We start from the raw sequence: 59,533 nt of genomic DNA on the forward strand, positions 1-59,533 counted from the left end.
ACCATCTATACTTCACTATCTATACTTCAGCATCTATACTTCACCATCTATATTTCATCATCTATACTTCACTATCTATATTTCACCATCTATACTTCACTATCTATACTTCACCATCTATACTTCACCATCTATACTTCACTATCTATACTTCAGCATCTATACTTCACCATCTATATTTCATCATCTATACTTCACTATCTATACTTCACTATCTATACTTCACCATCTATACTTCACTATCTATACTTCAGCATCTATACTTCACCATCTATATTTCATCATCTATACTTCACTATCTATATTTCACCATCTATACTTCACTATCTATACTTCACTATCTATACTTCACCATCTATACTTCACTATCTATACTTCAGCATCTATACTTCACCATCTATACTTCACTATCTATACTTGACTATCTATACTTCACTATCTATACTTCACCATCTATACTTCACTATCTATACTTCAGCATCTATACTTCACCATCTATATTTCATCATCTATACTTCACTATCTATATTTCACTATCTATATTTCACCATCTACACTTCACTATCTATACTAAACAGTGACAACCATGCCGCCGCCGCCCCATGCCGCCGCCGCCCCTTGCCGCCGCCGCTCCATGCCGCCGCCGCCCCTTGCCGCCGCCGCCCCATGCCGCCGCCGCCCCTTGCAGCCGCCGCCCCTTGCCGCCGCCGCCCCATGCCGCCGCCGCCCCTTGCCGCCGCCGCCCCATGCCGCCGCCCCATGCCGCCGCCGCGCCATGCCGCCGCCGCCCCATGCCGCCGCCGCCCCATGCCGCCGCCGCCCCATGCCGCCGCCGCCCCATGCCGCCGCCGCCCCTTGCCGCCGCCGCCCCTTGCCGCCGCCGCCCCATGCCGCCGCCGCCCCTTGCAGCCGCCGCCCCTTGCCGCCGCCGCCCCATGCCGCCGCCGCCCCTTGCCGCCGCCGCCCCTTGCAGCCGCCGCCCCTTGCCGCCGCCGCCCCATGCCGCCGCCGCCCCTTGCAGCCGCCGCCCCTTGCCGCCGCCGCCCCATGCCGCCGCCGCCCCTTGCCGCCGCCGCCCCTTGCAGCCGCCGCCCCTTGCCGCCGCCGCCCCATGCCGCCGCCGCCCCTTGCAGCCGCCGCCCCTTGCCGCCCCATGCCGCCGCCGCCCCTTGCCGCCGCCGCCCCATGCCGCCGCCGCGCCATGCCGCCGCCGCGCCATGCCGCCGCCGCGCCATGCCGCCGCCGCCCCATGCCGCCGCCGCCCCATGCCGCCGCCGCCCCATGCCGCCGCCGCCCCATGCCGCCGCCGCCGCTGCTTTATGCTCAAACTGATGAAAGGATCAGTGATGCTTTGGGCCTTCAGGTGTTTGTTAGTGCGGCTGACCTAGAGCCAAGTCTTCCCCAGAAATCCTGCTCAGCTTTAGCGCCAGCGGCTTGTATTTGTCACGGGGCTGAAAGTGAGTGAAGAGGTTCTTCTTCCTGATCCGGACCCGAGTCAGCAGCTCCCAGTTTAGGTCCAAATCATTGTTACTGATGAGCCCAGAGCTCTGATTCCTCACTATGGCTTCAGTTAACCTGGGAAACATTCTGACCATGAAACCCAGTCGAGCTGCTGCAGCTGGATGGAAAGTAACTGAAGTTAGTTTTGTCTTATTTCCAACATCCTGACATTTTCGCAGTAGAAACTTGACAAAAACACTCGGTAAGATTTGATGTTGTTCTAGTGAAGAACGACCAACCGTTCCTTCAGTTATCGTAGAATCTCTCCGGGTCCGGTTCTGTTGTAAACTGAGCTGAGTTCTGCTGAAGGCTGGAAGGAACGACCTAATTAGCTGCATTGAGATCTTAGTGTTTTAATTAGAGGGTGACGTGTTGAATCTCAGGTATTTCTACCCAGGACGTCGAGTCAAGTGGTGATGGACCCAAACGCAGTGAGGCAGAACTTTCATCAGACTGAATGAAACAAAAACCAAACTGGAACCTGATTGGCCGACAGGGTGCAGGTGTGAGGGGAGAGAGAGACAGCAGGGGGCGAGAGAGAGCACAGATTCTTCTGAGAGTAAAAAAGAATAAATAGACAAGAAGCAAATAAACATAATAAATCAATAAAAAGGACAGAAGTGAGGAAAAACAGAAACAAGCTGAAGAATGAAAACTGGAATCAGATAATAAACCCAGAAATAAACCCGACCTGGACCCGACCCGGACCAGACCTGACCCGGACCTGACCTGGACCAGACCCGGACCAGACCTGACCAGGACCTGACCCGGACCACACCTGGACCAGACCCGGACCAGACCAGGACCAGACCAGGACCTGACCCAGACCAGACCAGGACCCGACCCTGAATGTTCTGGACTGAATGGTTAAGGTTCTGTAGAACCCGTAGAACCTGCGACCCGCAGCGAAGACTCTGGAGCTGCTGCTTTGTGTCTGAGGGGTGAAGATTCGGATCATTTTGTTCTGAAGAAACAGGTTTTGTTTGCACCATTTGGGGAAAAATTGTAAATATGACACTTTTAAAAATGTGACTCAAAGAAAATGATTTTGTTTTACTCTTGACAACTTGAAGACGTGTAACTGCTCCAAGTTCAGAATATTGTGAAATTCTGGAAACAGATGAAAAAAGAAGACAGATCTTTGTAAAAGTGTAAGAGTTTGGATGGAACCACCGGGTCTAGGATGAGTCCTAGTTAAAGTCCTTATCGGCGAATAAGGCCGGTATTTACTAGAGTTTTGGTTTTTTAATTCAGGAAAACAAACCTTTAGAGAATCCTAGAGACATTGATCAAATCAAAGCTCCTGTTAGAGCAGGAAGAGGCAGAAACCACAAAGCTGATCTGTTGATTCAGTGAAAAACGGCTCCAAGTGGCTCCAGAACCAAATCTCCTCCTCAGGTGAACTGATCGACTATATGATCATGAAATATTGACAGTAAAAGTCTGCATAGTGTGAATGGAAGGGTAAAAACAGATGCGTCTGTTTCTGAACATAAATCTTTTATTGAGAAATGACAGGCCTTAATGTGTTTTATGTTTTTCTGTGTTTTAATAAGCAAATTATTTTATTTTCATAATGACATTAACACTTTTAAGGAAACCAGTCTAGTAGATAAAATCCTTCCTGTTTACCTAAAAAATGAAAGAAACAAACTGGAAGCTTGCTGAGAACCTGAACTTCCTCCTGAGGAACTGACTTGATGGAACAGATGCTGTGTGTCGTCTCCACCTGGTGGCGCTGTCAGTTCAGAACTTACAAAATCTTTGCATTGAGCAAAATATACAAATAAATCTGATGGAGTGATTTCATCCAACAGTTTTTCCACAATCAGAGTCAAAGTCGGCCATGTTTGCCAGGTCGGATCTGAACCAGTCCAGGAGGTTAAGTTGACCCGGTGCTGCTTCCAAGCTTGGATCCGTTAAGAACCAGTTTACTGGGATATAAATCATGCCTTACTGGTGGAGGTGTTTCTTTTGGGCTCTGTCTTCAGGTCTTCTGCTAACCGCTGTTCTCCTGACAGTCTGTTTCTATATGTTTGACCTGTAAAAAGTTTCCAGATCTGTTTTCATCCTCCTGAACCCATCAGAGATCCTCTCCACCTTCTCAGCCTGCTTTGGTTCATAGCTTAGCGTTGCTAAAGGTCCGAGTTTCTCTGTGAGGCTCAGTAGCTCCAGGATGTTGATTTCCAGTCTGATGAATTTTACGGCTTCAGCTCCGACCGATTCCTTCCGTACGTTTCCACATGAAGTCTTAACTCCTTCCAGACAGTTCTTCAGTTCTTTCACAATCAGTGTGAACTCCTCAGTCAGGCTGTTCATCCTGTGAACATGAGGCCGTTCTACAACTTTCTGCCTTGCAATAAAACAAAGTAGAGCAACAACACCACAAGCAGTTGCGGCTCCGTACACAGCGAAGCTCAAACCTTTTGAATCAGGAGCTGCTAATGCAGCCAGCAGAGCTCCAGATGCTAGGAGAGCAGCTGCTGTCCTGATCCAGGTTCTTGTCTCATTCTGGATCAGTTCTACCTGAGCGCTGAGGTTCTGGAGGTGGTCCAGGATCCGTCTCACGGTGGCTTCGTTGCGATCACACAGCTGGATAAACGAAGCTGAGTCCAGGGAGAGCCGGCGCCTCGAACCACCAAGGGTGGAAGGTTGGTTATGAAACAGGATGTCCCGAAAAAAACAATCCATTGTCAAAATAAAGCATCAGGAACTAGAAGTTCCCAGGAGTCTGGATAGATGTGTTCACTAAAACACAGAAAGCCATTAAAACCTGTTCCCAGATCAGCGGCGGAGCTCGGTCCTGACAGGCTGAGACAAGCTGGGCTGATTCAGAGAGCAGCTGGTTCAACCAGTTCAGAGCAGAGCTGCAGGTCACTGTGAGAGGAAGCACCTGTTGAAAGGTCAACATGATGTCATCGTCTTTTATGAACTTTTATTGTGAAAACACCTGTGGCTTCAGTTTACCTGTAAACTTGCACGTCCACAACTCACCTGGAAAATAGATGTATAGACTCTTCAGCATCCCCAATGATTGACATTATAGATATCAGAAAATTTCATTTATTTATTTTTCTTGAAACTTGATTTAACAACTAAAACATCCAGAGATTCAGACTCTTTCACAAGGCAGCAGCACAACATTAACAATAAAGTTCACTACTTTCTTTTAAATGAACAATCTGTAATATAAAAACAGGGAAGATGTAAGATTTAAAGTGCAGATGCTTTTGAAAACATTATTAATTTGTTAAAATGAGTTCTGCTGTTGGCTTTGACCTGGAGCCGTCGGCGTTCCAAGATGATGGCTGAGAAACTTCAAGCTTTCTTTGCTTTTGCTGTTTCCACATGGAGAAGGAAACAGCCGCCACAGTCTGAGGCATGAAGGTTTTTACTTCTTCACAGAAAAGTGCATAAAAATAACAAATGAACCTTTTAAAGACTAGATCTTTGGTTCTACCTAGAATGGGCTCGAGTCTGTTGTCCAGCAGTCAATCACCACACTGCTGTTTACCTCTGAGCCTGCTACTATTAATGACTCTTATGGGGCCCGGGGCCCATTGTTTTACTAACTTTGGTTAGGCGCTGTAACCACTCCCAACCACTCTGGTACTGGGAATTTCCCAGTATTGTCCTTTAATAAACTCTCTTCACCAACCTTACAAAGCCGCTTGAACGGCTGCTATAATATCAGACATGAAAATTAGCAGAGTCCAAACAACCCGTAACATTACTAAAGAAAGCTAACATGTCGTAGCACGTTTCTCCCACGCTCTCTACAGAGAAGCCGTGGCGCATACTTGTGACGTCACTAGCAACACTAGAGTGTCTTAAAGAGACACTACACAATTACGGCTGTTACAGCGCCTGACTACGGCCAAATATGGTAATAGGCCATCAGAAAGGTTCTGCTGAGGAGGCCGTGTGTGTGAATGCGGCCCAGCCTCACCCAGACTCTACCTCCAGCGGCCCCCGGGCCTCCAGCGGCCCCCGGGCCTCCAGCGGCCCCCGGGTACATTGAGTTTGAGACCCTGATCTAGACAATGACACACATCCTCTGAGCTACTAGAGCGACTTTCATATCTGTAAAACACTTTGGGACTGAAAAACAGGGCATGCAGAAATCTACAGGCTAATAATAGGCTTTGCCAAAAAATGCATCCCCTGCTAACATGGAGACATAAAGAGTTAAGAATGAAATAACTTTTTCTACATAATCACATTTGTTCCCTTAACTACTGATATTAGTTTTATATCAATAGGATAATATTTGGGGAAAATAGAGAGGGCATGCAGATATCGGCAGGCTAATAATAGGCTTTGCCAAAAAATGCATCTCCTGCTAACATGGAGAAATAAAGAGTTAAGAGGAATTTGACCTTTTCTACGTAATGACACTTGTTCTCTGAGCTACCTCTGTAAGTTTCATATCAGCAGGACAATAGACAGGGGATACAAATATTGTCAGGCTCAGAAATTAAAATCATCCCCCCTACATTAATAGACTAGACAGTAAAGGATGACATAAAATATTCTACATAATGGGATTCTGTTTTGTAATGCTTTAAGCTATTATGGTGTTAAAAGAAAAATCGGGGAATTTCAAACCATCTGCGGAGACCATTTTCATCAGACACTGAAAAACGTTTGACTCATGTGTCTCAATAAAGCTGTAAAAACCGTATTTATTTCAATTAATCTGCAAAATAAAACCCACCGTTTTATGGCTTCCATGGTTAAGAAACGTGATAATGTTACGAATATCTTCAAAAGTTTCCTGTTCGGTCATATTTCAGTCCGTTTTCTCATCAATATGGAGAGTTTAGAGCGATGCGCGCTCCCGCGACAGGGCGCGCGTCTCTCTGCAGGTAAGCAGCTCTCTGAGCTGAGTCACCTGCTCCTTCTCTGGGTTGCCAGGTTTGGCGGGTCTGAATCGCTGCCAACAAAAATCTCCGGTTCATCTCCAAGACAAAATATGCTTCCAGTTTTTTCTTTCCTGTCTCTCTGTTTCCATCCATTTCACTTTGCAGCTCCACTCATGTTAACTTGCTCTGTAGAAATGCTCTAGCTAGTTTGCCATCTGTTGCTAAGTGACTGATGATGACGGAGGGCTGGTGACGAGCTTTACCCAGAATACACTTGGAGACAATATGGACGGTCCTCTTGTAATTGTGTGTCATAAAGTTAAATGTAAATAAAGTCGGTCATGTAGCAAAACATTTTATTCAATATTTTACACAATGTCACTAAAATCAGTCGGTCTGGTAAAGTTTTTAGCAGCCATGAGTCAATAATGACTGGGGCAACCTGCTATATAATCTACTAAATAATCTGCTATATAATCTACTATATAATCTGTTAGAGATTTTTTGGTATTATCATTTTATTCTTACTTTAGTTCACATTCAGCCTATAGATCATTGTGATTTTCTGTTTAAAGTGTTCTCTTCCTTATGTGTGTATGGAGGTCACTACTGTCGGTTCAACTTTACGCACCTCCTAATTTAGTAACTACCTGTGAACAGTCGTATTTTGTTTTCTTGACAGTACTGACCGAGATTTGAACCGGGCTCAGACCTTTGATCAGATATCACATCTGGACCTGGGTTGTTAGATGTTTGGGTTAGAAGCTTTACGACCTCTGTTGTTTTTCCTGACTGCCCCCTTGCCTGTCCTTCTTTGACAATAAAAACAGGAGTCCTTGTGAGAGCAGATCAGAACGCTCTGTGGATTCCTCGGAGGAAGAATTGGCAGAGCCTTCTCCTTTTGCAAAAGCTCCACGTAAAATTCATATACGTTGTCTGTGGTTCTTTCTTTTATTTAGGTTCGAAAGGAAAATACCTATCATAATCTATTCTATAATCTGCTCTATAATCTACTGTGGCTCCATGTTTCATAATCCTATAGTCATCATACATGAGGCCCCGCCTTCTCCAGCTCTCACAGCTGCTTTTGAAACACAATCAATGAAATATTGACCAACATTTTGATGTGTAACGATGATTTTACAGACAGCACAAAATGCAGTGTGTGATATTGATTTTACGATTATTGACTGATGTGTTTTCTATACCAATAAACCTGACTGATTTATTGAGTTCAGGGTTTTTAGGTTCAACAGGGTGATATGCTGCTGTATAACCTCAGGAAACAAAAGCAGATCATAAAAACATCTAAAATCAGGTCAATAGTATCAAATGATTGATTTAATCTGCCAGTATGATTGTAATGCGCAGCTGCTACCACTAGGTGCTGCTCATGCACCAAGATGTTCCCAAAGCAACATCTTTAATAAATAACAGGAATCAAATTAAATCATAAACACTTGGTGCAGTTGGAAAATACTTTTATGAAATATTGAGCCTGATTGTGAGACGACAGCCAGAAACCAAAGACTGACGGCAGAAAACCGGCTGAAGACGGAGCCGTGCAGACTGACCTCAGCTGGAGGTCATCTGATGAAGCCGCTGAGATCTGATCCTGAAACTCGCAGCCTCACCAGAGAACGCCGCAGCCATCCAGACAGGAAGTCACAATCATCTTCTGTTTTCACATTTAAAGAAGGGACTAGTCAAAGTTTCTCCCCAGACATTTAGTGTCTGGCTCTCTCAGTTCATTAAATCTGAATCTCTTCATCAGTCTTTGAACAAACTAAAGAAGTTCCTCTAAGTTTGTTTCTCAGCTCAGTGGGTCCATAACGGAGGTCCGAACCGTCCCACAGAAACTCAGAACTCTGGACCAGAACCTGACTGACCCGACGGCCGCCACGCCTCTGCAGTCCATCGGTCAAAGTTCAAACAGGAAGTAGTTCTCCTTGTCCAGTGCAGCAGTTCATGAACTCATCAGTGTCAGAAAACGTTTCATATGAAAGTGAGAAGAGGACGAAACATTTCAACACTTTTCCTAACGCGACGTTCATCCTGTCCAGGTTAACTTGGCCCAGAATGAGGCAGCGGTCAGTCAACCAAGATGTTTCTGTTCAAATCTGCATCAAACCAACCAAACCCTCTGAGCAACCTGTTCCCCTGCTGGCCTGTGGGGGCGCTGCACCAAGAACCACTGAAGGAAACCACACAAAAACCTCTGAAGACGCTGAGAGCAACTTCCTTCTTCAGCAGATGGAAACAAGATGGAGGCGTCAGATTTTGGAGGATTTCTCTTTATCTTTGGCTAAAGACCAGGAGCCATTTCTGCTGCTAGCGCTAGGCTAGCACGTTAGCTTTGGTTGGATTTACCCAGAATGCCCTGCTCTGTAGTCCACTTCCTGCTTTCAGAGCGGTCTCTGGTCCACTTGGCGTTCACATTCAAACTGAACCCAGACGGAGGCTTGGAGGACCAGAGGTCAGAGGTCGATTAGAGGTCACACATCACCAATCGGACCTGAGTTGGACTAAAGCAAACTGGACCAAACTGTAGTTAGTGAAAGACGGTGGACTGACGGATCAATCCGGATGGTCTCCTAAAGCGTTTAAAGGCTGATGGATGGACTTCATGATTCATTCATTCATTCATTCATTCATTGGACAGGAGGAGAACTGCTGCGTCTTTTCAGCATGAACCAGTTTTTATTTTCACGCTTAGCAGAGGAAACTGAACATTTGCGTTTACAACTGAAGCTTCAGAGACCAAAGTGAGAAACAGTCCAGACTTCACATCACCAGGAAAACCAGGAAAACCAGGAAAACCAGGAGCTGGAGCCGCAAATACAAAGTCACACGATCAATTTACCCAGAGAATACAAAAACACATAATATACACATTTATCCACAACAGTGATGAATCAATTTTCCTTCATCAGCGTCGTTCTGTTTGTAATTCCTGAAGCAGATGAAATCAGTTCTTACTCTGCAGTGTCTTCATGTTTAGAGCAGGAACCTGGAGTCCCTCAGGGCCGAGTGATCGGCCCCTTTTATTCCCAGGCTACAAACGAATGAACAAAGCAGCAAGGCTGAAATAAAACTCAGGTTTTAGAGTTAACCAGGTGTTGTACAGACTTCTGAAATCAGTGCCAAGTTTTAGTTTTACCTGAACTTCAGGTGAGGTGAATGGAAGAAGCTGCCAGTGAGGAGAGCGATTGATTTTGAATTGATAAATTATTGAAACCAGCAGAAACACTGATGTTCTTTAAATGCCTCCAAACTTTAGTTTTTCCACATTAAAACAGCAAAATCCTTCCAGTTACTGTTTAATGTGACAAGCAGTGATTCCAGTCAGCAGTTCAGACATTTCAGGTCAGTGCAAATTATTTATAATTATTTATAATCATTCAGGATTTCACTACGAAATTAACTGACAACACCGACATGGGGGATAAAATAAAACATAAATAAAGTACAATATGACCTTCATCAGTGCCGGATGAAGGTTCATCATTCACACATAACCAGAAAAATCCTTCAGATTGCTGACCTCTGACCCCCAGGTCAGAGGTCAGACGCGCTGGTCGGTAGCATGCATGGCGGGAGCGAAGCTGCAGCCGAGACACTAAACGTCGTCAAATATCCGATTCCGAGACGAAGACATGGAGAGATAGCGTCCGCCTGCATGCCTGGAAATACAGAACATGCTGCATTATAATAAACAATAAACTGCAAGATCTAGAAAATATACGCGGTTCTGGTGTGTGTGACCGAACCAGGTGTGTGTCGGACTTCCTGTTTACCTGCCGGCCTCGGCCTCCAGGCCGTCGTCTGTCAGGGCGTCGGCGTTGAAGTCCAGCGGTTCGGCGTCCTGCAGCAGCTCGACGCGGTCCCTCTCCGCCCGGCCGGCAGAGCGAGAATACTTCACCTCTGAAGACCACAAACAGGTTCTGTTAGGGTTCTGTTAGGGTTCTGTTGGGGTTCTGGTTCTGACTCACGTCTGTCCCTGCCGGACTCGGAGTAATTGGTCTCCTTCATCTCGTGGCTGCTCCGGTTCCTCGGAGCCAAGTCCTCCCTCTGGTTGCCGTAGCGCTCCTTCCACTCCTGAAACACAGACAGGCGCAGTGAGCAGTTTCCTCCACCAGAGGGCAGCGAACCGTCGTCACGTCGGTCGTTCTTCCTCTCACTCTCCGTCGGTTCTCTCCGTCTTCGATCCGCTGCCTCTTTCTCCTCTCTGTGGAAACAGAAACCGGTTTGAGGAACGTTCTGGGTCGCTCTGATTTCGGCCATCTTTACTCCGCTCTCACCGCGTCGGATCAGCTCCTTTCCCTCGTCGATGAGGTCAGAGGTCATCTCGCTGTCGTCCATGAACTGCTGAAAGCCCAGGAGGTTCAGGCAGCGCGTTCCTAGACTGAATCAGAGCAACCAAGAGCATCTTTAGAGGGGCAGCGAGTTTTCTGATAAATTTACATTTTCTACGTTATATGTAATTATTGTCCACTTATTTTAATAAGAGCGGGATCCTTTCTGATCCTAAGCGATCCTTCCTGATCCTAAGCGATCCTTCCTGATCCTAAGCGATCCTTCCTGATCCCTGATGGTTTGGGTTTTCCTCGCCGGTCCAGCGGTGTCATGGCGGACTCACCGGGTCGGTGATGAACCCGTTTATAGCTGCTTCCTGTTCCAGTTAGCATTTGCTGTTTTTGATTAGCCAGTAGGATTTGATATTTTAATATTAAAAATGTAATTTAAATCAATATTTGACTGTTTATTATAATAAAAACGAGACCCAATCATATAGATATTTAAATATCAGTGACGTGCGGTGACATCATCAGACCGCCTGCATGTTATTGTTCACATTCAGACATTTTGCTCATGCAGACGAATTGAAGGCCAAAAGACGATACGATCACGTCCCTCTGTAGCCGCGCTGCCATCGTACAATAATCCTGTTAACTCAATGAAACTGGAAATATAGATATTATTAATCTAGAGCTGTGCTGCACAGCAAAGGGGAAACCTGCTGAAGTACAAACCACCTTTTTCTCATAGCTGAAGCTGTTTCTGTCTCTTACTCTGCAGTTGTGGAGTCACAATGTCTGGATCATGAGCGCCCCCTGCCATGAGGCCAGAGAACTGCCTGCCTGCCTCACCTGCAGTCTGTTCTCTGGTTTCTGATGCTGCTCAGCACAGAAACACGTCACACACACAGCTGGTGACAAAAACACTGAACATTATATTAATAAACGCTGAACATTATATTAATAAGCTAAATGATGGAAAATCAGTTCATACATTAAATGTTTTTAACCATTTTACTGGTGACGTTCAGGCAGGAGGAACATGATGTCATAGAATAGCAGCCAGTGCAGTTAGTAAGAGGTTGATCAGTCCAGGTGAGGCTCAGCTGCTGCTGCTTCACCTGCTGCTGCTTCACCTGCTGCTGCTGCTTCCAAGCATTTATATGGGAAAATGCAAAAATTCAGCGATTTTGAAGAAAATAATCATCAGAATTGGTTAAACTAAATAAAAAATAAATATTTTACAGTACAAACCCCAGGATGAAAATAGCAAAATAAATGATTTTATCATTATATATTATTCTCCATGATGGCAGGTGAGGCTCTGCACGTCACTGTTAAATATCAATATGATTGATTCTTGTTTTGGCCTCAGCAGCTGCAGGATGTTTTACTGCTGTGTGTTGATAAAGTTTGACTGACTGAATGATGTCATCATCTTCTTCCCATCTGGGTTAAAGGTCAAAGGTTAAAGCTGCCGACCTGAAGTAGGTGGCGATGCAGAGGATGACGATCAGCATGGGGTAGTAGATGTAGAAGCCGTTGGCGATGAAGGACAGAACGCGCATCGAGCCCATGATCTGAAACAGAGGAAGAGCTGAGCCCGGTTCTGGTTCTGATCGTGGTTCTGGATGCGGCGGTCTCACCGAGGTGTAGGCCGTGGGCAGCTTCTGCTGGTGGGAGATGGCCGAGTCCATATGGATCAGACCCAGGAAGTTCAGGCAGAGAGGAGGAGTGAGACGGCAGAACAGCCTGAGGAGGAACCAGAGGGAGGTCAGGACCGGTTCTGGGTCAGGTCCGGTTCTGGGTCAGGACCGGTTCTGGTTCAGGTCTGGTTCTGGGTCAGGTCCGGTTCTGGTTCAGGTCTGGTTCTGGGTCAGGACCGGTTCTGGTAGGTTCTGGTTCAGGTCCGGTTCTGGTTCAGGACCAGTTCTGGGTCAGGACCGGTCCTGAACCAGAACCAATTCTGGTCGGTTCTGGGTCAGGACCGGACCAGAACCCAGACTCTGAACAGGGTCAACAACGTTTCTACCTGCAGATTGTAGCAAATATTAGATTTAAAAATTTACGAAGATAAAAAACACAAACAATAAAATACAAAATATAAAATAATATTCATAAAATTACTAAAATAAAAAAATTCCAAGAAACTTTAGACATGTAACTCCAGATGAAGCGTAAGGAGAACTGCAGCGCCCCCACTGACATGCCGCTGAACTGCAGGCTGTAGGCGTCGGTCTGGTGGTGGGAGGCCAGGTAGTAATAGTTAAAGACTCGGACCCGGAACACGGTGGAGTAAACGCAGGTGCAGAGGAAGAAGATGGTGATGAAGCACGCCATCTGGTGGACACACAGCACATTACGCCTAAACCACACCCTGCACAGGAACCACCAGAGAAACAGAGTCCGGGTCGGAACCGGATCCGCGGCTCCGGGTCGGGACCGGACCTGGTACATCCAGGCGTCTCACCTCGATGTACAGGTAGTTGTAGTCTCTCTCTGCCAGCTGGATGAAGACGGCGAACAGCGACAGAACAGGTCGGGTGCTGAAGAACGTGCACTCGGACCAGACCACGGCCACGCTGAACAGGGTGAGAACCACCGACACCAGCCGGTAGAACCAGCGCTTCAGGAGGCATTCCCAGTACCACTCTGGGACAGAAGCACAGGCGGGTCAGGGTACGTCCGGGCTCCGGTACCGGTGGGGAGCGGCGACCCACCTACGGTCGGCGTGTAGACGTAGCGGCTGAAGCGGCCCGGCGGCTCGGCGGACTGGAAGCTGTGGACGAACTGGTGGCTCAGACTGGTCTCGTTCTTGGCCACGTCCTCCAGGTGGACGGCCTGCTGCAGCAGGATCTGCCACTGGACCCGGGTCCGGTTGTGCCTCTGCACGGCGTAGATCACCTGAGAATGGACGGCGGGGTGAGACGGCGGCGGCTCCAGAACCGGGCCGGGCCGGCGGCGACTCTCACCTGCTTGTGCAGCTTGACCAGACTCTTCTCGGTCGGGTACGAGTTCTGCTTGTCGTCAAAGTCTTCGTAGTCGTCCATGTTCCGACCCATCTTCTCCTGGTAGTCCACGGGACACTGGGGGGGTCAGAGGTCAGAATCAGGGGTCAACTCCACTGGACCCGCCTGCATCAGGACCAGAACCGGCTGCTTACCTTCCTCAGGATGGTGTCGATGCATTTCCTGAGCGGATGGTTATACTTGATGGACTCGCTGACCTTCCTCACCTCCTGCAGCAAAACACAGCCACAGTAGAACCCAACCAGAACCAGAACCAGAACCCGGCCGAGGCCCTCGGGGCCGCCCACCTCCATCACGTCCTCCAGGTTCTCCTCGGCGTCCGCCTTCTCCGTCATCAGCTTGGAGGCCTTGAAGTAGGTCTTCATCAGCAGGTGTCCGTGGCGCGAGGCGTTCCAGTAGGAGCGCGGGATTTCCACCAGGCCGTAGCCCAGCAGCAGCACCAGCAGGAACAGGCCCCACGTGTTGGCCGCCGTGATGCCGATGGTCTGCAGCTCGTACCTGGGAGAGGGGACCGGGTCAAGATTTAGGGTCAGAAGACCGGGTCAGGAAACCGGGTCAAGATTTAGGGTCAGGAGACCGGGTCAAAGGACCGGGTCAGGGTTAGGGTCAGGAGACCGGGTCAAGATTTAGGGTCAGGAGACCGAGTCAAGGGACCGGGTCAGGGGTCCGGTTCCAGTCCCGCTCACTGTCCGGGTCTCTGCCATCAGATCACCTGGACGACGCGGCATCAACATCATGTCTCAGATTTATTCCATACCAAAACAATTAATCAAAATAATCAATGAATCATCAGATTAATAATCGATTAATCAGCAGAATTGGTTTGTCAGAATAATTGAATATTAAAATAATTGCTAGCTATTCCAAACTACGATCAGAAGAACGATCAGAGACGAATCCCCAACCTGAGATCAGGTAGAGACTCAGAGAGGGGAGAGAAATCCCTAGAAACCTGTGACCTTTGACCTTTTGTTTGCACCGTACGCTACACTATGGAGAACCGCTCAGCTGAAGCTAAACCTGCTCCAAGCTTGACCCAAAGGTCAGAACCAGGCAGTGACCCGGGCCAGGACAGCACGCCTCACCAGGACAGGTGGGACAGAGGCCAGTCGGGATGAACCGCCACGTAGATGAGCAGCGAGCCGAAGATCAGCAGGTAGGTGCCGTAGTAGATGGCGTTCTCGATGAGCGCCGTCTTGATCTTCCCGGTGATGGAGAACCCTCCGGAGCGAGCGTACGACTGCATGAAGGGCAGCAGCAGCCTGGGAACAGCAGCAGAGGGTCAGAGCGGCTCCAGAACCGGCAGGCGAGGGCGGATCCGGGTCCAACCCACCAGGTGAGGCACTGAGAGGTCCAGTACACCACCCTCCAGAACACGGGCATGATGCCTTCAGGGATGAAGCTCCAGGGCCGGTGGCACGGTGACGGGACGGTCCTGGAGACGCAAACCAAACGTCAGCTTCCACCAGAACGGGAAAAATCATCCAATCACCGAGATTCCAGAGACAGACTGAACAATAACACATCAACAGGAAATAAATCATCCAATCACACGCTTCCAGACCCTGACTGACCAATGAGAGTCCTGGTCAGGAAGTCTGAAAATATCAATATCTAAACGGCAACAATAAAGTCAGAAATTAGGCCAACATGAAAAGGAAAATTAAAACAAGCAAACAGCCTGGCGGGGGAGCAAGGACAGCCTGGTGGCCCGCCAGGCTGAAAATTCTCTTAGGAAACTGTTCTGCTCCAGAAAACCCAAAAAGCACCAGAGGAGAGGGAAACTGAGGACGTTAGAAAGAGAAGCACAGCAGCTGGAAATGGAACAAATGTTGGGTCCCAACAGAACCGACGGTACCGGACCACCAGGAGGAAAACTACGCTAACGTCCTGCAGACGGGAGAAAACGAGCCACAACTGTTCATTAATATTCTCTAATCATCACCTGACTAATGTACCTTTGATGTTCTGTGTATACATGTAGGACTGAATCGATTAATATTGATTAATCGATTATTGAAATAATCATGAACTACTTTAGTAATCTGTTCATTTTTAACTGGAGAACAAACATTGAAAAACAGCCAGCAGGTGAAAAAACAACATTCCAGGGTTTCCCCCGGTGTAGAAGAAGCCTGGCGGCCCGCCATGCTTTGCTAGGCCCCCCGCCAGGCTAAGCGTTGCTTTTTTAGATTTTTCTTAAGAAAAATTAATAATTGGGAAAAAAATAAAACCTTTTTTTTGGATAAATCTTTAAGCCGGATTGCAAGCGTCTCTGTTCTGGAGCAGATTTATTTCTAAAAGGTTTATAGTTTATGCATTTAAAGCAGGAGAATCGGCCAATCACACAGCTGGCGCCGCTGCTCCACTCAAACTGGACACAGGCTGACCACTATGGACATTTCCATCAACCCGGTGTGGGTAGTTATTTTTCTGTGGAGAACTCTACGTCAAGGCAGAGTTTAAAACGAACCACGTTAAGTTGGCACCTTACTGGGATGGAATCTGTCAGACTACTGGGACAGTTTTGGGGTTTGTCATCCCCAGAGGTTTTCTGCTGGGCTGATATCTGGAGACGTGCTTCAAAAAGAAGATGAGCATCTTTTCAAAGTTCTATTAGTTGCAAGCAAAAGAACTTTTACAGGCTCTTGGCTAAAGAAACTCCTCCCAGCTAAACCATTGGCAGGAAGTCGTGGAGGAGATTCATGGAAAAACTGACATCTTTACATATAAACAGAGATTCTGGTCCAAATGGCTGACGTACAAGAACAAGGAATGTTTTCTTTCATAAACATTCATCTTCATAACAACAGGAAGGCCCATCTTCCTACCTTCTGGTCGGAGCCATGCTGGCGTTGGGCGGGTTGGGCCCACCGGGCCCGGTCCGGTTGGTCGGGCTGACGGTGGACACAGGAAGGTGTTCCTCATGGTCTTCGATGCACTGCCTGTAGATGGTCTGTAGGGGGCAGAAACACAGGTTGGACCTGCTGGTTTCAGTGGGCGGCGCGGCGCTGGGCCCGGTCGATACCGACCGTGCTGACGTCCAGCGGCAGGATGAAGACGATGAGGAAGCACAGGTACCAGGCCAGCAGCGTGCCGAACAGAACCATGCGCTGCTGCTTCCGGAAGTCTCCGTAGCGATGCAGCAGGAAGAGAGCCAAGAAGAAGACCAGGACGATCTCCAGGCCGAGCGCCGCGCCGCTCATGGTGCCGCAGCGCCCCCCGCAGGTCACAGCGCAGCCTGCAGGTCACAGCGCCCCCCGCAGGTCACAGCGCAGCCTGCAACAGAGCCAAGCACACCAGAAGGACAAATCCGTCACAAACGGCATCAGCTGGATTCATCGAGGCGACAACCAACCAAAATTCATGATAAAAATCATTTACTGTGACACAAAGTCTGAACCGGTTCTGATCGGACCGGTTCTGCTCACATCAAACCAGTTCTGCTCAGATCGGACTGGTACTGATCGGACCGGTTTTGATCAGACCGGTTCTGTCAGATTGGACCAGTTCTGCTCAGATCGGACCAGTTCTGGATCGGACTTGTCCCGGTCCGTACATTTTTCTGTAACTCTGACTCAGAGAGGTTTAAGGGAACCGGGTTTAAGGTCCAGTTTGGTTCTGATGAACACACACTGGACCTTCTTTCCGGACCCATCTCCTCCCTGGTTCCTGCTGCATCCTGATAAACCCAGAGAACACCAGAACCTCTGGTTCTGGATCTGCTGAGATTCTGAGTTGGATCCAGTTTAACCCCGCCCACCCGTGATGTCATCGCTGACCGGTCCTCCTGCAGTCATAAAAGGCTGAATTATTGCATCATCAGTGAGGCTGTGACATCATCAGAGCGCCTGCATGTTACTGTTCATGCAGAGGAAGTGAAGGGCAAAAAGACCTGGAACCTGTTTTCTGGTTCTGATCGCTGCTGAGCACAGAAACATGTTACACACACTGAACATTATATTAATAAACGCTGAACATTATATTAATAAACGCTGAACATTATATTAATAAACGCTGAACATTATATTAATAAACGCTGAACATTATATTAATAAACGCTGAACATTATATTAATAAGCTAAATGATGGAAAATCAGTTCATACATTAAATGTTTTTAACCATTTTACTGGTGACGTTCAGGCAGGAGGAACATGATGTCATAGAATAGCAGCCAGTGCAGTTAGTAAGAGGTTGATCAGTCCAGGTGAGGCTCAGCTGCTGCTGCTTCACCTGCTGCTGCTTCACCTGCTGCTGCTTCACCTGCTGCTGCTGCTTCCAAGCATTTATATGGGAAAATGCAAAAATTCAGCGATTTTGAACAAAATAATCATCAGAATTGGTTAAACTAAATAAAACATAAATATTTTACAGTACAAACCCCAGGATGAAAATAGCAAAATAAATGATTTTATCATTATATTATTTTTCCATGATGACAGGTGAGACTCTGCTTCACCTGCCTCACCTGACCGCACGTCACTGTGCGTCATACATACAGAAACAGCAGCCCTGGTTAACTGGACTGGTTCCGGTTCTGGTTCTGGTCGCCTTCATCTCTGATGAAGAAGAGTCTTCAGCTGACAGGGACGCACTGCGCATGTTTGGTCTCAGAAAAGGGAAGCCCAGACTTCCGGGTGACTCGGTGATGTTAGCTGTGAGCCTTAAGCCCAGATGAACCGAACCGAACGCGGAATCAACCCAGTCACAGACAGTCGCTGGTTCTGGATCCGTCCAGATGAGCCCAGCCAGCTGGGATTCCGTTCATTAACCGGTCCGAGCAGAACCTTCCAGAACCATCCGGAACCACCCAGAACCCCCAGCCGGACCAGCGGAGACCGTCCGCCTCGCTCAGGTCTCGGTCTCTCCGCTCCACATCCTCCGCTGACGTGTCCCCTCTTACCGCGGAATGAGTGGCGCTGTGTCCGCCTCCAGAGGCTCCTCGGCCGGCCACGCAGCTCCCCGCGCCGCGCTGAGCGGATCTTCCACCGAGTTCACCGACACAGTCCGCGGTTCTCCCGGAGGACATCAGCGGAGCAGCATCCCGGTTCTCCAGGACGGATGGTGACGTCTGAGCAAAACAACACAGCTTCTTCTTCTGTGGTACGCAGCAGGGTGGGCCGTCTGCGCTCATCACTGCCCCCTGGTGGTTACCACGGTTCTGGTTCAGAAAAACGGAGCTGGTCCTCCAGAACCAGGTGGTTCGTTCTGGTCCGGTGCAGAATTACTGCACTCCGATTTATAAAGGTGTTAAAAAAATAATCCCTGTAATCCCAACATGCTACCTGGGAGCTCAGATTAAAGATGATAATCTGGCTGGTTTCCAGTGACAGCAGGACTTTTGTCAGGGTCTGGTTCTCCAGCCGGGAGGCGACAGCTGACAGGAAGTCCAGTACTACTACTACTACTAGTAGTAGTACTAGTACTACTACTAGTACTACTACTAGTACTAGTAGTACAAGTAGTACTAGTACTAGTACTACTAGTACTAGTAGTACAAGTAGTACTACTAGTAGTACTAGTACTAGTAGTAGTAGTAGTAGTAGTAGTAGTACTAGTACTTCTTCTTCTCCTCTTATTTCAGATTCCTGCCTTCAGCTGCTGGAGACTCTGGAAACCAGAGGGACTGAAGTAGACCTCAGAGCTGGAACACACTCCCTGAAAACCCGATCAGAACCTGACTAGAACCCGATCAGAACACAATTAGAACCCAACCAAAACCCGACCAAAACCTGAAGGTTCCTCTGAAGCTGCAGTTTGTAACTTTATTAAATACTAAGTTTGTTTTCCATATTTTTAAAATCTGCCTCCATGTCGTTGTGACGTTATGAAACAGATAACCTGTTGATCCGTCTCCTCTTGACCCAAAACCACCAATCAGAACCAGGAGGCGGGGCTTAGCACTGTCAATCATGCTCATGTACATGCTGTTAAATGTGCTAATGGAAACAACTTACAGTTGCAGAAAAACTGTTTATCTGCCGTCATCAGTGGCTATGCTAACTAGCCTTAGCATTCCTTACAGGCTATGCTAGCTGTGGGGAGGGGCTAAGGGGGGTGAACTAGTTTCTATTATTCAACAAAGTACATCAAAGCTTTTGTAAAAGTTTTATTTGTATGATAGTGGAAATCAAACGACTGACAGCAGAGCAGAGTCCAGGCAACAGCTGACACCCCGCAGGTTCAAAGGTCACAGTCCGGACGGGAGTTCCCACTCTGATCCAGAAGCAGGGACCAGGCTGGCGCCTCGTGTTGTTTTCTGGGACAAACATCAAGATCCATGAAAACAACAGAAACACAGGACCCACACAGCAGAACCTATTGGATTTTGACTAGGCCGTTCTGTTCTCAGCTGCTTCCCCACAGCATGATGCTGCCACCACCATGTCTCACTGTGGTTATGGTGCATTCAGGGTTATGTAGAGTGTTGGTTTTCCACCAAATATGGAGATGAAGAAGCGTTTCATGTTTTTGTTGATGCTTTTCAAAGTGGGGGCCGTGGCCCCTCGGAGTGCCACCAGGGGGCGCTAGAGGGGCCCCAGAAAGTTGGAGGGAACATGAGAATAAAATCCAAAAATTAAAAATTTTACTGAAATATATTTTTAATAGCAAAATCTACTGTTTTTTGATCCTAATTATAAAATGTAATTTTAAATAACTTGTGATGCTCATCTTTCTGAGTGGCTAGCTGCTGAGCGGCCCGGCGGGTCACTCAGAACCTCTGCTGCTGAGATTCTCTGGGTTTGTGTCTAAAGATCTGTGAATATTTGAAGCTATTTTAAGATTCAGATTCTGCTGAGAGAACAAAACAAACAGGCTGCATGTTGAACTTTGACCTCCTCATTAATGATCTACAGAGCCGCGGTCTGTCAGCTGATCCAGCAGCAGGCGGGGGAGGGGGACTGCCGATGGTTCTGGGTTCAGTGTTCTGGTACCGCTCTGATCCTGAATGACATTTTCCTTTTAATTGATCCCAGTTATCAATCAATGTATTAATTATTCAAATGAGTACAAAACGTTTCTATGGAAACGCAGCAGAGCATGGAGTCACTGACCATCACTCCTCCAGGCCAGCAGGGGGCGACAGTAGAGAGGAAGAACTCTCCTTTAACAGGAGGAAAAATCCAGCAGAACCAGAACCAGAACCTGGCAGCAGAAGAACTGAACCAGGAGATTTTAGTTTTAGTTTGCTGTGTGGGTCCACAACATCCAGCAGTTTAGTTTTAGTTTAGTTTAAGTTTAGTTTAGTTTACTTTAGCTTTGTTTAGTTAGGTTTAGTTTAGTTTTAAATTAGTTTAGTTAGTTTTAGTTGAATTGTAGTTTTAATTTAGTTAGGTTTAGTTTAGTTTTAGTTCAGTTGAGTTGAGTTTGGTTCAATTTAGGTTTAGTTTAGTTTTAAGTTTAGTTTAGTTTGGTTTAGTTTTAGTTTACTTTAGCTTTGTTTAGTTAGGTTTAGTTTAGTTTTAAGTTTAGTTTAGTTTTAAGTTTAGTTTAGTTTAGTTTTAGTTGAGATGAGTTGAGTTCAGTTTAGTTCAGGTTAGGTTTAGTTTAGTTTAATTTGGTATGGTTTAGTTTAGTTTTCGGTTTAGTTTTAGTTTACTTTAGCTTTGTTTAGTTGGGTTTAGTTTAGTTTAGTTTTAATTTAGTTTAGTTAGATTTAGCTTAGTTTAGTTTAGTTTAGTTCAGGTTTAGTTTAGTTTGGTTTGGTTTTAGTTTGGTTTAGTTTAGTTTACTTTGGTTTGGTTTAGTTTTAGTTTAGTTTACTTTGGTTTAGTTTAGTTTAGTTTAGTTTGGTTTAGTTTTAGTTTAGTCTAGTTTAGTTTAGTTTGGTTTAGTTTAGTTTGGTTTAGTTTAGTTTGGTTTAGTTTAGTTTAGTTTAGTTAGTTTAGTTTAGTTTAGTTCAGGTTTAGTTTAGTTTGGTTTGGTTTTAGTTTGGTTTAGTTTAGTTTGGTTTAGTTTAGTTTGGTTTAGTTTTAGTTTAGTTTACTTTGGTTTAGTTTGGTTTGGTTTGGTTTAGTTTAGTTTAGTTAGTTTAGTTTAGTTTGGTTTAGTTTTAGTTTAGTTTACTTTGGTTTAGTTTAGTTTGGTTTGGTTTGGTTTAGTTTAGTTTAGTTTGGTTTAGTTTAGTTTGGTTTAGTTTAGTTTGGTTTAGTTTAGTTTAGTTTAGTTAGTTTAGTTTAGTTTAGTTCAGGTTTAGTTTAGTTTGGTTTGGTTTTAGTTTGGTTTAGTTTAGTTTGGTTTAGTTTAGTTTGGTTTAGTTTTAGTTTAGTTTACTTTGGTTTAGTTTGGTTTGGTTTGGTTTAGTTTAGTTTAGTTAGTTTAGTTTAGTTTGGTTTAGTTTTAGTTTAGTTTACTTTGGTTTAGTTTAGTTTGGTTTGGTTTGGTTTAGTTTAGTTTAGTTTACTTTGGTTTAGTTTGGTTTAGTTTAGTTTACTTTGGTTTAGTTTAGTTTGGTTTAGTTTAGTTTGGTTTGGTTTGGTTTAGTTTAGTTTAGTCTAGTTTAGTTTACTTTGGTTTAGTTTAGTTTGGTTTAGTTTAGTTTAGTTTGGTTTGGTTTAGTTTTAGTTTAGTCTAGTTTAGTTTACTTTGGTTTAGTTTGGTTTAGTTTAGTTTACTTTGGTTTAGTTTAGTTTGGTTTGGTTTAGTTTAGTTTGGTTTAGTTTAGTTTGGTTTGGTTTAGTTTGGTTTAGTTTGTTTGGTTTAGTTAGTTTAGGTTAGTTTGGTTTAGTTTAGTTTGTTTGGTTTAGTTTGGTTTAGTGTAGGTTGGTTTAGTTAGTTTAGTTTGGTTTGGTTTAGTTTAGTTTAGTTTAGTTTGGTTTAGTTTAGTTTGGTTTAGTTAGTTTAGTTTAGTTTGGTTTAGTTTAGGTTGGTTTAGTTAGTTTAGTTTGGTTTGGTTTAGTTTAGTTTAGTTTAGTTTGGTTTAGTTTAGTTTGGTTTGGTTTAGTTTAGTTTGGTTTAGTTTAGTTTGTTTGGTTTAGTTTGGTTTAGTTAGTTTGGTTTAGTTTAGTTTAGTTTGGTTTGGTTTAGTTTAGTTTAATTTAGTTTAGTTTGGTTTAGTTTAGTTTGGTTTAGTTAGTTTAGTTTGGTTTAGTTTAGGGTGGGTTAGTTTAGTTTAGTTTAGTTTAGTTTAGTTATGTTTAGTTTAGTTTGGTTTAGTTTAGTTTAGTTTGGTTTCGTTTGGTTTAATTTAGTTTAGTTTAGTTTAGTTTAGTTTAGTTTAGTTTGGTTTAGTTAGTTTAGTTTAGTTTGGTTTAGTTTAGTTTGGTTTAGTTTAGGGTGGTTTAGTTAGTTTAGTTTAGTTTAGTTTGGTTTGGTTTAGTTTAGTTTAATTTAGTTTAGTTTGGTTTAGTTTAGTTTGGTTTAGTTAGTTTAGTTTGGTTTAGTTTAGGGTGGGTTAGTTTAGTTTAGTTTAGTTTGGTTTAGTTTAGTTTAGTTTAGTTTGGTTTAGTTTAGTTTCGTTTGGTTTCGTTTGGTTTAATTTAGTTTAGTTTAGTTTGGTTTAGTTTAGTTTAGTTTAGTTTAGTTTGGTTTGGTTTAGTTTAGTTTAATTTAGTTTAGTTTGGTTTAGTTTGGTTTAGTTTAGTTTGGTTTGGTTTAGTTTAGTTAGTTTAGTTTAGTTTAGTTAGTTTAGTTTAGTTTGGTTTAGTTTTGTTTGTTTGGTTTAGTTTGGTTTAGTTAGTTTGGTTTAGTTTAGTTTGGTTTAGTTAGTTTAGTTTAGTTTGGTTTAGTTAGTTTGGTTTAGTTTAGTTTAGTTTGGTTTAGTTTGGTTTAGTTAGTTTAGTTTAGTTTGGTTTAGTTAGTTTGGTTTGGTTTAGTTTGGTTTAGTTGGTTTGGTTTGGTTTAGTTTAGTTTGGTTTAGTTAGTTTGGTTTAGTTTAGTTTGGTTTAGTTAGTTTAGTTTAGTTTAGTTTAGTTTAGTTTAGTTTGGTTTAGTTTAGTTTGGTTTAGTTTAGTTTAGTTTAGTTAGTTTGGTTTAGTTTGGTTTAGTTTAGTTTAGTTTGGTTTGGTTTGGTTTAGTTTGGTTTAGTTTAGTTTAGTTTAGTTTGGTTTGGTTTAGTTTAGTTTAGTTTCGTTTGGTTTAATTTAGTTTAGTTTAGTTTGGTTTGGTTTAGTTTAGTTTGGTTTAGTTTAGTTTAGTTTAGTTTGGTTTAGTTTAGTTAGTTAGTTTAGTTTAGTTTGGTTTAATTTAGTTTAGTTTAGTTTAATTTAGTTTAGTTTAGTTTGGTTTAGTTTAGTTTAGTTTAGTTTGGTTTGGTTTAGTTTAGTTAGTTTAGTTTAGTTTAGTTTAGTTTAGTTTCGTTTGGTTTAGTTTAGTTTGGTTTAGTTTAGTTTAGTTTGGTTTGGTTTAGTTTAGTTAGTTAGTTTAGTTTAGTTTGGTTTAATTTAGTTTAGTTTAGTTTAATTTAGTTTAGTTTGGTTTAGTTTAGTTTAGTTTAGTTTAGTTTAGTTTGGTTTGGTTTAGTTTAGTTAGTTTAGTTTAGTTTTTGGTTTAGTTTAGTTTGGTTTGGTTTAGTTTAGTTTAGTTTAGTTTAGTTTAATTTAGTTTAGTTTGGTTTAGTTTAGTTTGGTTTAGTTTAGTTTAGTTTGGTTTGGTTTAGTTTAGTTAGTTTAGTTTAGTTTGGTTTAGTTTGGTTTGGTTTAGTTAGTTAGTTAGTTTAGTTTAGTTTGGTTTAATTTAATTTAGTTTAGTTTGGTTTAGTTTAGTTAGTTTAGTTTAGTTTAGTTTGGTTTAATTTACTTTAGTTTAGTTTTGTTTAATTTAGTTTAGTTTGGTTTAGTTTAGTTTAGTTAGTTTAGTTTAGTTTTTGGTTTAGTTTAGTTAGTTTAGTTTAGTGCTCTCTGCCCAGTCAGCGTTGCCTCAGCAGGATGTTCTGTTTCTCGCTGCTGTTATGTAAGAACTGTGGAACAGAACGTTTGGACCGACCCGCTGGTACCGACCCGCTGGTTTATTCTGTCAATATTTGCTCAGGTGTTAGTCCACCTGTTGGGTTCAGGAGGGGAGAGTGCCGGTCGACGACCTCTGACCCGGACCTGCTTCCTGTCCTGCTGATGATGAAAACGCTCCACAGTGTGACCCAGGGCACGTACTCCAGAACCAGAACCAGAACTCGGGTCCAATGAGCTCATCGCTGATGATGTCATCATCTGCAGCTGACCTCATCAGCTTCATCACAACATCTAAATAAAAACGTTTTAGCAGCAAATTTAGAGGAGAATCAGGAAAACTGAATTTCTGTTTTTATGATTATATTTTAGTTCAAACGTAAAAATTATAAAAACGTTTGGAACTAAAGTTTATTTACAAATCAAAGCAATTCTGCAGTATGCGCTGTGACATCACAAAAAAGCTTCGATCTGGTTCTGGTTCTGGTTCACTACCAGAACCAGAACTGTCCCACTGGGAAACAGAACCTGAACCAGTCACAGAACCCGGTTCTCCAGCTGGAATAACCTGGAGGAACCTGCAGAAACCAGGCGACTCGTTTGCAACGCTGCAGATCCTCTGGCTACATTTTAACTTCCACATGAACAATTCTTCCTATTTGAAATCTAAAATGTTGGAAAAGTAACTCAAAATGAAATTCTGATGACTAAACTAAACCAAGCAGAGTTTCCAACCTGAAGGAGGTCAAAGGTGAAACGTTCCTAAAGCAATGAAAACACATTTTATTCTGGTCTCACCAGGATTTATCTTATTCTGTCTTTTCTATGAAAACATTAGTTTTCTTTGAGCATAAATATATATTTGTATTTCTGAACAAGGATAATATTTTTCAAATAACTTAAGAGTTTTTTCAGATTAAATATTTATGTATTAATGAATTTGTGAACATATTTTAAGTCTATAAAAAGGTAATTTGATGTTTGGGAATGGAAGAGCTTTGAACTGATCGTTCTTCATGATCTGGATTAAAAGTTTCCTCTCGGGTCTGAAGGACAGTTTGGCTCCAACTTTCATGATTTCTGGTTGTGATTCTCAGCTTTAAACTGTTTATTATTATTTATTCATAAAGTCATTCTAGACTTTCATTTAGTTAAACGGATTTATTCAAACTGAGTGGATGATGTGACGCCAGAGGTGGACAGTAACTAGTTACATTTACTCGAGTACTTTTACTAGAGTAAAGTTATCATGCAGCATCTTTTCTCTTACTGGACTAAAACTTGTGTCTGTTCCACCTGAGTCACTTCACTGAATGAAGAATTCACCTTTTAACCTAAAATGCACACCTTCAGTTTACGTCAAAGTGAGACCTCCTGTTTCTGCAGCAGCTTTGTTTCTCTAGTGTTCCTGTCCACTCGGGCTGCGTGGAAAATAACGTGGGATCAAACCACAGGAAGAACTTCTCCACATTAAATACAGGAGCTTCAGGCCTAATAAGTTTTATATTGAAAATGTTTTAATTGTTTCTTTTGCTGAAAACTTGATATTTTGTCTTTATTGTTTTTTTAGTCTTTACAATATTAAACTTTCTGACATCAGTTTTAAACATTAAACCGGAAGTTATGATGAATTTTCATAATCACATTTTTGACGACATGCAGAAGTTTTAATGCTGGAGTGAGGAGTTCAAGGAGAACCTCAGAACCGGGCAGAACCAACCTGGACTTCCAGAACCTCAGCAGAACCATGGGCTGATCTCACTGCTGTGGTTTTCTATGACACTTTGTCCTTCCACTGAACTTTCCATTCATACAGCTGGACAGCAGTTTGTTTTAATCTGTTTTTTAAATATGTGATGAATTAATGTGAAATAAATTAATTTTTCAAATTTTTAATTTTTCTATAAACGCTGCAAAGACAAGTTGGACCGTGTCTGGTCATATTGAGAAGCTTCATGAGTTCATTTATCCAGAACCTTCCAGGTTCCTCCAGGTTTTTCCATGTTATCCCAGGTTCCTGCAGATTTTTCCAGGTTCCTCCAGGTTTTTCCAGGTTCCTCCAGGTTCCTCAGGCCGGGCCCAGCCTGCCCCTCCTCCACAGAAAGCAGACCGTCTCTCCGGTGATCACTCCGCCTGCGCGCGCCCTCATTGGCTGCGTGGACGTTTTCACGTGGCGCCTGAGTGGGTCTTTGAAGTGGAGACTGAAACGTGCAGCGGCTCCTAGTTGCTCTGTGACAGCTGAGAGGGGCGGCAGGCCCAGCAGGTGTGTCGGTGGGGACGGAACCGCGACCCGGCAGATGTTTCTCCGAACCTGCTCCAGGTAAACCTCCGCACCGAGGCCCTGCGGCCTGCGCAAACTCTGCGGATTATTGCGCTGCGTTGTTTGAGCAGAACTAGAAACAACAGATCCGATTTTAACACCGAAAATCCGGACAAACATTCAAGAAAACCGAATTTCCGGAGCCGCAAGCTTGAATTGAAAACGGCCAACAGACAGAACCGTTAGTTGGTTCTGCTGCTGCTTGATGAACGAATTCAGTTTGATTCAATATTCCTGCTGCTTTAGCCGCAGTTTAACGGGATGCGGTTGTTTTTTACGCACCATCCGCTCTCAGCGTTAAAACTGCAGTTTGCTGCAGAAATCCGGATTGATTTTGGGTCCGTGAAAGGTAGCGTGGTTCCGAAGCGGTTCCGGCGTCAGAAAGTGGTTCAAACAGCAGGAAACGGGATTTAAAGGCAGCAGTGAAACGAAACGCGCTCATGCAGACATGAAGCGAGAGATCCGAGCGCAAACACCATGAACAGCTCAGACATGGAGGATGCGCCGCGTTGTTTCGGAGGTTCTTCTGGACCGAGCAGGCTGGATTGGTTCTGGACAGGAAAAGTCTGAGCTGCGGCTCCGCAGCGGGTTTTGCTGATGTGGGTCAGATCCACGCAGAGGAAGTCGGTCACGGACACCAAAGTTCAAACTCAAGATGTGCCACTCGGTCCGGATTCCGACCCGGTGGGTTTTTGTTGTTAACGTGTTTCCTGTTTTTAAAGGTCCGACTCGTTGTTCGGTTCAGAATCAGATAAATGAACTTAACGAAAAGAACGATCCGGTTCAGGCTTCTGGTTCAGTTACTGTTTCAGATGTGATGTTGTGACTTCCTGTTGAAAATCTTTAGTTTTAATTTTAAAAAGTGAAAGTTGTAGTTATGAGGAAGGAACTGATAACTTTCCACTTGGATCCAGCTTTGAAATGTCTTTGTTCTGATTCTGGATCCAGTTAGGATCCAGTCAGGATCCATTGATCCTGATTTTCAGTGGAATGATTTTTATTTAGTTTTTGAACCAAAATCAGACTCATGAATCAAAACGTGGCAGCAGAGAAATGACTTTGACTAGACATTTAAACACTTTATATCCATTTGGACTCTGGCTGGTTCTGCTGTGCTGAACCAAGCCGACCCGGTTCTCCTGCAGGATATTTGCTGCTTCAGCCGCCTGAGGAGATGGATGTGATCTGAAAGAAGCCAGAATGGAGGAATCAGGTTGTTTCATATTGTTTGTGGTTTTCAAGTGAAGTCGGATTTGAGATGAACTGAATTTACTTTCCGTTTTCATTCTGACCAGGTTTTGTGGATCCGGTGCAGCACTTTGGTCCAGTTAACGGCTGTTTTTAAAGGGCTTTCTAAATCAGTTGACATGTCGGCACAGCAAAAAGTTGAGTTTTGGTGATTGAACTAGGACCATCATGGGTTATGTAAGCCGGTTACGTCATGCCACCGAAGGTGTGTCTCCATGGCAGCAACCAGAGCCAAACCGGGCCAAGCGGGTCACAGCAGTTTGCCCCAGAAACCGGACCTGATAAGAGGCAGCAGGGAGCCAAGCTCTGAATATATTCAGTTCAGTTCCCAGTTTAATGTACATAACCGTTTATTTTATATCAGATATAACAGAAATGAGATGAGAGGAATAAATCAAACCCAGCGCAGTCAAAGTCCATTTTGTTTATTCTATTAAATAAATTTCTGGTTTTATCAGAATGTTTTAACGTTCCAAGATAAAAATAAAAAACACTACGAGGTTTGGAGTCTCTTCAGATTAGAGCTACAGTGAAGTGGCCACTGGTTTCCCCACTGACCCTCTGAGTTGGGCAACTTGGCTCATTTCACATTTATCACAGTTTTCCAAGACTTTACTTGGTTTTTAGACCATAGCTGCTGCAGCGCAAACAGAGTGGATCTGATTTCTCTTAGTTTCATAATCATGTTCTGGACTTTGTCATGAACATCTGATCTCCTTCTGGACCAACGGTGGAAACGCAAACAGCAACCAGCCAGGATCAAATAACAGGATATCAAGCTCATTCCAGGCTTTATGTGCACAATTTCAAACATTAAAGACAAAATATTCATTTTAAATTCACTGAAATTTGTGAAAATTTGTTCAAAGTGAAAGACTTTCCTAGTGAAGACGAGCAAACATTGTGCTGACCCGGTTTTACTGGATATTCGATCAAACCTGAAACGGCTTCAGATTGAAGTTTCTGGTCTGAGTGTCAATAATGTGGTTTAATCCACAGCTGGAACAAACCAGTTAAAGTTTGACTTTCTGAGCTGAACGTAGAGCAGTAGAGCTTCCTCTCATTCAGGAATCTTTCAGTTTCTGGCTTCAGGTGCAAAGAAGTTCTGATCAGAACCAAAACATCACAACGTGGATCTGAAAGGAATAATTTCCGCTCAACGTCTTCTGACTCTCTTACTTTATTTTGCTCCTGCTGTTGTCAAACATACTTGGTAGAAACTGTTCTGTAAAGTTTTTACAGCTGTAAATAATACAGTCACAGTTATTGATCTGAAGACATCGATGATCTTCATTGGTGAATAATTGAGCAGAGAATAATTGAGGGCTGGAAGGCCCGTCACATGGTGCTTCTCGGCCCGGTTGGTGTCGTGTGAGCAGAAACCTCCCAGAGGAAACATGGCTGGTTTATCAGCCAACCTGGTCATGGTGGTGACCTTGCCGTGACCTTGCTGCATGTTGGTGGCCATCTGATTGTGGTGTCGAAGGATCCCGTCTCGGGTCCCGTCCTTGACCCGGTCCTTGGTTCTGGTGAACTGAGTCTGTGGCGTTCTGTTTGGTTTATATTCGGAGTTCTGACTCAGAATCACTAAATTCATCTCATGTAACTGATTTAAAATCTTACTTTGCTGAGGTCACAGCTGTTTACATTAAAGGCAGAGAAACATTTTAAATACTGTTTGTTTCCTTTTTCTTTAAAATTTAGAACCAAAGTGGAGAAAAAAGTTCGCCTACAGATGGATTTAAAAAAAGTTGAAGTTTTACATGCATGGAGGTTCCTGTGTGCGTTCACAGTCTGCTGTTGGGATGGCGGAACCAAAGAGCTTCTGGGGAACCCAGAAGGTCAGCATGATGATCAGATTCTGCTGATCAGTATCCGCCAGATCAAACGAGATCAGCGGATCCGCTCTGAGCGCCGGACTCCTGCAGCATCAAGTCTCTACGTGACACTGGACTCGCAGTCCTCTGACCCCCAACACTCAGTGGTTCTGTTGGTTTAAACTGCCTCTTCTGATGGATCAGTGGTTGGATTTCATGCTAGATCATTTTCTACCATGTTGCTGTTCCTGAAAACACACATGAGGATCTTGGCAGTTGCTGTTTCATATTCAGCATGTCAGATTGTGTAAACCAGATATTGCTGCGTACGCGTGTTGTTCCCTGAGGTCAAATGAAAACGCAGCCGGTTGAATGTGACGATTAGTCAATCAGAAAGTGAGGCAACGGAAACACGGAGGAAAATCTAACGTAGACGAGACGCATCAACTGGAAGCCCGGTGGACATTGAAGACGTATTCTTTTAAAATTGTCTTTTCTCTGTTAAATGTGGTCTATAAACACAGCCAGTCGGCCATGTTTGTTTCCTCTGACATCACGTTTGATCTGGAGAGGTTTTCATCTGAATGTTGAGTGAAACTGGGTTGTGTGTTGCATTGACCAAACCGTCCTTAGAGCTAAAATTGTCCGACAGTCTTAAACTCTTACTGTGTGAACCCGGCATTTCCCTTCCAGATCAGAAAACGCTGAAACCGACCAGCTGTTCGGTTCTTGACTCCAAGAACAGGTTGGAAGTTCATTGGGGGCATTTACAGAAAGTTTCTTTGGGGCATTCCCCTCCGGGTGGTGTCGGGCCCCTCTCTGTTTGTGTTGCAGTGGGTGGTACGGGTCCACAGCAGGGTTTCGGTTTTGAGTGCAGATTTCTGTTAACCTAAATGCAGAGACTTCATTGTTCTCTGTTTGCACAGCAGTGTCCAAACAATGCAGCTTGTTTTCTCTGATGCCTCCTATCGGCGCTCAGCTTTCTGCTGAAACTCGAAGGTTTTCATTGACGTTGCAACCAAAATATGCAGCAAAACCTCCTGAGAAAATATGAAATAATCCATTTATCCTCTGCGGTTGGACCGGTGGTAGCAATGAAATGTTTTTGTCCTGAATCTTTGTGTGTTTCTCATGAACTGTAGAGATGAACACACTGAATTTGGGAGTGTTTTCCAGGTCCAGAATGTGGCCCCCACACCTGTAGAAATCCCTTTGGTTGTCTTGACCAAAGAAAACCAATTGCTTTTTGCCTTCATTCAAAATCTGAATGAAGACAAATTCAGATTTTCAATTATATTTTTAAAGTCTTCAGATTGGTTGAAAGGACTTCTAAAAATTTATTTTAAATTCAACTTTTTCTTTTTCTCTTGAGAAAATTGAGTCTAGAACCGAATACAGCCAACTTTTCTACAGGCAGCATTGACCAGATGTTAGGAAACCGACAGATGTAGCAGGATCCCAGAGCTGAAACGAGAGGAGCAATAACCTTTTGAAGCTCTCACTCGACACTAACGGTCTGACTTCTCTGTGTTTCAGTGCTCTGTTCATGTTTCCTCCTGAGCCCGACATGCCGATGGACGTGACCATACCCCTCTTCCTGTCCAAGGAGGAGTTCGTCTTCACCACACCCTCTACGGTACAGAAGTCAGTCCGAAGCTCCTGCCTGAGGTTCCAGCACACAACCTGCGTCAACAAAACTGAGCCTGAAGATGGCGCCATCACCAACAAAGACACGAAGAAAAAGAAACGTGTTACGTTCGCCGACCACAAAGGTCTGTCCTTAACGAAGGTGAAGATCTTCTCCAAGTTCACGGACCCCATAAAAATCCCTGTGAACATCCAGGAGATGCTGAGCGCCAAGCTCACGCTGTCGTCCACGGAGGAGGACAAACTGGTGCTGGATTTCACTCAGCCCTCCTCAGACTACCTGCTATTCCGGCAGAACCTGGAGCAGAACCTCGTGAGCCTGGAGCACTGCATGCTGAAGGAGAAGGCCTTTGCAGGAACCGTTAAAGTAAAAAATGTATCATTTGAGAAGTCTGTGATGGTTCGGGTGACCTTTGACTCGTGGAAAAGCCACACGGATGTCTGCTGTGAATATGTGAAGGACACGTACCCGACCTCGTACAGCGACACCTTCTCCTTCGAGGTGTCTCTGCCCGCCGAGATGTGGCCCAACGAGCAAGTCGAGTTCGCTGTGTGCTACAAGGTGAGCGGGAACGAGTACTGGGACAGCAACCAGGGTAAGAACTACCGCATCGTCTGGTCCTACATGAAGAAAAACCGCCACTCGGACTCATCACAGTTTGGGATCCACTTCGACCGGTACGGCAGCCCCACCTGTTCTCACGGGCTCTTCCCTGACTGGCCGAGTTACGCCGGCTACGAGAACATCGGGCCTTACTACTGAACATCTGATGTCTCAGTTTTTAATTTGCACGTTGTCAGTGATGACTGGCTTGTTTTAAAATGGTTTCTGTAATGTTGGGTTGCTCCTGAAGTCCGTTTTACTGTCGATGCTGGATCACACTACAGACCTGGTTGGGGTCCGGCTCAACAGGTGTTCTTTACCTCATCATCCTCATTCCAGATCAGATTTTAAACCTGCTGTTGTAACAGGAGCTGTAACTAACTGACCAAACCTTCACCAATAAGCCTTGAAGTTCTCAAGTTTTAACCTTCAGAGGGACGATCTGAGCAAACCGGAGCTGCTAACAGGAAGTCCAGTTGTTTTTTATTCACCGGTTAAAGATCACCAAGTCACAGAGCACCTGAGGTGTCCTGCTGCCACTTCTGCTACAGGGAACATTTTTAAGCTATTAACTCGTTTATTCTCAGAAAGTTTCGGGTTCAGGAAGAACTTGGTGTTGGGCAGCGGACTGGAAGCTGAACGACGTTCCCTGGAAGGATCAAAATGTCCCGGTTTCCTGATCTAACGAGTCTGGATCAGAGTAAATTCACTTCTTTAGCTCATTTGTTGTGAAGTTGTCTTTGTTTTTGAACACAGTATTAAGACATCACAGATATGCTGATGAGGTTTCTTTCTGACAGTTTAAACATGGTTGCTGGCCTGTAATGTTCAGTGATGTGAAGTTTTTAATGTTCTGCTGTTTGATTCAGGCGGTTCCTGCGTCAGCTGCAATCTGCTGCCAGAAGGTTTGTGTCTGTGCCGACAGTCTCGTTTTATCAGCGACCTTGAAAAGTGAAAAAGTTTCTTTATTTCACCTTAATCTGTGCCGTTATTGTGAGAACAATCAGAAAATATTAACTTGGACACTTTTTCTTGAAAGTTGACTGTGAGGAGTTTAAAGTTTTATAGTTCTCAGATAGACAAGGCCGTAGTCGCTGTTTGCTTCAAAGCTATGCAGAAATTTGCACATCAGTAAATGCAGTGAGAAAAGCATGGAGATTGTTTGGATCTTTGGTTTCTAAAGAGGAGTGAGGGGAAACGGAGGCGGTAACTTTCCCCGCTCAGAAAACAAAGCTTCCTCAGCTTTCAGTGAATCTTTCTGCGCACAAAACCCTGAAAATAAATAAGCTATATTTCATTTAGCAGTAGTTTGATGAGCCAGTGTGTGAGTTTCTGTTTTAAGTGTGTGTGTGTGTGTGTGTGTGTGTGTGTGTGTGTGTGTGTGTGTGTGGGTGTGTGTGTGTGTGTGTTTGGCCTTGAGGCATCTGCTTTCAGGAACTGAATGACTCGGATGTCATTTTTAGCAAAAGGTTAATAAAGTTCTGCCATGTTTTACTCATAAAGATGAAATTCTGTCTGTGACAATAATCTGCTGTCATCAAAAGAAGAACAATAAAAAGTATATTTTTATCCTGACTCTGATTGGTTGGCTTCTTTTTTACATAAGTCAGATTAATATCTAAATTAATATTTAAAAGTATCCTGATGAAGAATTATCACAATACTTTTTGAGATCAGAAAATGTTCCTTAGCTACTCATGACTTCATGTTTTTGGTTTTGTATCATTAAGCTTTTTTCATTTCCTTTTATGTTACATTTTTACAACAGATTTTTTTTTAACATGATCTTTTATTCTGGTAATTTTCTAATCGTTTCTCCAGCAGGGGGAGCCATATGCTGACGTAATGTGACGTAGAGCTGCATGTAAATGAGGAGGCGGACCTGGACCAGGACAAAGTCTCTGTGGTCCAAATCTGTCTTTAAATTTCAATAAAACAACAGCAGGGTTTTGATTCAGAATATGAAAACAGATTACTGTGAAGTTTTTGGTTTAAAGTAATTAAGGTTTGGCAAACAGCTTCCCCATGATTTACAGGAGGCTGGTGCAGCGCTGCCACCTTGTGCTGATGGTCAGTTATGCTTTTCTATCAGCAAATACACTGGGGGAAAATATTAGACAAACACTTGAAATTTAGTTTTGAAATTTCTAAAATAAAGCAAATAATGGCTAAATGTAATAACAAACAATTTAAATGGACAGTAAGGCAGGTTGGCAGGTTAAAACCCAAATTTAACAATGACAATCCAAGAAAATCTTAATAAAAGTGGATTATTTACTCTCCTGAGTTAAGACAATGAACTTATTCTGCACAATCTAGTAATGGATAATATTCCCAGAACCAGTCTGGATGTGATGATTGGGTCCAGAAAATAAAAATCAATCCAAAATAAAATCTACAATTAGAAACAATTGTAGATTATTGTTCCTAATCTACAGAAAGATAGTTTCTGTAGATTAGGAACTGTTTCTAATCTACAGAGTCTGAGAAACAGTTTCTTCCCCACAGCCGTCAGAGCCATTACTCCCTGCCGCCCCCCCCTCCCACACATATCATAACCTCGCAGTCACACATACATATCCCCCACCCCCACACAGCCACATTGTTCTGCACTTTGCACTGTCACATTATCTGTACTTTGCCATAATTGGACCTGCTGCTACTTCTTTGGTGTGGTTGAGTGCCTTTAGTTAATTTAGTTGTATATATTGTTATTATTATTATTATTGTGTGTTTGTTTATTTTTATTGTATATATTTGACTTTTTGCACGGGAGCTGCAACAGAAATTTCGTTGAATCCTGTTCAATGATAATAAATGCTATCTATCTATCTATCTATCTAGATTGTATTTTATGAATTATATCTGTGTTAATTATTAACTGTTACACAATATTTTAAAGCATCTGTCCCAGTCTAAAGTGTTTATTACCAGACAGAACGGATCAAACTGAACCTCAGCGTTGTTGGGAGGTCAAAGGTGAAAGTGCTCCTCGTTTCCAAAACAAAGTAATGTTTAACTAACTCACCCTTGGCACACAAAGCTCAGCGAACATCATCCACTTCCTTACTGAAAACCTGTACTCACTGCATTTATTGGTTCCAGAAGCTTGAATGTTCAAATCTACCCCAAAATGCGGTTGCTGCAGTCAGCATCTGTAAATCCCACTGCAGTGGCCCTTTAAATGCCACCAATAACACAGAGATTTATCTGGAATTTATATCACAAACTAAACAAAGTAAATAAATGCAAGTTGCCTCTCTTGTTTTGCATCAGCAGTTAAAGTCCATTTGGCTGATTTAAACCAAATGAACCTGATGGGAGAACCATCATGTTTAGTGACTTTACTCTGCTGCAGCTGTGAGCTGATGCACAACACAGACCTAGATTTGGCCCCAAACAACAAACCATCACTGGCAGAGCGTGGGTTGGGACTCTGTGGCAAGACATTTGTATATTTATTCAATTATGCAATCAGTCATATTTTCTTTCTTTACATTTAAAACTACAATTTAAACTTTTGCCCAAAGTAGCTCAATATTTTGCTACCACCAAACTCACAGGTCTTTAGATGCAGAAGTTGAACACTGTACACATTTTTGCAAGTCCTCATGTTGGGGTTTTAAATGTTGACTAGTTAGGTATAATTTTCATCTAATTAGCCCAAGTCATCAGCCAGTGTCTGCTAGTCAGGACTAGTAAAAATTATGTGAACTTCAGGGAGAAAAAGTTCTAGTAAGCCAGAGTGATGAACTAATATCTCTAAAGGTATTTTTTTAACTGGTGTATCAAAATGTTAAGGTGATGGAGGGAAAGATTTACCTGGTGCAGTGTAGTTTTAAACTAATAGAGATGAATGACGGCTGACACCAAGGACAATGAGTAAATATGGAAATGTGCTGCCATACTGTGAGCTTGCTGCACCTTGTCTGGGTGTGCTCTCTGTGTCATGTGACCATGGCTGTTTGCACTGGAAGTAAAATGTGACAGGTAGCTGCTCAGGTTGCTGAGTTTGATTCAATGTTTTCAAAGCTGAGGAACGTTTTGTTTAACTGTTTGTTTGATTGATGATGTGAAGAACTTCAGACCAAAATCTGCAGCTGTTACAAAGTTTTGATCTTTAACTGGTGAGTTCAACTTTGTAAAAGTACAGAAATCTTATTACTGACTAAATCTCATCAGTTGTATTCTCCCCAGAAGCACAGAACATGTCATGAATTTTATAACCTGGAAGGTTTATTTATATGGAAATAATCAGTAACAGACTGACAGAGTAAAGAACAGAAGCCTTTTCTCAAACCTTTTTAAATGTTGCTGTTATGTTCACAGAGTGAGGAAGGAAGTGGTTAGATGAGAACAAGACTGGCTGTATTTCTAAAAGCCATCATGTAAAGGATTACATTCTGTATGTTATGATCCACTCTGTCCAGAAAAACCAAGACAGAATATCTTGATGCACCATTGCTAGAATGTACATGAAGTCACACTGAACGCTGTGGTGTCGTTGAAAACCAGACCGGAAAGACCATCTAGGGCCTCATACATAAAGACAGATTCATTCTGCTAGACATTATGAAACTTAAAGTGTACAAAACATTTCAGGGATCCCATTTCTAAAGGTGGCATAAGAACAAAACACTAAATGGTGAGACAACATGTCTGAATAACCGTGGCAGCAATGCCTGCCTCTAGTTAGTTTCCAACAGTTCTCCTAAAAGTAATAATAATAATGCATTGTAATCAGAAGGTGTCTTTCAGGGCATTTCTAATTCTCCATCCATCCATCCATCTTCTTCCGCTTATCCGAGGTCGGGTCGCGGGGGTAGCAGCTTCAGAAGGGAGGCCCAGACTTCCCTCTCCCCAGCCACTTCTTCCAGCTCTTCCGGGGGAATCCCGAGGCGTTCCCAGGCCAGCCGAGAGACATAGTCCCTCCAGCGTGTCCTGGGTCTTCCCCGGGGCCTCCTCCCGGTGCCCGGAACACCTCAACTGGCTCCTCTCGATGTGAAGGAGCAGCGGCTCTACTCTGAGTCCCTCCCGGATGACTGAGCTTCTCACCCTATCTCTAAGGGAGAGCCCAGCCACCCTACGGAGAAAACCCATTTCGGCCGCTTGTATCCGCGATCTCGTTCTTTTGGTCATGACCCAAAGCTCATGACCATAGATGAGGGTGGGAACGTAGATCGACCGGTAAATCGAGAACTTCACTTTTTGGCTCAGCTCTCTCTTCACCACGACGGACCGGTACAGCGGTAGAATTTCACATGTAGAATTTCTAATTCTACATGTGATTATTCACATGAGTGATGAACACAGAAGAGCTCCCAGGCTTGGTAGAGCTCTCTGAAACTAAAGGTTGACCAGCAAAAACAGGAAACCATTCAGTCTCACTGCTAAGAACAAACTATGACATCAAGACAACAGGAAATGTTTTCCATTATATAACCTGTGGTTTGATTTCACATGCCTCCTTGATATACATACACCTGCTATTAATCAAAGCTGGCTGCTTTTTATGCAACCTGAAGCTGAAGTTTAAAATTGAAAATAAAAAAATGCTAAAATCAAAACTATTTAATCTGTGTTCAGCAGGACCCAATGGCTCTGAAACAAATGCTGTTTGAGACACTACAGGAGCTGGGAGATGAAGAGTTTCGTAGCTTTAAATGGTTCTTGCAGCAGACAGATGACGTCAATGGTCTTCCACTCATCCCAAAGAGTCACCTGGAGAACGCAGACCGACAGGAGACAGTGGATCAGATGGTGCAGAAGTACAACCGCTGGGCTGTGGAGGTGCTGAAGAAGAACCTCCAGAAGATCTACAGAAATGACCTCCAGGATAAATTATCAAACATCCACAGACCTGTGCAAGGTAATTCATCAGGCAGCTGGTTAGGATTTATCAAAGTTTGTTTTGTGGACTGATTATATAGAAGAAACCAGTTACTGATTAATTTTCTGTTCCATGTGTGTCTCTGTCCTACAAAGACATGGAAAATTCACAACCTGTTAGAAACTACAAAGAAAGGCTGCAATCAAACCTCCAGGATACATTTAGGTGTATACATGAAGGGTGGACTTCAAAAAGGAATACAGTCAATTTAGATGAAGTCTACACTGAGCCGTGCATCACAGCAGCAGGAGGCCAGCCTATCTCCAGGTTCATCAGAAGAATTGAAATGGCATTTGGAAAGCCGTCTGAACCAAAAATCAGCAGCATATTCACACACCTGTCAGGAGCAAAAACAAACATCAGAACAGTGACGACCAGCGGAGAGGCAGGAATGGGAAAAACCTTCTTGGTTCACAAATTTGTTCTTGACTGGACAGAAAACAGAACCAGTCAGGATGTTCATCTGATGTTTCCCCTCATGCTTAACCTGGTGAATTTTCCACGGCAGGAGACATTCAGTCTGTCTGAACTGATCCACACATGTATTCCTGGAACTGTGCACATGACAAAGGAGGAACTTAACCACATCTTCACATCACTGCAGACATCAGGAAACTCTAATTTTGATAAGAGTGAATATAAAATCATTTTTATATTGGATGGCCTGGATGTGAGCAAACTTCCACTGGACTTCACTGCTGCAGAAAAACTGCCTGTTGATGTGACAAAACCTGCTCCAGTGGAAACGCTGGTGACGAACCTGATTCGAGGGTACTTGCTTCCCTCGGCTCGCCTCTGGATCACCACCCGACCTTCAGGCATTGGCCAGATTCCTCCTGAATTCATCCACATGGAAACAGAGCTCCGAGGATTCTCTGAGCAACAGAAGGAGGAGTACTTCAGAAAGAGATTCGGAGATGAAGAGCAGGCCCACAGGGTCATCTCCCACATTAGGATGTCACCTAGCCTGCGGTACATGTGCCATCTCCCAGTCTTCTGCTGGATCACTGCTGGGGTTCTGCAGCCCATGTTAAAGACCAGCACTGGAGGAGAACTGCCCAGTACTTTAACTGGGATTTACATTGAGATCCTCATGGTTCAGATCCAAACCATGAAACAAAAGTTTGGCAAACCAAAAAGCTTGAAGTACCTCGAGACATTGATGAAACTTGCTTTCAACCAGCTAGAAAATGGTGGCCTGTCATTTTCTGTGGAAAGCATAAAGGAGGACGATGTTAACAGCTTCGATGATTTTTCTGTATACCCAGAAGTATTCTTACAGTTCTTCAAGGAGGAGCATTGTCTGAAAATGAATGGAAAGAAAGTGTTTAGCTTCCTCCATCAGAGCATAGTAGAGTTTCTGGCTGCTCTGTTTGTCGTCTCACACATTAGGAACAAACCAAAAAATACTTTCCGAATTCCAGGCTTAGTTTACAGCCAAAAGCACCCACAGGAAACCGTCTATGAAATCATCGACAAAGCTGTGAAGAGTTCAGATGGACACCTGGACACATTTCTTCGCTTTCTCCTTGGTCTTTCTCTGCAAAGAAGTCAGCTTCATCTTAAAGATCTACTTCCACAGACAGGAAGTAGCTCACAGAGCAGACAGCTAACTGTTGATCACGTTCAAAATAAAATCAGAGACAGTCCTTCTCCAGAAAGAAAAATCTCTCTGTTCCCATGTCTGAATGAGCTGATGGACAGTTCTCCAGTAGACGAGGTCCAGCAGTTCCTGAAATCAGAAACAGGATCTGTGGATGAACTGTCTCCTTCTCATTGGTCAGCGATGGTCTTCATATTACTTTCATCACTAAACGATCTACATGTCTTTGACCTGAAAAAATACTTCCCTTCAGAAAAGTTTCTCCTTGCTCTCCTGCCAGTGGTCAAAACCTCCAAGACATCACTGTGAGCTTCAGCAGACATTTATTATGACAAGACTATCAAAAAACAATTTACTGAAGTTTCACTCATCGTGTCATCTTTTCCAGGCTGACTGGCTGTAACCTTTCAGAGAGAAGTTGTGTTGCTCTGTCCTCAGTCTTTAGCTCTCAGTCCTGTAGTCTGAGGAAGCTGGACCTGAGTAACAATGACCTCAGAGATTCAGGAGTGGAGCTGCTGGCTGCTGGGCTAAAGAGTCCCCACTGTCAACTGGAAACTCTCAGGTCAGAACTGCTCGACTTTTTAAGTTATAATGGGACGTTTTCCCAGCCAGAATCTTATGGGTGAGAGACTGAGCACTGGCATTGCTTTTAAGAAATTAGTCAATGGTTTCCATGTTGCTTCAGTTAAAAACGGTAGGAGAGCAGCAGATTGTTGATATTTGCTAATCTCTAAAGTTTAAAGAATGTGGTTTAAAAAACAGCAGGACCTCGTTTTCTCTGGCTGTGAGCTTTTAAAGCATCACTTAGTAACTTTCTTGAAGTAATTTATCTGGTTCCAAATCTCTGGTAAAGAACCTCCAGACATTCAAAATGAGGTAGTGCAGCCTCCCTGTTTGACAGTGACTTTGGGCAGACAAGTAAAGCCCTTCAGCAGGAAGAGAGACCGAGGTGATGAGGCTGCAGTCGGACTGTAACATTACGTCATAAATGACATAAAGCACACTGCTACACCCAACAGCTAATTAGAAAGTAGACAACACTACAATATATCTTTGATGAGTATCATAGGAAATAAATCTTTAAAAACAAATTTCTTAATCAAAGACACAACATGGTAAATGGCTTGTACTTGTACTACGCTTTATCAAGTCCAGAGTTTTTGATCCGAAGCACTTCACACTACCTTCAGTCATTTACACACACAGTGTAAATATCAAACGTTTCTTCCTCGTTTTAGACTTATCTGCTGTAACTTGTCAAAGGGAAGCTGTGAAACTTTGTCCTCGGTTCTTGGATCGGAGTCCTGTAGTCTTGAAGAGTTGGACCTGAGCAGCAATGACCTGCAGGATTCAGGAATGGAGCTCCTATCAGCAGGACTCAGCAGTCCACATTGTAAACTGGAGACATTAAGGTCAGTTTTTATTGACTAACAGAAAGATCTAGGCTTTGTCCTACATTAAAGCTTTCAGAAAAAAAAACTTTTTTATATCTCCCTCTCTGCTTAAGGGTCTGTGACTGTAAGCTGTCAGAGGATATTTGTGATGCCCTCACGCTGTTGGAGTTATGTAGTCTGAGACAGCTGGACCTGAGGAACAACGAGCTGGGCCCGTCAGCAGAGGAGCTGCGTCAAAGATGTACACAAATAACTATTTGGTGAGTAAAAACACCAAATAGTGGCTTTTCCACAAATACAACATACGCTACATTCACACTGCAGCGACCCAAGTGACCCAATTCTGATATTTTTGCAGTAATGCGACCTGTATCTGATCTTTTCATGAACAACACAGGTTGGATTTTTTTTCCAAATGTGACCCAGACCACTTGGATATCCGATACGTATCCAATATTTTCAAATGTGACCCAAAGTCCAGTTCGCATTCATCCAACCTGGATGTCATTGACACCAGACAAATCTCACTATTCTGCATCTTTATATGCTCAAGCGGGAAGAAAAACAACAACCATGACAGACTATAATGAGGATTAAGTTAATTTGCTGCTCCGGTCGGACAACAACCTCAACTGTAAGCTATGCTCCACCGTTAGCATCCATGTTTACTTCTCGCTCTGTTGTTGCGCCCTCTACTGCTCATGCAGGACACTTTCGGGTCGTTGCCTGTTCACAGTGGAGATCACGTACCGGTTGCATATATTTGGAAGTGTGAACAGCCACAGCAAAAAAAAAAAAACGGAGTTGACAAAAAATTGGCATTGGGTCACTTCAGGCTGCAGTGTGAACGCAGCATTAGTTTCTGTTAGAAAGACAACCCATGAAAACTAAATGTCTTCTTGATTCCTCAATATTCCATCTTCTCTCAGTGAAAATTAGTTCAAAACATCTGAAACCTTTTACTTTTTTGATCATTTCATATTTTTCTCACTTGATAACCTTGACTGATCTAATATCTTTGATTCCTGCAGGACTCACATCTGTCTGGGAGGAATGATCTCTAAAAGCGTTCTGATCCAGTCAGGATGTCCTTCTGTCTATCAGCTCAGAGTAAAAAAAGAGAAGTCTGGACTTTTGACCAGAGTCACGGTCGGTGAAAAACAAATGGACGAGATGAACAGAAAAATATTACTTATTGGTGAAGCGAGAGCAGAAAAATGTGCTCTCATAAACGCTCTGTTGAACTACATCATAGGAGTGAGGTTTGATGATGAAATCTGGTTCCAGGTCACAGAGGAGGAAGGACATCAGGCAACAGATGTGATGATTTATGAGATCTTTGGTTTTGAAGATAAATCTCTGCCCTACTCTCTGACCATCATTGATGTTGCTGGACATGAAGGCTTTGAAAGAGATGCTGTTATCAGAGAACAGTTATCAGACATGGATGACCAAGTAGCAGTTGTGTGCCTGGTGCTGAACGCAGGTGACAGTCTGCAGAGCAGCCGACTGAAACACACGTACGACTCAGTCATGTCTCTGTTTGCAGAACAAGAGGACAAATGCACAGTCATTTTAATCACAAACTCAGATGGACAAAATCACAGCAACGTTATGCAATATCTGGAAACTACACAAATTAAATTTATTAAAAATGAAAAGAGGGAACCATTTTACTTCCTGTTTAATAACCGGCAGCATGAAGACCGGACTGGAAACGCCGACGAGCTGGAGCAGGCTTATAAATTATCAGAGAGGGAACTCTGGAAGTTCACATGTTTTCTGAAAGAAGCTGAGGGTCGAATGATTTTGGCAGCAGTTGAAGAGCTTCATGAGCATGGCCGACTTAAAGCTTGCATCCAGAACCTGCAGGACAGAATCCAGCTGACGGATTTAAAGGTAGCGGAAATCAAACAGATTCAAAAAGCTCTACAGAACCATGTAGGAGAGGTGAAAAACAATGAAAGCTTCGCTGTAGAAATGGATGAAGTTTATAAAGACACAGAACCCATCGGGGGTGGGAAGTGGTTGTGGTTTTTTTATGATGGAGCCCTCTGCTGCACCGTCTGTGAAGAAAACTGTCATTATCCTGGATGCACAGTCGCCAAGACACCAGAAGACTGTGAGGTGATAAAAGACGGTTTCTGTGCTGTTTGTACCAACAAGTGTCCCGTTTCAGCTCACGTGAAAGAAGAGTGGAGGTATGTGACCAAAACAAAAAGAGTTGAGATGACACTTCTGGATGTGAGGCAGAAGTACAAAAGGAATGAGACCAAAAGTGAGAACAATATTAGTCTTTCAGATCATCTGGAAGAGGAAATAAAACATCAGAAAGCAAAGAAGTCCCAGATCATTGATGAGATCTACAAACATGTTGTCAGACTGCAGCAGATTGACCTGAAGGATGATCCAGCACCCAAATATCTGGACTTACTGATAGAAAGTGGAGACACAGAGATGGTGCTGAGACTGGAGGGCCTGAGAAAACAAGATGGTCAAAATACTGAATGACCAGAGGAGCAGCTGGAAGGACAAGATTTGATCTGTTCGTTTACTGCTGGCAAGTAAAACCATAACAAGTATTAATGTAATTCATGTTCCATTTTAACAAGTTAGCAGTCAAAAGTTTACAGTGGAAGAAATAGAAGAATAGCAAATATCATATGTCAAATATTACATGTCATGTCTCAATCTTCACTGAGATGGTTTTGCTGAAATCTAGTTTTCCTTAAAAAAAGTAAAAAGTTTGAGGACAGTTAATTTTTAAATCACAAGCTGAAAGATTTTACAGCACATGTATCGAACAGAAAGAAGCAGAATAAGTTATTATATGGTGAAGGTTTTAAATCCGCTGTCTTCTGTTTCCCACATTAGATTTCCTCCTGTTGGTTTAACCTTCTGAATAAGCTTCATGGTTTTTCCTGTTAGAAAGTTTCTGTTGGTTCTCAAACACAGAACATCACTAGGAATAAAATTATTGATTCATTTCAGGTAGAAAAGAAAGAATAATGTGAGTCCAGGTTGGACTCTTGGCTCACTCTGTGTTTCAACCAGAACAGGGTCTGTACCTGTTGGTGGTAACGTTTTACATGAAACTGTTCTGAATGTTTAAACATTGCTTTCTGGTATAAAGTGAATGTAAATGTGCGTCTCTTATTGCCTGCCTTTGGACTGAGACTAAAATGCAGCCAGGATAATTATATTGGGGCATGTGGCTTATGTGTCCGAGTTAAAAAAATAAAATGAATCTAAACACAACCTGAACTTATTACACCATTCCTGACACATATGAAAAGATCCAAGAGCAAAAAGAGATGGAGATGACATTTTAATTCCAGAATATAATGTTATCATTACTGCTGCATTATAGATGTAACTTTGACTTAAAGTAAGAAACGTATGAATCAGTGAATAAGATAAAACTATAACAGTTTAGTTTAGTTATACATTTGAAAATTGTACCTGAACTTTCTTCAATAAATCACTTATGCAGCTGCGTCCCGACCAGAAGAGGGCGATGCTGCACTAAATCTGATTAACTATGGAAAAGGACCAGAGCGATGCCTCTGTAATAACATTAAGAATTAGATTTTTACAAATGACCTGAAACAGGAAGCGTCTACCACCGATTGGAAGATGTCCTGCATTACATCACAGGAAAAACTCAATGCAACCAAGAGGACGTCTGCAAGAGGAAGAGCAAAGGGCATAAACACGGGAACATTTGGAAAAGAGGAAAGAACTTGGAGTTTATTGTAAAGAAATCACAGGAGCATATTACAAAAGCAAAGTTTAACTGGTTTAGGTAATGTGTTTTTTACAATGTAAATTAAACTGGAAAATCAAGAATTAAAATGTTTTAAGTTTTTAGGAATGTGGTTAGATGAAAAACTGACATGAAAGATACACAGTCATAGTTTTGGACAAATGTATAAAAGCTCGAATTATAAAGAGCTGCTTAGGAGGATTAGCATTAAGGGTCATTTACGTTGGACTAATACGGTAAGCATTAGGCTTTGGGTGTAAGGTATTGGTTCAGCAGCAGACATTTTTAAAAATCTGGATCAGATTTTAAAATGACATACTTCCTTAAAAAGTATGAACATGTTGACCAGAAGGCATGAAGAGGTAGACTTTAGGTAATGTTTGGTCTGGTGTCAGAGCGTGTTTGCATGCGGTTGTGTCTGGCAGAGTGTTTGCCGTTCTGATGGGGACGAAGCTGCTGGACAGTCTGGGTGAATCTGAAACGCTCCCAGAGGGAAGCAGTTCAAACAGTCCAACCAATGTACCCACCAGGTTCCTACCTTCACAAACGTTATTAAACGATGCTGTACTCCTATTTGGTCACACGATCAATATTTTTTTACCATTTCCAAGGAACAACAACTTACCCTTTGGCTCAACATACTTATGGTATGTTTTCCTACTTGATTTCATGTAAACATTAAAGGGTGTGTGATGTGCCAGAATAATGTCTCGGTTTCCCTTCAGACTGTAGATTTACACAAACAAAACAAATCCATTTCCTGCTGAGCAACATTTCCAAAAGCTGTCTGGATTTCCAAGAAACCTTCTGGATTTGACATAATGTTGATGTTACTGACAGACGGAAACAGTAAAACTCAGAGAAGAGTTTTTCCTGTTTAATCAACCAAACAGTTGAAGATCAGGGCGATGAACTCACCTGTTCATTTCAGTTTATCTCTATAGCACTAATTCACAGCAGATTTCACTGAGATGTCAACTTGCAACAATGGGCTTGGACCCCGTTGAAAGTTGCTTGTAGTTCTAGTTAGGCTTTAATTTGACCATAACAAATTGGTCACATGATCAATTTGTTCCTCCGGGTCTCAGCAGTGAAGACCCAGAGGAAAGGCTTCGGGCCGTAACACCGCTGTATCGAGTTTAGACCTGCTTGGCTGGCTGTATGCTATGCTAATAGTTATGCTATGCCTTTAGCATAACACAAAGCAGGAGTAGAATCATATAAAATTGCAACTTAACATTTTTGTTTTAAATTAATATTAACAGTGAATAAGTAGTTTTTAACATCAGTTTTGAGATTTTATGTAAAAAAGGTTATGATAAATATTAATCTATATTAATTGACATAATCCTAAAAAAAGTAAGAACCTATTTGAAGAGTTATTTTTCATGTTGTATCAACGTGTGTTATTCTGTTGAAGGAAACTGATCTGTACATCAGGCAGAAGAACTGACTGGTAGTGCCTCCGTCTACCACAAGGGGGCAGTCATGGTTCTTCCTCCAGGCATTGAGAGTCACTGTGGTTATTCTGTCTCCCCTATTTTCAAGGGTGTAGCAACAACACTTTGCCTCCAGCACAGAGGGAACGACCAGCCTGGATATTATCAACTTTAGCTGACAGCCTGTAAATTATGCTTTTATTTCCAGCTAGAAACCTCGGATGTCTCTCCTCTCTCCATTCTTTGTGTTTGTGTCGCTGCAGGTATTACAGGGGGGGCGCCACTCCCCGAGACAAGAGGAAAGTAGCAATAAACCTTTTTACCACATAAAATGACAAAAATAACACACAATGACTCGGAAAAGTGACTTTAATGAGATTACTAGACTGGAAATAGTAACGAGTTATTTTAGTCATTCAATTATTTACGGATCTGTCGGGTTCTGATATGTGTCCATCCTCAGTGTAAAACTCTTTCCCGCCACTTCAGTTTCATCGAGATCCAGTAATCGATGAAGGAAGTTTCTTTTTCAGAAGTTCTGGTCCAGAGATGACAACTTCTCTCTTGTCAGAATTTAAAAGCAGGAAAACCATCAAAGTCCCAGAGGAAATAAAGAAAAACTGTTCAACAGTTAGGAGGTTAAGCTCTTATTAAAATTAATATTTCTCTTTCATTAAGACTAGTCAACAGAAATATTCTTCTGTTGACTAGTCTTAGAAATGTGTTAATTGTTTCTGAATATGCCAGTTTTTGGTCAAATCTGAATAAAAAATGTGTTTTTAACGTGGCTGGTTTTGTTTCAGGCATTAGTGTGTTCTGGAAACTACGTACATTACTGTCAGGAGTTCGCATGCATACCACGATGTCTGGTGTAAAAACCCCTTGCAGGAAAAGGTGTTTGAGTAGAGGGTGATTTTGGCAGCGTGTACGGTATGTGTTCCTACTTTATTTAGTAGCTCAGTTCCCCCTACAGACAGTAGAGCTACAAAAACAAACCCATTTCCTGCTGAGCAACATTTTTAAAGGCCATCCAGATTTTCCAGTAGTGCTCTTTGTAAGTGGATGTTACTGAGAGACAGAAATAACAAGAGAGAAAACAGTTTTATTCTGTTTTATCAATCAGATAAAATATTTTCCTTTAAACACCCACAGTGAGCATTTGATTGGATCCAAGTCAGTAGATCTTGATTTGTTGTATTTTAAATACAGTAAACAGGAGCAACTAAAAATGAATGGAAGTCAATGCAGTGTCCTCTGCTGAAAAAGATGTGTGACCTTGTATTTGATACAATATAAGGAGCGTTTTCCTAACTATCAGTTGCCCAAAGAATAGTTTTAAATAAGCAATATGTTTTCTCTTTCATTTTCCTTTAAATTAAAACTTTACCTTCTGGAACATGAGTTAAATCTGAGCCTTTTCTGTCCTGAGCTGTTTTTCAGTCAGGCATTTTTAAGATCAAGCCGTTTGTGTGAGATCATGTGACCCGTTGCTCCTCCTCCACTGCAGTATAAAGGCTGGTAGTTCAGCCCATCTTTGCTCTTCCTGGCTAATCCCCATCACAGGTAAGAGCGCAACAAATATCCTCTTCAAAAGATCATTTTAAACTCCTAAATAATGGCCCACCAGTTTTCTGATATAATGGATGGTTAAACTCAAACACCAAGAGAGTCCTGATCATCTACAGATCATTTCTTTCAGAAAGAAAACATGCTGATGTGTTTCTGTCTCCATCTTCAGATTCTTCATATAAAACTGCCATGGAGCTCAACTGCAGAAACCTTCCTGATCTCAGAGGTATGGCTTTACGTCACATATTTCAAAGTACATTTTTATGTTGCAGCATGGACATTTTCTTTGAAATATATTTGCTTATGTCATTCACACATTTCTTCTCCTCTTGGTATTGCTTGCAGTTTAAACATACATTTTTAGATTTCCTTTGATTTTGTCCTCCAAACTGTATTTCCAGGTTTAACACTTTAATAGTTTTGCATCCAAACATGATGATTAATGATTAAAAGTTTGGCTACAAGCTTTTCTCTGTGCGATTAAATACAATTTAATACATACTCAGTCCAAAGCACAAGGACAAAGATCTGCCTCAGCATAACAATAGCCACCAATGAAATGATATTCCACACATATAAAGATTAGCTCAACACTGCTACTTCCCACTGTCAGCAGTACACAGGCTAATGCTGCTGTTCCAATGAGGCCAACTGTGTTGTTTATTAATCTGATGTCTGATTTTTGTGTATTTTCTTGTTCTGCAAAACAAGAAGCTGAAAAACAGCAGTTATGCTCTGTCTTTTAATCTTGTCATGTTTTAAAATGTAAATAAATATTAAAAACAATACAAGAGTGGAATGTTTTCATTTAAAATAGACTATTTACTCAAATATTGACAATGTTGAAAGATTAAAAAAGAAACAAACTGTTTTGTTCTAAACTATAAAACATGCAGTTCTTCCTTAACAACTGGCACATCTTCCTGCAGAACTGCCTGTCACACCTGAAGAGTAAAGACCCCAGCGACCTGTACAGGGTGACCACACCTGTAACCGGACGCCAGTCCCCCTCACCACTCCATTAAGGTGTTCAGATAATGGATGCAATATAGAAAAGCTTTATATTTCCTCCACAGTGTTTGACTTTGAGGATGTTGCCCCTCTGGTCATCCTTAGCATGACTCTTTCTGCAAACATGTCAGGATATATTAATGACAGCCTGATTGTGGTGTCAACTAACCGGAGACCCTTCATAAGCCTTCTCTCTCTGAATCATGTAGGTCTTCATTACCAAATCTAATATAAGCCAGTACATTCTTCTAAGGGAAGAGGCTACAACATTTTAAGCCTCAGACCAAGATCTGAACATAGGGCCTGTTAGGTTGATTAACTGACTGTTACATATGAGGCACACAGGAAGTTAAATGTTCTGTAGGAGCCTGAAGATAAGAACTCAACCTTGATACACAAATCAATCTTTGACTTTAAACAAATTTAGTGGACATACTGTTGATATTCTGTGTCAAAATGAGAATTAAAAATGGTCATTTCATTCTCCATTAACCTGGAAAACTTTGGTTTCATGTTTTTACTTATTATCCAGGTTCCTAAACATCTGAGAGACCATAGCTGGTTTCCACTGCAGGCTGCACAATGGACAGAAGGTGAGTACCACTAACCTACACAGCTACATTCTACTAGATAGGAACAAAATTAATCATATTTGTATATTTTAAAAATTTACATTGAAATTATACTTAAAATATTTATATCTTATTTATGCCTTTTATGCGAGTCAGTAGAAAATTTCCATTGTAAGATATCAGACACCATTAGTTCCATTGCTCCCATTAAAGTGAGTGTTGTGTCTGGTAAGAAGAGACCTGTAGCAGCTGAACTCCACTCTAGAGGGCCTGCAATGAAAAATTACTGAATATTCAAAATGGCCGATGGCGTTCTAGACGGTCGTCTTTCACTCATCCTATTGTTGGATGAGGACAAGGTGATAAACACCGCAAAGGTCTAATTTAGTGAACAAAGTGGCACTACTGGTTTGAAAGCAGAAGAGATCAATGGTATTGATCGAGGGTATTTGCTTTATGAGTGATCTGGAGAAGGCGCTGACCATCCAATATTCATTTTGATGAAAGACCAGGGTTGCAGGTAATGAAAATCAAAGGGGTAAATCAGAGGAGTTTTTCTCCATCCGTATTCCTGCATCTACAGGGGACCCTCTGGATTAACCCACACATTTACAGTGGCAACCAGTGAATGTGTTGCCAATGTAACACATTGGCAACACATCGTGTTACAGTTAAGGCGCACCCAGAACCCTCCAATGTTGGCCCAAATAAAGCAGACATAAACAGAGTCCAGTCTGATGACATGGTTTGTTTATGAGCCGCTTTTTCACTCCCCAGCATTACCTTGTTGGATCTTCTGACCTTGTAAGATCTTCCACAACCAGCTGCCAAGAGCAGACTTGTTTGTGTCTCCATCAGATATAGAATGAAATTTCTGTACGAACTCCTGAAAGGAGCAGTCAAAAACTGGGTATTTCTGAAAGCGGTCTTTGGCCTTACCAAGCCTTACCAGTTAAACCCAGGATATAAGAGATCTTGGCTTTATCAGACGGAAAGGAGTGTGGAGCATGGTTGAACACAAGGAAACAACAAAAATCCTCCAACTCAGCCCAACTCATCCAATAATTTCTCTGGATTAGAGGAAGTGACATCACGAAAAATAAGCCAAAGGTGAGCAGATGGGTCTGTGGCGACCTCTGGTGGAGTTGGGAAAGCTGGAGGTCTCCAAATGTTCTGAGGGAGTTAAGTAAGGAATAAATAACTCCGAGGATAACAGATTTATTATTATTTTTATTTTTAAAATCAATGAAAAAAATTGTTTGTCAGAAAAACGAACCTACTGACAATGTTCAATACATGCAATATATGTTTCTAAGCAAAGTCTAATTCCACAGGACACCAAACCGCTCAGGATGTCCTGCCATCTACCAGAAGGAAACCACAAAAACTAACTTTGGGACAGTGACCAGAGTCACCGTTGGTAGAAATGAACTGAACAAACCAAATAAAACCATTTTACTTGTTGGTGAAAAAGGAGCAGGAAAGTCTGCTCTGATCAACGCTCTGTTCAACTACACCATGGGAGTGAGGTGGCAGGATAAGGTCTGGTATCAGATCATAGAAGATGGAGGTCAAAGTCCAACATCAGATGTCATCATGTATGAGATCTTTGATTCTGAGAATAAAACTTTGCCCTACTCTCTCACCATCGTTGACACGCCTGGTTATAGAGACACAGATGGACTTCGACATGATGTCATCATTAATCAAAAATTGTTTGATTTGTTTCGGTTAGAAGACGGGATCCAAGAGGTTCATGCGGTTGGTGTGGTGATGAAAGCAACAGAAACGAAAATGAGTGACCAACTGTCATACGTCTCTGATTCAGTGATGTCTCTGTTTGGAAAAAGCTTGGAGAAAAACACAGTGGCATTCATTACTCACTCAGATAGAACAGCACCTAGCATTTCTCTCAAGGGTCTTCAGGCTGGAGGAAGTCAATGTCCTTACTTCATATTCAATAATCGTCAGTATGAGGCCCAAACAGAGAAAACTAGCACAGATCTGGAAGAAGCATGGAGACTGACAGAGAGGGGAATGAGCCAGTTCACAGCTTTTCTTCAAAAGGTCTCAGCTCAGCAGCTGCAGGTAACAGTCAGCTTTAACTCATTCATCAGACTGACAGCCTCCATCCAAAACCTGCAAGAGAAAATCAAACTAACTGAACTGAAACAGAAAGAAATCAAACAGATTCAAGAAGCTATGAAGAGACACAAAGAAGAGGCGAAGTTTAACAAGAAATTAATTGTGGAGGTAGATGAAGCCTACAAAGATAAAGAACTTATTGAAGGTGAGACGTCATTCTTTAAATCAGCTGTCTGCTGCACCGTCTGTGAGGAGAACTGCCACTATCCTGGATGTACGATGGCCCTGAGCCCTGAAGAGTGTGAGGTCATGCAATTAACATCCTGCACCATTTGTTCTGGGAGATGTTCTGCATCAAAACATGTTAAAGGCAACTGGAGGTATGTGACCAAGACAAGAAAAGTTCAGAGAACCAAGGAGGAATTAAAACAAAGATATTTCAAGAGTAATTCAGACACAAAGGAGACAAAACTTACAGAAGCTTTAGTACAGGAAATGGAACAACTGAACAGAAAGAAGGGAACTTGGATAGAAAAGTCGTATCAATGTGCCATCAGATTGGATCCAACTCTCCTCAAAGTGAATTCAGTTTCCACATACATCAATTTGGACTTCCTGATCAAGAAGATAAAGGATGACGGAAACACAGAGAAGGTCCATAAATTAGAAATGATAGACAGCCAGATGGATGGAGGAGCCAAATCAGTCATCGGATGCAAGTAGGTCCATCCAACATTTATTAAGATTTTATTTCAGAACATGTTTAACTGAGCAGCTTTATCCTTCACAAGATCCTTACTGTGTTAACAGAAAACAGCATGGTTAAGATTAGTGCTCACATTTTAGCTTTTTAACGTGTAAAAATGTTCTATTGTCTGAAAAGCATGTTTAATTGTAGGTTATTGTTAACGTTAAACATTTCCAGTCAATCCCATTAGTAACAAAAAACACTTGTGTCTGTTTGCGGTCTAATCCAATCCCGTAGGTAGATTACAGGCATATCTAGAGGACATTAAAATCTGGATGACTAAACTTTGTTCCTTTGAATTTGGACAAGACAAAAGTTGTTGTTTTTGGATGAGAGCTTTGGAAAAATAATTTGCTTAGTCAATCATTTGATCTGGATGGCAATAAATTTACCTCCAATACTAACCATCAGTAAACCTGCAGTCTGAGAGTGAAGTGCTCTGTTGGGAACATCTGGACCAACCAGATCTCTGATTGAAGTAATTATCAAAGTCTTCATATGTGAGAAGGAGAATCTGAGTTTATAATCTGGGTTTAACAGGGAGCCAATGAAGGAAAGCTAAAATATGAAAAATATGATCTCTGTTTATAATTTTCATCAGAACTCTTGCTGATGAAACCGTCAGCATTTTGGATCAGCTGACGGTTTTTAACTGTATTTGGTGGATTTCCTCAATCCAAAGTTCATCAGCATATTTCAACACTTCACACATATCACCTTAGAAATAGAGCAGGACTTTATATCTTCCATAAAAGAATATATAAAGCATGTAAGATCAATATCTTAGATGCATCTTGCTTTATTTTCTGTTTCTGGCTGATGTTTTAGAGAGATTTGGGTTTTAACTGATTCTAGGATTACATGGCATTTTAACTTTAGTTTGTAAAATTGTCTATTTGTTTAGTTTTAATTACTTTAGCACGAGTCTTTTTCTTTCCATTACCAACATGTTAAAATGTAAAAGTTGGGAAAAGGCAAGACTGAAGATTTATCTCTGAATGTTTTCCATCAAATTAATATCTTTATCTCAGAAAGCTAACCTTAATTTCTGTGTTTTTTGTACAGGGTTGACAGCACATCCATACAACATATAATCTCTAACAGTGATGTCATCAGCTCAGAAACTCTGGTTATCTACCAGCTTAAAACAAGAAAAGAGACTGTTGAGACCCTGACCAGAGTGACCTTTGGTAAGAAAAAACAGAACAAGCCAAATAAAACCATCCTGCTTGTTGGTGAAACAGGAGCAGGGAAATCTACTCTGATAAACGCCCTGGTCAACTACGCCATGGGAGTGACATTTGAAGACAAAGTCTGGTTTCAGATAGTAGAAGATGAGAACAGAAGTGAGACAGAAAGCCAGACATCAGATGTGATTGTGTACCAGCTCTTTGGTTTTGAAGGTAAAACTCTGCCCTTCTCTCTGACCATCATCGATACTCCTGGATATGGAGACACTAGAGGGATTGAACATGATGTCATTGTCAGTGAAAGATTATTTGAATTGTTTCGATCAGAAAATGATATTCATGAACTTCATGCGGTGGGTCTGGTGGTGAAGTCGAGCGTGAATCGTCTGAGTGACCGACTGCAGTACATCTTTGATTCAGTGATGTCTCAGTTTGGAAAAGACATTGAGAAAAACATTGTAGCTCTGGTCACTCACTCCAATGGAAGAAGACCAAAGGACTTGCTTCAAGCTCTCAATGCTGCCAAGATTAAATGTGCCAGAGATGAGAAGGAGCAACCTGTTTACTTCCTTTTCAATAACTGCCAACATGAAGAACGAATAGAGGAAGAGCATCATAAAAATGCTGATAAAATAGCAATGGGAGGTCTGAGTTACTTTACTGCCTTTCTGGAAAAAACTGCACCTCAAAAACTAGACATGACTTTAGATGTTCTCAATGAACGGATCAGATTGTCTGCCTGCATCCAGAACCTGGAGGAAAGAATCCGTCTGTCTGAGCTGAAAGAGACAGAAACTAAACAGATTAAAGAAGCTCTGGAGAACCACAAAGAAAAGAAGGAGAAGAAGGAGAAGTTTGCTGTAGAAATTCATGAAGCATACAAAGAAAAAGAAGAAATTGAAGGAGAGATGTGGTTGATGACTTTAATTAAAGGAGCAGTCTGCTGTACTGTCTGTGAGGAAAACTGTCACTATTCGGGGTGTACTAAACTCCCCAAAGACTGCGAGGTGATGAAAGATGGCCGCTGCACTGTTTGCTCTTCAAAATGTCCCGTATCTACTCATGTGAAAGGAAAGTGGAGATATGTGACAAAAACGAGGAAAGTTCAGATGAATATGGAAGACATAAGTAAAAGATCAAAAATACAAAGACGTTTGAGCTTTTTAGAGAGTTTTAAGGATGAAATCACAGACCTGAAAGCAGAGAAATCTAATTTGCTTGAAGAGAGCTTCCAACATGTTGTCAATCTGGAGCAGATTGCTCTCAAAGTTAATTCTGTGTCCACATTTGTCCACTTGGACTTCTTGATTGATAAGATGAAAGAAAATGGAGACACAGAGAAGGCCCAAAAGCTAGAGGAAATAAAGAAAAAGGGAGATGAAGGAATTGGTTCCATATTGAAGTACATGTGGGGTAAAATAAAAATAAAGTGAAAGAAGAACTAAACAGTCATCTGGGAACCCTCTGACTCTGATTTGATGTCTGCATTATATTTTTCAAGTCTCTGGATCAAATTAGCCACAAAATGGAGACTGATACATAAAACTGTCAGGAAAACCTTCATTAGGCCATTTCTAATAAGTCATTACGGGTTTATGGTTATAATCCGATCCACTACAATGTCAGTAAAATACGAGATGTGTGGATTGCCAAATAGTTTTTCACCTCTATGGGTAGGTTTTATGTTTCTACATGCATGTGTCAGGATGGTTAAGTCTGCCTTTGAAAGTTACCAGAAAAATAATTAGTTTGACTCCATTGTGTGTCAAGTGTCAGGTTTGGTGTGGGGAGGATTCTGATGTGGGGAGCCCACTTCCCCTGTGAACGAACTTGACTTGCAAAGGAGCATGAACTCAAGAAAGCTATTATGAGGAAATGAGGACCGGTGGACCGCTTGCCATGAACAATGGACCGGAATAATAGAAGAAATCTGCATTATGGAAAAATTGACACATCGTTTGAGACTGCAGAAAGCACAAATGGAAGATGTTGTTTTCCATTTATGCTAAATTTTTCGGATTGTAATTTCCACCAATTTAGTTTTCTTGTTTGGGTAGTTAGAATATATTTAAGTTAGTTTAGAACCAAAATTTGTAATTAATTTTTATATTTGGGATTGTTTAGATTGCGTTGCTAATTGTTAGACCCTTCCATTAATTTGCGTAATTAAGAACACCGGGTGCTTGGTGGAGGTTTGTTGTTTGGTAAATGTCTGGTGTGTTGACAGGAGGTTTTATAAATTATTTATTTTACCTCTTTTTAGAGCTTCAAACGTCAAATTGAGATTAATTTTTGTTTTCGACTAAGTTGCAAGACATTTTTTGTAATTATTTTGTCTCTACTTTTGCAATAAATAAATCATGTACATTTTTACAAAACAATCAAGTCGGAAGTGCGTGCAAATCAAACCACCTGTTACCACCAACGGCCTTTGTTTGAAATTTTGGGTTTTGGAACATAGAAGGCCGCGACAGAAGAAAAGTGGACAAATCAGGAAAAGTACTTCTGATGGGAAAAAGGTCAAAGTTTTATGCTATGTAATGTTGAATGTGAATTGTCCATATATGTTATGAAAAACGCTAATAAACGGTTTTGTTCCAAAGGTTTGGTGGTGTGAATTCGTGACTGTGGTACCGTGGAAGGTTCTGTAGTGGTTAACCCGTAGTTCAGTTTGTAGTTCTAAGGTAAACAGTTTAAAATTTATGAATGTCCTGCTGCTTTCTGACCACAGTCAGTTGGGCAAAACTCAATAACTGAAAATGAAACCATGGAAGAAAAGCCTGTTCCAGAGAATCACTTCACAGGAGTATAAACTACAGGCAGCAGTGAAATGACCCACTGGATGCTGGTGAGTGGAAGGCATTATGTCTTAGTACATGCGCCATTGACATATTGTGGGAATAAACAAATTAACGTTTTAGTTAGCAGTGCAAACTGCTGATAAGAAGCATGAAAGCTGTGAATGTAAATCAGGAAAAGTATTTCTCAAATTGCTTGTTGTTCAACACTGAATAAGTGTCGTGTTGATTATAAACATCTAAATTACAGTTATTTTTAACTGAATACATGCGCTCACGCCACATGACACAAATAAAACCGACATATTATTTTTGGCTCTAGTGTCCTTTATTTGAAGTGCTCAGACAGGGAAGAGGGTAATGAGAGAGAGGGAACACAAAGGTCAGCAGGTCGGGACTCAAACCCGCCTGATGGCTCGAGCTTCATCACAGCTCTGTGTGGTGAAGTGTTGCTTTGAATGTCAGGAGGTAGGACTTTCTGAGGTTAATGTATCTAGAAGGAAAATACAAATATTACTTTCGGTACAGGGAAGTAAAATTTTATCAAGAGCTTTGCAGCTCAAATTGAGAATAAAAGCAGCAAGGTAGCCATGTCTAAAAATGGTTCAGTTCAATCAATCTATCAGACTGATTTGTTTAGTACAGGGGAGCTCAAGTCCAGTCCTCGAGAGCTACCATCCTGCAACTTTCAGATGCATCCCTGCTCCTACACACCTGAACCAAATGAATGGCTCGTTAGCGGGTCTGTTCAGAGCTGATCCCGGTCCGTCGGGGTAAGGATGCTTCTAACAGTTGCAGGATGGTAGCTCTCGAGGACCGGAGCGCCCCTGGTTTAGTACATTTCAGGAACAAGGCAGTTCATGTCATAAGCTGCAGTGGTGAGTGATGAGGCAGACGCAGTAGAACCAGGTTGAAGTGAAAATTATGATATTTATTGATGAATAATCCAACCAAAAAGTCCAAAAGCCAGGCAGCACTGCTGAGCGGAAGACCAGGGCTCAACTCAGGTAGCGACTGGCTAAACGAATGGACATGAATACGTAGACAGAACTGAACACAAACAAACGACAAGGACCCGACAGAGACGCAGAGACACAAGTGACATTAAATACACAGGAGGTAATCAGGGAACGAGACACACCTGGGAACAATCAAGGGGAAGACAGGACAACATGGAGACTCAGAAAGACTCATAATTGTGAACAGTTTTTAACACTACATAAATTCTTTTATATCCTTTTCAATAACTTATTAAAACAGTTAATAATTCTTGCTCCTCTTCACAATGAACAAGATGAAAACTGCTTGTCACATATTTTAACCCGTCACAAAAGCAGTTAGCAGAAAAGGCTTGATTGCTAATCTCATTTCTGAAAAGAATGTTTTCTTCAACATGTCTGCTTTTCAGTCTATCATCAAAGTTCCCATGCATGCTTGGATAGAGAGAAAGGAGGTTTGACAGCTTGAACAATACTTGATCTTATCTGAACAGGGAGTGGTGCATGAGTGTGTTGATATGTTGGTTTCTCTTTCTCTTGTCTGTGGAATTACAAAACCAAATCCATTTCCTGCTGAGCAACATTTTTAAAAGCTGACCAGATTTTTAAGAAATGCTGCTTTGACTTTCTGTAAATGTTTCTGAGAAGGAAACAACAGAGAAAAGTCAGCTTGCTTCTGCTTCATCAATCAAACCAAAACACTTTCTCTATCCTCACCTCATGAACAAGACCCTGAGATACGTCACTGTCCAGACTCAGACCAGGCTGCCGCTTTGAGACAGAGTCATAAAAATTCACCTTTAAGCCAGAGAAAAGAAAGTGGCTTTGGAACTGGTATGATGTGTGAGCGGAGAAATCAAGGACAGAAAAGGAATATGTGAGAGCAGCGAGTCAGAGGTAAACAGAAGCTGTAAAGGATTATTTTAGTAATCAAGTAATCTTTTGATTATCATAGCAATTAATCGAGTAATCGAATACAAATTTTTATAAAATAAAATATTGATAAATACTGCCATAACAGCAGTATTACTGTCGGATATCAACATTGACCCAATTTTTCATTTCAGCGTGCCTAACAATAACTTTTCTGTAGTTTAGAAAATTAACTTGTAACAACAACAGTTCATTTTCTAAGTTAACCTGAAGAAAAGCTACACAAAAGTCTGAAATTATAATGAATTTAGTAGAGCCGGGCACACTGACATTTATAAAAATGTCTATCCTCCAGTTTTTAGTTTATTTTTTCATCTTCAGTCTATTTAATACATGAACTCTCACTGTGTCCAGCCATTAATGGCTTTATTTCCATGTGAACGATGGGATTTGGCTCCTTCATCAAACAGAAACTCATCTACCAGCAACGTACCGCCATGACGCGCTCCAGCACCCTGCTGTATTCAGTCTGCAACCGCGCAATGTCACCTTTATTTTCCAGTTTGTCTGTGAAGCTACATTTACATTAAGCATCAACTAGACCACAGCTGCCTGCTGTGTTCAGTCTACCTGCTCACCTGTATAAACACACCTGCTGCGCTGTTCCCAGCTGTTTGCTCTGAACACCGGCCACCAGGCAGCAGCTCCAGGAGGAGAAAGGCTGCCGTACTCCAGGCATCGCTCCAGTCATTTTAAGGATACTTATTGGTCCTCCAAAAACCAATAAAAACCCAGACATTATCATAATTCAATGGAATACCCCCATTTTACCTGGACCAAACTCAAAAATTGGACGTTATGCTGCAAACACTTGGCACTCCTCAACAACTCAGAGGTGGAAGTGATGCACAGAGTAAGGAACATCTTGTTTCACAAAGTTTCTGTATTCTTGGAGAGGTGGACGATAAACAGACTCAAAGATGTTTCATTTGTAAACAAGTCCTGTTCCTCTTTCTTGCTTGTCAAAGTTGAAAATACTTTGGTCAGTGGTTAGAAAGCTGCCATTTGGTGTGAATGAAAAAAATACACAACTGTCAAATGTCAAATGTAGAAACTTATATAATAGAAGCAACTACTGTAGTTGCATTGTTTCAACTAAAAAGCAAAACAGCGCCCCCTAGGGACCTGTTTGTTTAAGCTTTTGCATTTACACTTGTGTTTCTTCAGCCTTAATCCACGTACATCTTTACCACAAGTGACGTGTTTTAAGATGTTCATTATGCATTGTGAGGGAAGTTCATCCCCCAAAAAGACAAATAATTTAAGAATAATAAACATTTGTTTTTCAATAGGCTTACACACTTAATCTGTAGTATTCAGGTCTA

At 42.2% G+C, this 59,533-nt stretch overlaps 5 protein-coding genes and 1 long non-coding RNA gene across 8 annotated transcripts; 4 read left to right on the plus strand and 2 right to left on the minus strand.

The window, feature by feature from the left end:
* Positions 1–570: 570 nt before the first annotated feature.
* Positions 571–1,299, minus strand: LOC114149888 (spidroin-1-like). Its single transcript, XM_028025988.1, has one exon. It carries the CDS (start codon positions 1,297–1,299, stop codon positions 571–573), a length of 729 nt encoding a protein of 242 aa, XP_027881789.1.
* A 7,744-nt stretch (positions 1,300–9,043) lies between these two features.
* On the minus strand, positions 9,044–18,768 carry lmbrd2b (LMBR1 domain containing 2b). The gene is made up of 18 exons (XM_028025559.1): positions 18,597–18,768; positions 16,725–16,971; positions 16,524–16,648; positions 15,026–15,127; positions 14,778–14,954; positions 13,980–14,190; positions 13,827–13,901; positions 13,636–13,749; positions 13,384–13,567; positions 13,134–13,315; positions 12,870–13,003; positions 12,310–12,415; positions 12,146–12,243; positions 10,667–10,770; positions 10,547–10,593; positions 10,358–10,463; positions 10,163–10,289; positions 9,044–10,048 (listed from the first exon to the last, which is right to left on the minus strand). The coding sequence occupies exons 2-18, from the start codon at positions 16,896–16,898 to the stop codon at positions 9,985–9,987; spliced, it is 2,130 nt and encodes a 709-aa protein (XP_027881360.1). The 5' UTR covers positions 16,899–16,971; positions 18,597–18,768; the 3' UTR covers positions 9,044–9,984.
* On the plus strand, positions 18,685–19,482 carry LOC114149577 (uncharacterized). Its single transcript, XR_003596540.1, has 2 exons — positions 18,685–18,796; positions 19,278–19,482. It is a non-coding gene; the product is annotated as an uncharacterized LOC114149577 (long non-coding RNA).
* Positions 19,483–26,406: 6,924 nt separating this feature from the next.
* Positions 26,407–45,743, plus strand: ppp1r3b (protein phosphatase 1, regulatory subunit 3B). Of its 2 annotated transcripts, XR_003596538.1 has the most exons (4): positions 26,407–26,896; positions 31,498–32,997; positions 40,856–40,861; positions 45,733–45,743. XR_003596538.1 is itself a non-coding variant. In XM_028025567.1 (2 exons), the coding sequence occupies exons 1-2, from the start codon at positions 26,532–26,534 to the stop codon at positions 32,369–32,371; spliced, it is 1,239 nt and encodes a 412-aa protein (XP_027881368.1). In that variant the 5' UTR covers positions 26,407–26,531; the 3' UTR covers positions 32,372–33,404. The 2 variants fall into 2 exon arrangements, 1 of the variants encoding a protein (XP_027881368.1); XM_028025567.1 differs by lacking the exons at positions 40,856–40,861; positions 45,733–45,743 and having other exon boundaries at positions 31,498–33,404.
* Positions 36,162–47,175, plus strand: LOC114149567 (NACHT, LRR and PYD domains-containing protein 12-like). 2 transcript variants are annotated; one of them, XM_028025556.1, is made up of 8 exons: positions 36,162–36,339; positions 37,799–38,081; positions 38,198–40,010; positions 40,094–40,267; positions 40,944–41,117; positions 41,213–41,359; positions 42,131–46,942; positions 47,108–47,175. In XM_028025556.1, exons 2-7 carry the CDS (start codon positions 37,808–37,810, stop codon positions 43,608–43,610), a joined length of 4,062 nt encoding a protein of 1,353 aa, XP_027881357.1. In that variant the 5' UTR covers positions 36,162–36,339; positions 37,799–37,807; the 3' UTR covers positions 43,611–46,942; positions 47,108–47,175. The 2 variants fall into 2 exon arrangements, with proteins under 2 accessions (XP_027881357.1, XP_027881358.1); XM_028025557.1 differs by having other exon boundaries at positions 37,802–38,081.
* A 112-nt stretch (positions 47,176–47,287) lies between these two features.
* LOC114149568 (uncharacterized) lies at positions 47,288–56,085 on the plus strand. The gene is made up of 6 exons (XM_028025558.1): positions 47,288–47,867; positions 48,043–48,099; positions 48,803–48,899; positions 49,417–49,477; positions 50,791–52,260; positions 53,355–56,085. Exons 4-6 carry the CDS (start codon positions 49,467–49,469, stop codon positions 54,910–54,912), a joined length of 3,039 nt encoding a protein of 1,012 aa, XP_027881359.1. The 5' UTR covers positions 47,288–47,867; positions 48,043–48,099; positions 48,803–48,899; positions 49,417–49,466; the 3' UTR covers positions 54,913–56,085.
* The last annotated feature ends 3,448 nt before the right edge of the window (positions 56,086–59,533 follow it).

The sequence above is a fragment of the Xiphophorus couchianus genome, chromosome 8 (genome assembly GCF_001444195.1).
Source record: "Xiphophorus couchianus chromosome 8, X_couchianus-1.0, whole genome shotgun sequence".
NCBI lineage: Eukaryota > Metazoa > Chordata > Actinopteri > Cyprinodontiformes > Poeciliidae > Xiphophorus > Xiphophorus couchianus.

Excerpts from the sequence above, each read along its gene's own strand:
- lmbrd2b (XM_028025559.1), bottom strand. The coding sequence starts at position 16,898 with ATGAGCGGCGCGGCGCTCGGCCTGGAGATCGTCCTGGTCTTCTTCTTG. Across the intron at positions 16,649-16,724 it reads TGCCGCTGGACGTCAGCACG|ACCATCTACAGGCAGTGCAT; the intron begins GTCGGTATCGAC and ends TGCCCCCTACAG. Across the intron at positions 10,049-10,162 it reads CTGGAGGCCGAGGCCGGCAG|GCATGCAGGCGGACGCTATC; the intron begins GTAAACAGGAAG and ends CTGTATTTCCAG.
- ppp1r3b (XM_028025567.1), top strand. The coding sequence starts at position 26,532 with ATGAGTTCATTTATCCAGAACCTTCCAGGTTCCTCCAGGTTTTTCCAT. Across the intron at positions 26,897-31,497 it reads TTTCTCCGAACCTGCTCCAG|TGCTCTGTTCATGTTTCCTC; the intron begins GTAAACCTCCGC and ends TCTGTGTTTCAG.
- LOC114149568 (XM_028025558.1), top strand. Across the intron at positions 52,261-53,354 it reads AAATCAGTCATCGGATGCAA|GGTTGACAGCACATCCATAC; the intron begins GTAGGTCCATCC and ends TTTTTTGTACAG.
- LOC114149567 (XM_028025556.1), top strand. The coding sequence starts at position 37,808 with ATGGCTCTGAAACAAATGCTGTTTGAGACACTACAGGAGCTGGGAGAT. Across the intron at positions 38,082-38,197 it reads CATCCACAGACCTGTGCAAG|ACATGGAAAATTCACAACCT; the intron begins GTAATTCATCAG and ends TGTCCTACAAAG. Across the intron at positions 40,011-40,093 it reads AAAACCTCCAAGACATCACT|GCTGACTGGCTGTAACCTTT; the intron begins GTGAGCTTCAGC and ends CATCTTTTCCAG.
- LOC114149888 (XM_028025988.1), bottom strand. The coding sequence starts at position 1,299 with ATGGGGCGGCGGCGGCATGGGGCGGCGGCGGCATGGGGCGGCGGCGGC.